The sequence below is a fragment of the Coregonus lavaretus genome (assembly GCF_964263955.1).
Source record: "Coregonus lavaretus genome assembly, chromosome: 28".
Lineage (NCBI taxonomy): Eukaryota > Metazoa > Chordata > Actinopteri > Salmoniformes > Salmonidae > Coregonus > Coregonus lavaretus.
Window position 1 is genome coordinate 15,808,644 of NC_140015.1, and position 72,089 is coordinate 15,880,732.

Sequence of the window (72,089 nt, forward strand, 5' to 3'; positions counted from 1 at the left end):
TTTGATCATATGATTTGAAAAACAAATCATCAGGAGTAGACAGCGCCATAAGTAAGTGAGTAAACTGAGATATGACTAGGGAGTTAATCAGTGAAACATTTCCATAAATAGACAGGTATTTACCTCTCCATGGTTGCAGGATCTTGTCTATTTTTACTAGTTTTCTATTGGGATTCATTGTGGAGAGCTAAGTTATATATTTTGTGATATGAATACCAAGTATGTCTACTTCACCATCTGCCCATTTTATAGGTAAACTGCAAGGTAATGTAAAATTTGTGTTTTTTAAAGATATATACGTAATATGGTACACTTATCATATTTAGGTTTTAGTCCAGAGACAAGAAAAGTTATCTAGATCTTCAATGAGACATTGCATGGATCTAGCTTGTGGACTTAATATAAAGCTTGAGTCATCGGCATACATGGACACCTTTGTTTTTAAGCCTTGGATTCCTAATCCTCTAATGCTGTTATTTGATCTGATTTTAATAGCTTGCATTTCGATGGCCATAACGAATAGATATGGTGACAGTGGATACCCTTGTTTAACTCCTCTTGACAGTTAGCTCCTCTTGACAGTTAGCTATTTACTATTTTACACCTGGGGTTGCTATACATTCTTTTTACCCATTGAATAAGAGACTCACAGAAATGGATTTATATATAAAATCCATTCTTACTTTATCAACGGCCTTTTCAAAATCCGCTATGAATACCAGGCCTGGCTTCTTAGATGTTTCATGTTGTTCTAATCTGTCTGTTTCCTAGTCGTGTTGTAAAGTTTTGACTAACTTAAGAGCAATCAGATCAGAACCAGAATATCAGTTGGATCCAGTGTATACGGTAACTTCCATTCTTTTGGACAGACTTTCTGTTACTAACTATAATTTTTGGAACATTCCCAACTAAATGTACAAGAGTATAGTTACTCATCCAATGTGTGGCTGAGAGGGAAAAAGCCTTGTCAATAATGCATGCGTACTGACATTTCATGAAGTTAGGATGATCAAAGAAGACTAGCATCCACCAGGATGTGCGCTTGTTTAACGGAAGGTCAGCAAATCAAAGCCTTGATGATCTTTGGTAGGAAACCGATTCCATTGATCCTGAGGTGCAAACTCCACCCACCCCGGAACTTTGATGAGTGAGCTCAGTCAAGTGCACCTACACATACAATAAGCATTTTGAAGTCACTCAGGTTCAAATTCAAGCACCTGCTGTCAGAGCATCAGCTTGTGAACACATTGTCCAAGTAGTAGATATAGTAGATATAACTACAACCGCTGCCTCATGCTGACAGACAGACGGCTCACACTCCGATGTTCACCAAGTCCAAAGCACCGTGAATCCTCAGTGTACATGATTGGACAGAACTAGCTTGCCAGGGGGATGACGCTCTTGATCTGAAAGCAACTCTAAGATGTCTCCCTGTAACCTGACCTACACTCTCCCTCAGAATACCTGTTTGTTCCTCTAAAATACATTTTCCATTTTACTCCATTAGTCTGGATTTAGCTCTAATTGTGCAACTGCAGAAAATGTTGGTTTAAAAATAGATGGATGAAAAGGTGGTTTTCGGAAGGGAGGAAACTGCCAATTTTAGTCAATTTCAGGAAATCCACTTCCAAGCAGCTTTTTTCTGTAAATCATCCTGATCCACAGATGAAATTGCTTCTCATTTCAGGGATTAGAATGTTCCAATCAAATTAAATTTCCAAAGGCCCTGTGTGTGAGTGAGACAATAGAAATGATATAGTTTCTAAATGGATCCCCAGTAGAGTTCTTCCCGGGTCCACCCGAACCCGAATACCCAAGACCCGACCCGGGACCTGGGACCCGTGCGGGTTCGGGTCTGAAATTTTAACTTTTCCCTTGGGTCCGGGTCGGGTCCTGTTTGACTGTCATCGGGACTCGGGTCTATAGTTGACCCAAATGGATCCGACCAAGGCTCTGCATAGCCTATAGCATATTTATTTTACTCTAATAAGGTGAATTTATTGATTTATAGAAGGCCTAGCCAACATATAAATACCTATTCGTTATCCAGAAGAGCTACTTGGCTGCTAGACATTTTTCTTCGGGTTTGGTCTAGGATAAAGGCCGGGTCTAGGGCTGGTTTTCGTTAGGTCCATTCGGGTTCGGGACTGATTCCTCTCGGGTCCGTTCGGGTCCAGGTCCAACTTTTTGGACCCGAGAAGACCCCTACTCCCCAACCACACAGTCCATCCCCAAGGAGGTGTCACACATTAGTCTGCATGTTTACTCTGCTGCTATTCAACAATATCCTATCTCAGTCATCTATATTATAGCACACATCGCAAACAGGGATTTGATTTTGAAGTCTATAACCTTAAAACGACTCATGATGGAGAATGAGTTGCAGTGTAGCATCCACTTGGACTTTCCCTCTGCGGGCTGGCCAAGTTCTCCTAGGAACTATTTGTACTTTTTGCCATAAATGTTGGAAAGTGGAGTACATATATTTTCTTTGACAGCCTACTGGGAGTGCAAAACCTAGACCGTTAGCAGTTATGAATTACATTGGCCTATTTAAATGAACTTTCTGTTGAATCCATCAGCACTTGGGTGCTTTGTTTGAACAGTTCTCTGTCAAAAATAGTGAGTGGCCCACTTCCTCTCACCGGAAGGTTGTCCTTTTATTAGACTGGTCGTTCTGATCTGGAATGCTGCTTAGGCCTATATACAGTACATTCAAGCATACACACACACACGTTTGTGCTGGGTCACTATATGATTTCAAGGCTAGAAGATGAAATACAATGCTCCTTATGGAAAGCCTGGGTGTCAGCATCAGAACAGAAGCGGTACATTCTAATACAGTAACTCCTGCTTCAGTGTGGCCTTAATTACTAGAACATTAACTATAGTAATGAGGCCAAGTCCACAGCAGGTGAGACAGTGGCAGTTGGAAGGTTGTCTGGTGTCGTGTCAGTGTCAATGTCATTAAAGAGGGTAAGTTTAAAAATGATAACAGGCTGTCACACTGTTGATATACAATGTCTTACTGGGTTTCTAGGTAAATACTCAAGTGTCCTGCAAAATGAAACAAAAATAGCATTGCTTTAGGACAAAAATATCCTTTATCTATTGAAAACCATATTTGCTGAGAGAGAGACACCCAGTTCCGTTTAATTTGCTTACCCTTTGAGCAAGGTGGTTCTTTGAATGTAGTTTATTGATAAATCAGTTTTACATAATAAGAACCAATGACACAGCCTCAGTATCCTTTATTACCCTTAACACCTCTTAGAGAATTACACTTAGAACCATACAGTGGCATTAGAGTGACGTTTATCAGCTGCAGACATTTGAAATAAAAGGGATGACAAATAAATGTGCCAAACTGTGCATACATGTATGGACATGAGTCATGGATGCCAAAGTAGTTCTGTGAACAGTGAAGTTTCATTGCGACATGATTAATCAGATGAGCAGTCTGGATTAGTCTGAGTTGGGACTCTGTTGGCAGCATCTGTGGTCTTGCTGATACCAGATAATGGTTCTTGAGCAGATGTCCTTGTTTCATAAGCACAGATAGCAAAAAAAGGTAATCCAGATGGTCTCGGAACACAACCACTTATAGCATTAGAATGACTGTGCAACCACTTGCTAGTCTCAGCGAGCCTCTTCCAACATATGGGAGTTAAAGGGATATTTCAGCCAAATTATGAAATTGTATATATTTTTCCTTACTTTGAAAGCAGTCTATGGACAAGGAGGGACTGCAATCAAATCCACGCTATGGGTTCTAATAGTTACTGGGAGTCCTGTCCTACACAATGGCATCCCATTAAAGACATGGAAGGATTTCCTTTGACTAATTATCTCATCATGCCATCCAGGTGCCGAGTACTCAAGTCTGAAGTTCTATTGCACTAGTCAGTCACACTCAGCTCCAGCAATTTAAACAACTACATCGTGACATCCACAGGCTCAATGTCTGCTGGGAGCCACAGCATCGATTCCAGTTCCAGTTGAAGCAGGAGATTAGCTCATACTGACCACTTCACATGAGAGTGACATAAGCACTTCAACAGCTGCCATCTCCATCTGTAATAAAACCGCAGTCAGCACGTCAATATTGGCTAATCTCCTATACGACTGGTTGGATGGTGGAGAACTTTAGAGGATCCTACAGTTTTAGCCAATGGTAATGACTCAATCAGGGGAGTTAAGGTGGTACAATTGTTTTGGAAATCATCAGTTAAACGTCTCAAAATGTTGCTCACTATCTTCGAAAATGTTAAAAAGTCTGAACTTTACCCAAAATAACTTAATTGTAAAAAGTCTAATTTAATCTGATTAGCTAGATAAAGTTGGTTAAAATCAGTAGAAATAAAACATTCTCTGTATCTAAACTTACCCCACTCAATGGCCAATTTGAAGATTGAAAAGAATGAAGCCAAGTGTCCCAATAGTACCTCTAAAGTACCTATAAAGACCTCCTGTTTGAGCAAACATTTTCTGTGGCCCTGATACCCTTGCTGCTGATGGATGGTGTCGAAGGAGAACATCTCCATAGAAAGGTCAGCAGAGTTCTGTGTTAATAAAACGCCCAGGGTCAGATTGGACTTTAATGAGGAGCCATCCCAACATGAAGAGAAAGGCAGGGCTCTTCTCCTGCTGATAGATGAGCTAACAGGGCTGCTAAATGATCACACTAGACAGCCAGGTTAACTCTCATTACAGGGAGCAAGGCGGGGCGTGGGGACGACTGGGGTTTTATTAGCTAAGCTGACTGCACGGGAACACAATCAGTCTACCCTGAATGGCTGCTAGCGGATGCTGTTCAAAGGAATCTCTGCAAGTTTACGATGATCTATGCCACCTACTGCATGTTCACTAGAAACGTTAACTGGATGTGTGACCGATTGGGTTCGAACCTGGGTCTCCTTTGCGCCGCGTGACACAAGGTTAGCCCTCAAAGCTAAAGCCTAATCATAGTAAGATCAAGAGCAATGCAACATTCAAATAATGTAAACCATGGACATACTGTACCTCACCACAAACATCTTGAGAAGAAACAGATTTATTGTAAATATGATTTTAGATGTGAACAATACAATGGAGTTTCCTCTTCTCAACTTGTACACACATATATGACAAGTAATATTTAATTTAGTTAGAATACAAAATCAGTTGTGCTTCACAAATAACATGATCCACTGACAGCATGACGAAAGAGCACCATCGTCTTCCCACTCCTAAAGGTTGGAACCAAGACCACTAGCTGCATTATGAATGAAATTCAGCCTCAGCCAGGAGCACAGTTTAGTTCAATGTCAAGAGAATGTTTTTATTTAGATTGAGAAATGAGCAAGGTTTGGAGATAAATAGTTACATAATTTCAAAGGACATGATTTAGAATCAATGGCCATTGTGTTATTACTTTACAGTATGCCATAGGTAGCATGGTGACCAGTCAACTGGAATGTTAATCTACACATGTAATGTACATGTCTTATGCTATATCAGTGGAAGCTATTTTAGTGAGGGAGTTACACTTCACCACTACACGTTTAAGTGTTAGGTTCACTCCATGACTAAAATTGTGACAAAATAGCTCATTCAATGCAATCTGGACGCATACAGCACAATAGGTGCACTCTATCTACAATCAATGGAGCTGTTGGCTTTTGCACACATTTTCTGGTGATTATAGTAAAAAAATGAACTCTTGTTGGATATGATATTGTTATTGAGAGGGTCCTTTGAAGCGGAACAGTGATTTCATTTCATGCTATATAGTATAATATTATGCATCAATCTGTTCATAGACCAGTCAGTATTTGGACAATTCAATCAGGTGCACATATCATTTGGACACAAGGCACAGACTTATTCTATGGCCCTACCAAAACATCACCTTAACTATGTACTGTACAGCCATACTAAATATGTCCCTAGATTTTTGACCTAAAGAATCAGCCCTTTTGCAGTCAATGCAAATTTGCAGTACTTTTCCTTACAATTTTCATTGTTGGACGTTGTTTTGTATAGACAAATGTAATACACAAATATACCTTGTATTCCATTTTTTGCATCACATCATTGGTATTCTGAAGTCTTCTGTCTTATTGGTGCAAATGTTGAGCTGATATGCGTTGCATATATGCCAAAAACAGCATACATGACTAGTCTAGAGAATTCTACATACAAGTGGATTGTGTGAAGAAACAATGATACAACGTGTTGCAGTTTGTGAGACTGTGAGTTACATCATGCAATAGCAAAATAAAGATTGTGAGATTGTGCCTTCCTTGTTAGCATAGAGCAATCTACGGTATTGGTGCATTACGTTTCACTGACAACGTGATCACACACTCAAAACATATAGTTGTGTGCCTGACTATACAATACATATCTGGTTAAAATGTGGTTAAAAATACAAGCACTTATTGTATAGTAGGCCTTAGCGAATCGGTACTGATGATTGTTCCCTTAGTCTAATCTGAAAATGTCCACTTGTGGTTTTTCATACTGTACCAAACACAACGAAAACGTTATATTGTTGTAATGCTTTCTAAAGTTCGAAAAGTAGGGAATGTGACTCACGGCTATTCTTACCAGACTTCATGTGGTGAGTGAGAGAATGAACGACAAGCTACAGGCTGTCACTCCTCCAGCCATTAGAGCCACTTTGTCACCGGCAGACAGACTAATGGACACCGGAATGCCATGGCAAGTTGAGAGGCATGATTAAGACATGCAGACAAAGTGTGGGCTGCTCTTGAATCGCAACACATTGCAAATCGCATCAGAAGCCCTTTATTTAAAAAGCTTTTTTTGGTAAGTGTGGCATGCTAATGCACTGTGCTGCTCATGTGAGCTCCCAAGAATGGAGTGTTGGGAGAAAAATGTCCTATTTTTCATCTGATTATGCACAACTAGCCCAATGGAAAAGACAGGCACATCTTGGGGGATGTGCAGGGCATTGACCTGTGTGTTTGTACATGGGTACTCTCAGATGTTTTAGTAGGCTACTCCAGCTATTCAAAATGAACACATTTTATTTTTTCTATGTGTATATCTTATAAAGTTGATGCAACTGTAGAATAAAAAAAATCTTTCAAAAACATAGGAAAATGAAAAATAATGATTTTATCAATAATTAGTACATCATGTATTGCAATTTCTCTTTTACAAATAGTTAAAGTTTGATTTGTGCATGCAATGACATCAACTCATGGTGATTTTAGAGGACCTTCTCTGTCTTAATCCAGGACTTGATCTCATACTAAATTAAATAAATCCACTCTATTTACCAAGGCTTTACCTTTTATGGCTGTTTTCAGGAACATCCACAACCCTTTACCAACTCTCTGGGTAGCCGTAAAGGAGCCCTCAGTAGTTTTCTAGTGCCACAACAGTCTGAGCTGGGGGCCTGGCTGTTGGACATGCTCTAGGCCATGTAAAGATTTGCTAGTATTGATGGAGGTGGGTAAGAACGGGCACCCCTGCACAACATGAATCCCATACTAATCAATTTGGGAATGAGCATAAATATATAGGCAATATATTCACTCATTTATTGGCAGTGACATTACATGTATGGGAAGGATACAATTCCTTCTGTGTTTTCTCTATCATTGTTCTAAAGTACCAAGGTAAACACACACACACACACACACACAATGCATTGTCGAATGGAAACAGAAATAAAGTATGTTAAATGGTAGATGTAACTCACAATTTTCAACTGACAGCTGTGGACATGTTTGCAAGATGAAGACATTTAATTCAATTATAAGACGAGCTCTTTGATTTGAACAGTATCTCATAGTTTTCTCAGAGAAAGCACAGCCCTAACGTCAGAGAGAGCTGAGTAGGGTGTGTATGAGGTTGTGGCTACAGAGCTGGTTTGGTGCAGTCTCATCCACCTCATGCTCTGTGGGCTCTGAATGAGTCTACAGTATACTGTCCATATCTGAAATTGTCACTGTTTCCCTATGGTTCCGAGCATGAGCATTACCAACAAGTTCCCCCACAGTATATACACTACACAACATCTGAGGAAATGTCAATCAATGTTGAGGAGAACAATGTATCCCTTTACTAACGGCTCCTCTGCTCCACTGCGTCTAGATCTAAACCTACTGGCTTATCCGATGTGGATTCAGTGGAAACTACATGAGATGATACACATTTTCAGGCCCTTTGAGATCTCAGTTAATACTAACAATAGGAAAAGTCTATTGCCACTGGGCTTTTGTACAGTTCCAGTCTCTTCCACCACTGCATGGCTCCAGGCTCACCCTGGCTAATCCGTCCATCAGAGGTCCATCATTGCTATGCTCTACTCATTGATGTTATTAGTCTGACTTGCAGTATATGATTAGTTTGTATTAGTTGCAATATAATCATCAATACAGTGATGACCCAAACCTTGGAGGTTTGGAGTATGTTGTTGTGGTCACTCTCCCCCCACTGGCAGGAGTTCCACACATGCCTGTCTCATGCACAGTCAGTCAGCCACACGCATTAGTAGACACACAGGACCTCTAGAGAGGGGCACTCAATCCAGGACCACTGTCCTACTTTAGCCTCTCCAGCAACCTTCTGACCATCTCTCTCTCTCTCTCTCTCTCTCTCTCTCTCTCTCTCTCTCTCTCTCTCTCTCTCTCTCTCTCTCTCTCTCTCTCTCTCTCTCTCTCTCTCTCTCTCTCTCTCTCTCTCTCTCTCTCTCTCTCTCTCTCTCTCTCTCTCTCTCTCTCTCTCTCTCTCTCTCTCTCTCTCTCTCTCAGCTGGGGTTATAGTGGTTATGGTGGTGGGGTGGGCTCTCAGATCAGACAGTCACTTCTGTCTTGCTGTTGCTGACAAAGTAGGCCTGCGGGGGCATGTAGTGCTGGCTGCGTGAGGTGCTGTGCATCTCGTTCACCTGCTCTATGGTGCAGTGTTTCTTAGTGCCGTGGCTCTGCCGGCGGCCCACCGTCTCTGTGCCGTCCCAGTTCATCTGCATCCCTGGGTTGGCGAGGGTGTTGGAGCCATAGGCCAGGGTATGGGAGCTGCTGCTGTGGCTGCTGTGGCCCTTGGTGCTTTTGGACTTGTGTCCGTTCTGCTTTAGGGAAGGCTGTAACGGAGGGCTGTAGGGGTTGCTGGGCTCCTGCTCCATGCGATGCATCGGGTGCATAGGGAGACTGCCCTTGGCTGCCATCTCCACCATGTGCCGCCGGTTGGTGTAGAAGTTGTCATTAACCTTCTCCGCTGGAAACAGACATACACACATACACAAGAGGAAAAAAAACATCTATGAAAAAATATTGGAATGATAGCCATTTTGTTAATGTCATGCACAGGCAATAGCAAATGTTCCGGTCTTTGCCTTGGTGAGATTTATTTAGATTGGTTGAGATGTTGAAGTATTTGAGGATTTTGATCTGTTTACGAATCTATCTTTATGTAAATGAAATATGAATTCCATATTAATCCTAAACTGGGGTAGATTACACATTTTCATGTGGAGTGAGGAACAGTTGAGAAAATGGTTGCTAAAGGTTTTTTTAAGGATACTGAGGTGCAAATAGTTGGTGAATAATTCATTTTGCCTGAGCCGTGTTGAATGTTGTTGATATGTACTGTATATCATCATGCCAGTCGATTATACATTATTTTCCAAACATTTCCATTATCATTTGGAAACATGCAGGCTTTAGCTAATAGTAAACAACCCCAGATTGGTTGGGGAGTTTGCTCTTTTCAAAGCTGGCTGTGTGCACAGTTGTATTGTAAAATGCAAACGATTATGTCCCTGAGCATTCTGGAATGTTTACGTGATTTCTATAGTATATTTCATGCTCTGTGTTTAATAGATCCTTTAAATATCGGACATAATTTGCCCATAACAGCCACTAACATTGTTACATGGTGTCATTTGATATGTCCAATCTGGTGCAGACCTGGTCTGAAAACAATATCCCATCACTAATTGTGGAGCAAGACCATACTCTACAGCGTTAGTAATTTCCCTGTGTGACATTTCAGACTTTCTAATTGAATGTCCTGCAGGTGACCTTTAATCTGTTTTAATACCCCTGGTGGGCGGAGGGAGAGGCAGACGGCCTCAGCCTCAATGTTCTGGATCGGACACCTCCACATTAGAGCGAGACTCGTCTCAAACAAGGGAGGAGCAGTGCAGAGCTCCCTCTGAACAATGTGCTTTCAGAGCGTACACATCAAGGGCCCACAGATTAATACACATCAGAGAATCAGAGAGGAGGGAGGGGACCACAGTGGTTTTCATAGACTCAACCCAAACAGTTTAGTAAGTTTCCCCACCGGCACTCATTCCTCTTATCTCCCTCCCATCCCCTAGTAACCGGGCAGCTCTCGTTAGATACGTTTCCCCCCAGTCTTTATATCCCCTAATGATCCGTCTGCAGCTTGACGCTTTTTCACTAGATTATCAGCAGTCAGAGAAGTTTCAGCTGATTGTCTATGATGTCACAGAGAAAATCTGGTGAATGTTCCACATGCTAGCCGCCACATCATCCTCTGTGTGATTGTACCTCTGCAACGCTGACAGCTGCCATCTCATCCAGCCCCATTTATGGCCAGGGCTTTGAAGTTCCTTTAATTGAATCGGGCAGAATCCATAAAAAGAACCCTGTTTAATTTGGGTGATAAATGCTATCAAACATGTCTCCATCAATTATTTTAATTCCCCATCAGAAGCAGAGCTGGTTTCTGATGCCGTCTCTCTGGTTTATTAATCTGAGCGTTTATCAGCTCCGCTAGCTTACTCGCCTGTTTCTCTTATTGGTCTATGGAGAAAACGACTGACTGTTTGAGGGTCAATCAGTGTAAAAAACCCTTAGAGATAAAGTCAACATGCTCAGATGTTGCTTTCCTGTGTGTCTTGGTTCTTGATAAGTCTAATTAATCATTCAATTTGAGAGGCATTAGTTCAGCACCTTGGCATTTTGCTTCAAATGGAGAGGCAAAGATAACAGGGAAAGTCTCTGACATAACTACATGACGAGGAAATCAACAATATCCCCTGGCACGTGACAGCCATACATAAGTTAGAATCCCAATCTAATTCACTGTCTATGGCATACACCCAATACTGAAATTGCAGAGATCTTCATGTAGAGTTGTATCTGAAATTAATGCATCAAAGAGAAGGCTGCTTGCAGAATTGTCATGTTCAACTCAATTATAATTACAGCTTTTTGGGGAATGGCATGAGAAATAATTAGCCTAGTGTTTACAGCCAGAAGAGCGGCAGGCAGATCCAAAATGTCTGCAGACCACTCCCTGATGGGGCGCCCGCTCCTTTATAAGTTAGCCAGTTCAGATTGTGAACGTCTGTGAGAAATCCAATACTGTGACCTTACAAAATCACTGGGGGGACAGCAGGAGAGAATAATTGATTGCTAGATTTTGGTTAATCATTTCCCAAACTTTGGATTTAGCCCTCAGGGAATTTAGAGGTGAGGTATAAGACACATTGAAGTAAATAGTGCCTTTCCCTGGTGCAAGGGGTCGGTCAAGCTGTAACGTTGACTTTATTATACCTGCCCTCTCAAACTGTTATAGAATAATCGATTTTCCAATATAATGTTGAATGATAATTGAAGAGATATGGTTTCATGATCCTAATATCGGTTCTGTGGTCAATAAGAGTTGACTCTCAGTGTAGACCTTTACTAGTTGATTTAGGTAACAGTGACTGACCAACATTTCACAAGGTCCTTAATTTATGATTTGCAGCAGCACAACTATAGGTGATATAGAACACCCCTGTCTTTGACGGTTTTCATTGGCGCCTAAGAGCAACAAAGGCAAAACAATGGATAGCCTTGAGACTTGAAAGGTTTTGAAAGACAAATCAATGACAGTAATTTTCCTCCCTTTCTGAAAGGCAAAATTCTACATCTGTTATCCTGTCTAATTTGAAATAAACAATTGACACGGTGCAAACACTTTTGTTGAGAGCCTCTCTTTCTTTGAGCTTTTTCTTTAAACAGAAAGTGTCACATAAACATAGTGTCTCTCAGTAAGCAACCATACAGCATGCTAGGATGGAGACAGAGACCAGGCTAATTGATAATTACAGCAGGCAGCAGAACATATCTACACTAGCTGCTTGGTGTTTTTGCTCATCATTCGAAATCTCCATTGTGTTAATTAGCCCACATTTAATCGTGTCATTTGAGTGTGATTACATGGAAGTTCAACACTTCAGAGGCGTATGCTCATTTGCAATCTCGGCTGATATTCCTATCCTCACGTCCTCTTTTATGAGAACAGATGCCTTCAATTTAACAGATGGCCAAATAAATAACATTCCCATTCATTTCAGTGGAATGGTTTCCCTTTCTCACATGCTATAGGTATGAATGACTGACATTGATATTGCATGGCATGTATACTGTACTGTGAAATATATGCATTTCGTTAGATTTGAAATGATGATTAAATTATATATTACCCCTTTTGATTAGCTGATGAAATCTGATTAGCTATTTTCATTATGAAGTAGCCCAGCGCATATTCCCATATTCCCATATCCGCAGATCTTAGAATGAGCAATAAGTGTGTCTCTTACCCACAGCCTTGAGGGAGGTGTACTTATTGAGCTCTTTCCCAGGTTGCTGTTGCTCATAGGGGCTAGTGATCTGTCCCAGGGAAGGGTAGGGGTGGGGAGGAGACCCTAAGCCTGGCATTAGTGATGATCCTGGACCCACACTGTTCATCTGGTTAGCCTCTGTAGGGAGGGAGAGGGAGAGAGAGAGAGGGAGAGAGAGAGAGAGAGAGAGAGAGAGAGAGAGAGAGAGAGAGAGAGAGAGAGAGAGAGAGAGAGAGAGAAAGATGGCAGAGAGAGAGAGGTGTCAGTCTGGCAGAAAAATACTGATGTTCCATCTGAGTGATTGAGATTATGGGCCCATATAAATGCTACAATGTATGTGCAAGTTAGCGAATTCGATTGTGCACTGTTGTATTGTTTTTCCACTTAAGTGAGGCAATATTTTTGACCTTTTACTGCAGTGGGCTAAATCAGGGTCACACAGTGTTTCTTGGTAGTCTTAAACATATCTACTTTGAAACAAAAGTATACACCTCACACACATGGCTTAAAAAAATAAGACACTTGTATCATGTCAGATGTAGAGTTGAAATGCATTACATTTTGAGTTTGCTTCCCAATATTACACTTTATATAAATCACAGTAGACCATTTGACATAGAAACACCAGATTTTCGGTGGCTTATTTGAAATAATGTTAATAGATTATGAAATTATGAAAGATATAAATAGCATTCCACCCATGAGGCCACTAGGTCATTTAGCTGCATGAAAGGGCTACCAGCAGTATTTTTTAAATCAGTGATTCTTCCTTCCTGTCAGTGGTGAGATGTAAGAGCTGGTGTCTCCCAGGAAAGCTGTGGAAGTCGAGACATGATAGTGTAACCTGCCTACGTGGGGTCTATCGCATTGACCTGCCAACACAATTGTTATAGTCTCTGGTTAGTTGATCTCTTCATGTTAGCCCCGGGATACTAATCATTAACTGTCCATCGTTCCGAGCTAGATGGCTCCTCTAGCCAGCTCACTGTGCTAATCCTCTCCCAATCGAATCTCTTTGAAGTTGGTTTCCTCCAAACAAGCCTCAGCCAAAAGCAACAGCAGCATAGCTCAGCCCCCAGCTGATATCTCTCTCAATAGGCCTGATATAAATCAATTTGACGAATGTATGAGAATGGACAGAGGTAATTGTTTCAGATCCTTGGTAACATTGCACCCCGTGCTGGTTGGCCCTCCCTGGGGACTCAGCTGGAGAGAGAGAGTGTGATGACTGCTCTTTATAAGATGGTACTAATCCAGCATCCAGCATGCAGACATCTGCTTAATTGAGGAGTGCATGGAACCGTTGCAAATTGACTGGCCCCCTGCCTGCTGGCATGACAGAGCAACCAGATGTTGTGGGCATCATTTTCAACTGGCCCCGAAGGACCCAAAGGAGGTCAGGAGACAGCAGACTGCACCCACGCACAGGTGGCAGTTTGGGGGACGGTGAATGCCACCTTAATAGCTCCAGCAATACTACAGAAGCTATCTACAGTAGAATATCAATAATGTAAAGTTAACTAATAGATCAATATTGATATTGTTTGTAATAGCAGAGTTCCATACCATTCATTCCCCCAGTATGGCTGTAGCAGTTACTGATTGGTCAAGGTAATACTGTACATCCATTCAGCCCATGTTGTTGTTGTATCAGTATTCATGTTGCACATGTTAACATAACTCTCTTCCAATACTGATGCCCACAGCCCACTGTGAGGAACAATACCAGGACCTTGACAGAGTAGAATCATTGTAGTAGACATTGTAAGTGCCCATAAACTGCTGCTTGGGCATAGTGAGAACACTAATGAGTTTTCAAAGTACAAGCAACCTGTTGAGCAGTGGATTGAACCTATGACACAAAATGCTGTTAGTAACAATAGCTTCCTATGAATGACCACATATTCAACAAGTAAAATAGAATGGTCCAGCACTGCTTGAAGGTCTGGATTAATTTGAAGGCAAGAACCACTTGTAAATAACATCTGTTAGAAAAAGGGAAGATATTGAGCAGACTTCTAATGGACCCTGTCCTACATTAGATATTAATTCAAGTCTGCACACTTTAATTTCCACAGCACCATTAATAAGTAATTGTGTAATATAAAATCAATATTAAGTAACTGTTTATTATTATTATGATTAATCAAAAGACAAGGGTCAGATTATTATTTATAGTGAACCAGTATTCATTAAGAAGAGCAAAGGAAAAGGAGTTACCTTGACATCTGTGTAATAATTCAGGTGAGTGTACCTTTGAGACTGAGATAAATGAAGAACTATAAATATCTGCTTTAGAAAATAGAGATGAGAACCTCCAGTTCATTACTCATCTCACAGATATGAATGTTCAGTAGTAGAAGAACTGGCAACATTTACTACAGTGTGAATGCTTTTTTAATGTAGAATTGTTGTGTTCTTCCTACTACACAAACAGCACTAAATTATACTTGAAACAGAGATAACGTTGACATGACTTTATCGTTCAAACTCAAGTTCAAGCACAGCACATTCATGCGCAGGCGCAGTACTCAATTAGTATCAATGCTCTAGGTTCCTCAATTCCTACATAATGTAGAGCCTATGATAAATGCTGTATAATGGTATCACATTATATCATACTTAACAATAATTATGGCCAGAATTCAATAATATCTACAGTGTGAACCCCCTGCTCCGCTTCCCCAATCATGATGATCAAAACAGGCTGTCAACTTGTATGTTACACATAATAACTGCCCGTGATTAATGGCATATTTGCGGAGGCACATTGAGGCCAATTAAGAACTTAACGACTCCTTTTGCAAGTCAACATTTTCTGAGAGTAGATTTCCCTGGTAAGTTTACACTTCAGTAGATTGCCAAACGGAGGATAAAAGGTGAGAAGGACATACAATCCCCATTACTTATGCCCCAATACAAACAGTGTAGCTATTCACTCCGCAAGGCAATCAAACAGGCAAAACGTCAGTATAGAGACAAAGTGGAGTAGCAATTCAACGGCTCAGACACGAGACATTGTCTACAGACAATCACGGACTACAAAAGGAAAACCAGCCACGTCACCGACACCGACGTCTTGCTTCCGGACAAGCTAAACACCTTCTTCGTCCGCTTTGAGGATAACACAGTGCCACCGACACGGCCCACTACCAACGACCGTGGCCTCTCCTTCTCTGTGGCCGACATGAGTAAGACATTTAAGCGTGTTAACCCTCGCAACCCCCAGACCGCATCCCTAGCCGCGTCCTCAGGGCATGTGCAGACCAGCTGGCTGGTGTGTTTATGGACATATTCAATCTCTCCCTATCCCAGTCTGCTGTCCCCACATGCTACAAGATGGCCACCATTGTTCCTGTACCCAAGAAAGCAAAGGTAACTGAACTAACTGACTATCGCCCATAGCACTCACCTCTGTCATCATGAAGTGCTTTGAGAGAATAGTCAAGGATCATATCACCTCTACCTTAACTGTCACCCTAGACCCACTTCAATTTGCTTACCGCCCCAATAGATCCACAGACGATGCAATCGCCATCACACTGCCCTATCCCATTTGGACAAGAGGAATACCTATGTAAGAATGCTGTTCATAGTATCCTCCAAGCTCATCATTAAGCTTGAGGCCCTGGGTCTGAACCCCGCCCAGTGGAACTGCGTCCTGGACTTTCTGACGGGCCGACCCCAGGTGGTGAAGGTAGGAACAAACACCTCCACTTCGCTGATCCTCAACACTGGGGCCCCACAAGGGTGTGTGCTCAGCCCACTCCTGTACTCCCTGTTCACCCATGACTGCGTGGCCAAGCACGCCTCCAACTCAATCATCAAGTTTGCAGACGACACAACAGTAGTAGGCTTGATTAACAACAATGACGAGACAGCCTACATGGAGGAGGTGAGGGCTCTGGGAGTGTGGTGCCAGGAAAATAACCTCTCACTCAACGTCAACAAAACATAGGAGATGATCGTGGACTTCAGGAAACAGCAGAGGGTGAACCCCCCTATCCACATCGACGGGGCCGCAGTGGAGAAGGTGGAAAGCTTCAAGTTCCTTGGCAAACACATCACTGACAAACTGAAATGGTCCACCCACACAGATAGTGTGGTGAAGAAGGCGCAACAGAGCCTCTTCAACCTCAGGAGGCTGAAGAAATGTGTCTTGGCACCTAAAACCCTCACAAACATTTACAGATGCACAATTAAGAGCATCCTGTCGGGCTGTATCACCGCCTGGTACGGCAACTGCACCGCCCACAACCGCAGGGCTCTCCAGAGGGTGGTGCGGTCTGCCCAACGCATTACCGGGGGCAAACTACCCGCCCTCCAGGACACCTACAGCACCCGATGTCACAGGAAGGCCAAAAAGATCATCAAGGACATCAACCACCCAAGCCACTGCCTGTTCACCCAGCTATCATCCAGAAGGCAAGGTCAGTACAGGTGCATCAAAGCTGGGACTGAGAGACTGAAAAACAGCTTCTATCTCAAGGCCATCAGACTGTTAAATAGCTATCACTAGCACATTAGAGGCTGCTGCCTATAGACATAGACTAGAAATCACTGGCCACTTTAAGAAATGGAACACTAGTCATTTTAATAATGTTTACATATCTTGCATTACTCATCTCATATGTATATACTGTATTCTATACTATTCTACTGTATCTTAGTCCATGCCGCTCTGTCATTACTCGTCCATATATGTACAGTACCAGTCAAAAGTTTGGACACACCTACTAATTTAAGGGTTTTTCTTTATTTTTACTATTTTTTACATAGTAAAATAATAGTGAAGACATCAAAACTATGAAATAACACATATGAAATCATGTAGTAACCAAAAAAGTGTTGAACAAATCTAAATATATTTTATATTTGAGATTCTTCAAATAGCCACCCTTCGCCTTGATGACAGCTTTGCACACTCTTGGTATTCTCTCAACCAGCTTCACCTGGAATGCTTTTCCAACAGTCTTGAAGGAGTTCCCACATATGCTGAGCACTTGTTGGCTACTTTTCCTTCACTCTGCCATCCGATTCATCCCAAACCATCTCAATTGGGTTGAGGTCGGGGGATTGTGGTGGCCAGCTCATCTGATGCATCACTCTCCTTCTTGGGTCATTGTCCTGTTGAAAAACAAATGATAGTCCCACTAAGCCCAAACCAGATGGGATGGCGTATCGCTGCAGAATGCACAACTGATTGGCTCAAACGCATTAAGAAGGAAAGAAATTCCACAAAACAAAGCTGGTTGAGAGAATGCCAAGAGTGTGCAAAGCTGTCATCAACGCAAAGGGTGGCTATTTGAAGAATATAAAATATAAAATCCATTTAGATTTGTTTAACACTTTTTTGGTTACTACATTATTCTATATGTGTTATTTCATAGTTTTGATGTCTTCACTATTATTCTACAATGTAAAATGTTTTACAAATAAAGAAAAACCCTTGAATGAGTAGTAGGTGTGTCCAAACTTTTGACTGGTACTGTACATATTCTTAATTCCATTCTTTACTTAGATGTGTTTTTATTGGGTATATGTTTTGAAATTGTTAGACATTACTTGTTAAATATTACTGCACTGTCAGATCTAGAAGCACAAGCATTTCACTACACCCGCAATAACATCTGCTAAACACGTGTATTTGACCAATATAATTTGATTTGATTTTAAATCTGACCAAGCAGTTCGCATAATAGGAGTCACATCTTGTTTTAACTGTATGCTACTGTACACATACATCTCTCTCCTGCACTGAGGATATGAGGGGAGAATACAGACATGAGGATTACTGAGTAGTCAACATCAATGTTTGTAATGTTTGTAATGATAAAATAAAGGTTAAATAAAATAAAATGTCTTATCTGTAAGATCTGCTGCATTATAATACCTAATTGTATTGTTACCATGCAACATCTAATCAGGCACACACACCACAGTGTGAAAAGAAAAGAGCCTCTCTTGCTTGGTTTCATGTTAGTTAGTTGATAAGGTGGTCAGTGGACGTGGAACCCTGTGTGTCAATGCTGCAACTAGTACACAATGTTCCATTCTAATTAGCTCCACAACTATTATACTGAATACATGTGCATTTACAAATTTAGCGGAACACTATCATCTGCTTTGGATAGTGGACAATGAGCCGTGAAAGAAAGGGATAAAAAGAAAATCAAATCTAGGCCAAAATGGTTCTGTCTGTGTGAAAAGACTGATGCCAAGTGGACTGAAATAGATGTTCTGATTCGAAACAGGGTCTTGGTAGCAATGACCATTCGTCAGGGAAGAGATGTCAGCTATCGCTGAAATGTCACCAGAGCTTTTGTTCTCCTCGTCTTCCCGGCTGGCAGGCGATTTGATTGGATTCTAGTCAATTTTTCCCAGACAGCTACTTAATGAATATGCCAGCTTTAGTTATGCATGCTTCCTGGCTCGTGACTCAGCAGCAGCCTCTGGAAGGTTTCTCTTCTCCAGATGATGAACACAATCATCGCTGGATGTACAGGTCCAAAAGGCAGGAGGCAGCAGCGATGTAAGCAAAGATGTCTAGTCTGACATCTGGGCCAAGAGTGCTGTAGCCAACAGCAGGTGCATTAATCAATTTTGGTTGGAGAGGAAAGAAAAATATGTTTCATGATCAGAAAAGTTGCATGATCTTTCAGAAGTTCCGAACCAAAATGTAGGAACGGACGGCTTCAAATCGATTTATCCCCAGAAAAATACAGCATCAACAGCAAAAAAATTGCAGTTCAAAATCAACTTTTGTTTTGCTAAAAATAAATTATGAAGTTGGTCCTCTGTGTTTAATTTCATGCTTATCCACAGGGGAATAAATATGAAGAATGGGAAAAGTTCATAGAAACCACCCTAGCAACTTGCCCACCAGATTTGGACCTAAAGGTTCCCTGAGGGCTACTGACTATGATAATCAGAAACCTTGGAACTTCTTATGAAATACTATACAGCCTTCTAGAAACAAATTCCCCCAGCTGCACAGTGGTCCCCATAGATACTCTCCAACAGGAGACGGTTCAGGAACAACAGGGGAGTAGAGCTTTCAACAGACATCTGGAGGGACCCCAGCATGAATGAATGATGATTGTTGAAACGTTTCAGTGTTTTCTGTGGAGGAAAAAAGGGTTTAAAGAGGCCATTGCACAGAACTACAATACTTTAAAGAGAGGAGATAATGCTTTTGAATGGAGAATAGGGAGGGTGTTTATTTTCCTTAGCAAGTCCAATTAATATGAAAGAGGATAATGTAGCAAGAGTTAAAAAGTGGGAGGAGGGCAGTGGGAGTCAGGGACAGGAGGCGTGAACCAAACATGAAACAACTGTCAGCACCACTTCAAAAGGACTACTGTACTCTCCTCTGCCACTGAAAAATAAAAGTTATCGTTCTAACTTTTTTAACAAGTATCAACTTTTAGTTGTTGAGAGTCCACTATGCTGTCTCCGCACCACGTGCTCTCACCACTGGTGTCCCCCAGGGCTCAGTTCTAGCCCCTCTCCTATTCTCGCTATACACCAAGTCACTTGGCTCTGTCATATCCTCACATGGCCTCTCCTATCATTGCTACGCAGACAACACACAACTAATCTTCTCCTTTCCCCCTTCTGATAACCAGGTGGCGAATCGCATCTCTGCATGTCTGGCAGACATATCAGTATGGATGACGGATCACCACCTCAAGCTGAACCTTGGCAAGACGGAGCTGCTCTTCCTCCTGGGGAAGGACTGCCCGTTCCATGATCTCGCCATCACGGTTGACAACTCTGTTGTGTCCTCCTCCCAGAGTGCGAAGAGCCTTGGCGTGACCCTGGAAAACACCCTGTCGTTCTCTGCTAACATCAAGGCGGTGACCCGATCCTGTAGGTTCATGCTCTACAACATTCGGAGAGTATGACCCTGCCTTACACAGGAAGCGGCACAGGTCCTAATCCAGGCACTTGTCATCTCCCGTCTGGATTACTGCAACTCGCTGTTGGCTGGGCTCCCTGCCTGTGCCATTAAACCCCTACAACTCATCCAGAATGCCGCAGCCCGTCTGGTGTTCAACCTTCCCAAGTTCTCTCACGTCACCCCGCTCCTCCTCACACTCCACTGGCTTCCAGTTGAAGCTCGCATCTGCTACAAGACCATGGTGCTTGCCTACGGAGTTGTGAGGGGAACGGCACCTCCGTACCTTCAGGCTCTGATCAGTCCCTACACCCAAACGAGGGCATTGCGTTCATCCACCTCTGGCCTGCTGGCTCCCCTACCTCTGCGGAAGCACAGTTCCCGTTCAGCCCAGTCAAAACTGTTCGCGTCTCTGGCACCCCAATGGTGGAACAAGCTCCCTCACGACGCCAAGACAGCGGAGTCACTCACCACCTTCCGGAGACATTTGAAACCCCACCTCTTTAAGGAATACCTGGGATAGGATAAAGTAATCCTTCTACCCCCCCCTTACCCCCCCCCCCCCAAAAAAAAAAACAAAACAAAAAAAAAACTTGGCTATAAGGTGAATGCACCAATTTGTAAGTCGCTCTGGATAAGAGCGTCTGCTAAATGACGTAAATGTAAATGTAAATGTAATGGTGCAGCATCTCCATGATAAGAAAAATATATATACAGTGGGGGAAAAAATTATTTAGTCAGCCACCAATTGTGCAAGTTCTCCCACTTAAAAAGATGAGAGAGGCCTGTAATTTTCATCATAGGTACACGTCAACTATGACAGACAAATTTAGAAAACAAAATCCAGAAAATCACATTGTAGGATTTCTTATGAATTTATTTGCAAATTATGGTGGAAAATAAGTATTTGGTCACCTACAAACAAGCAAGATTTCTGGCTCTCACAGACCTGTAACTTATTCTTTAAGAGGCTCCTCTGTCCTCCACTCGTTACCTGTATTAATGGCACCTGTTTGAACTTGTTATCAGTATAAAAGACACCTGTCCACAACCTCAAACAGTCACACTCCAAACTCCACTATGGCCAAGACCAAAGAGCTGTCAAAGGACACCAGAAACAAAATTGTAGACCTGCAACAGGCTGGGAAGACTGAATCTGCAATAGGTAAGCAGCTTGGTTTGAAGAAATCAACTGTGGGAGCAATTATTAGGAAATGGAAGACATACAAGACCACTGATAATCTCCCTCGATCTGAGGCTCCACGCAAGATCTCACCCCGTGGGGTCAAAATGATCACAAGAACGGTGAGCAAAAATCCCAGAACCACACGGGGGGACCTAGTGAATGACCTGCAGAGAGCTGGGACAAAAGTAACAAAGCCTACCATCAGTAACACACTACGCCGCCAGGGACTCAAATCCTGCTGCGCAAGACGTGTCCCCCTGCTTAAGCCAGTACATGTCCAGGCCCGTCTGAAGTGTGCTAGAGTGCATTTGGATGATCCAGAAGAGGATTGGGAGAATGTCATATGGTCAGATGAAACCAAAATAGAACTTTTTGGTAAAAACTCAACTCGTCGTGTTTGGAGGACAAAGAATGCTGAGTTGCATCCAAAGAACACCATACCTACTGTGAAGCATGGGGGTGGAAACATCATGCTTTGGGGCTGTTTTTCTGCAAAGGGACCAGGACGACTGATCCGTGTAAAGGAAAGAATGAATGGGGCCATGTATCGTGAATTTTTAAGTGAAAACCTCCTTCCATCAGCAAGGGCATTGAAGATGAAACGTGGCTGGGTCTTTCAGCATGACAACGATCATGAACACACCGCCCGGGCAACGAAGGAGTGGCTTCGTAAGAAGCATTTCAAGGTCCTGGAGTGGCCTAGCCAGTCTCCAGATCTCAACCCCATAGAAAATCTTTGGAGGGAGTTGAAAGTCCGTGTTGCCCAGCGACAGCCCCAAAACATCACTGCTCTAGAGGAGATCTGCATGGAGGAATGGGCCAAAATTGGGCCAGCAACAGTGTGTGAAAACCTTGTGAAGACTTACAGAAAACGTTTGACCTGTGTCATTGCCAACAAAGGGTATATAACAAAGTATTGAGAAACTTTTGTTATTGACCAAATACTTATTTTCCACCATAATTTGCAAATAAATTCATAAAAAATCCTACAATGTGATTTTCTGGATAATTTTTTCTCATTTTGTCTGTCATAGTTGACGTGTACCTATGATGAAAATTACAGGCCTCTCTCATCTTTTTAAGTGGGAGAACTTGCACAATTGGTGGCTGACTAAATACTTTTTTTCCCCACTGTAATTGTGAAATAGGCTAATTAGAAGCTAATTTCCCACCGGTCAAAGATATGTTTCCGTGCTGTGCTAATTACTTTGTAAAGGACCCTGAAATTATCTGTGTTGTCTCATGAAAAGACATACAGGGAAGGAAGCTTTACAACTCTTTCACTACACCTGCTAGTAGCGGGTCAAGTATGACTCTGTGACTGGGTGAAAACAGTGAGTGGTTTTCAAGAATCATTGTTCTCTGAAATTACCCCTCCCCTGTAAATCTGTAAATCTGAAGTACAAACTGTTACTTTAGCATTGAGCTGCTAACTTAAGGAGTAATGCATCTGTCTATCCATTGTCTGTGTACAATGGATAAAATGCCATTTCATCTGCCAGACATTTGTCCTCTTTACACACTGTTGCTTCTAAATGACTGGAGTCCCACTTCAATTCACTTTCCATCTGTCTGCCACTGGTAAAAAGTTGTCCATTTGAGAAAACTTTTGTAAGGTTAAAGACTCAAAGGTTGTTGCAGGAGTAAGTGAATCAACACTACAGACACAGATACCTTCCAAGAACTCATAAAAAATGCAAGAGCGTATTTTGGGAGCTGGATGCCCCAAAGGGATAGATGGTGCAATGAGAAGGCCACTCTCATTCACAGGTTTAGTTAAAGTCCTAAAACCTCAATGAGAAGGCCACGCTCATTCACAGGTTTAGTTAAAGTCCTAAAACCTCCAATAACATATACAGTATCATTTATTAGCAATACTTCATAATGGGGATCCTAAGATCAATCAAACAAAACTATTTGATGCACGCTTGTAGTTTCATCAAATGTTTTTGCATTGCTTTGTTGCATTGAAATATTTCAGATTCATGTACAGAAAATAACCTAATATACAGTGGGGAAAAAAAGTATTTAGTCAGCCACCAATTGTGCAAGTTCTCACACTTAAAAAGATGAGAGAGGCCTGTAATTTTCATCATAGGTACACGTCAACTATGACAGACAAATCACATTGTAGGTTTTTTAATGAATTTATTTGCAAATGATGGTGGAAAATAAGTATTTGGTCACCTACAAACAAGCAAGATTTCTGGCTCTCACAGACCTGTAACTTCTTCTTTAAGAGGCTCCTCTGTCCTCCACTCGTTACCTGTATTAATGGCACCTGTTTGAACTTGTTATCAGTATAAAAGACACCTGTCCACAACCTCAAACAGTCACACTCCAAACTCCACTATGGCCAAGACCAAAGAGCTGTCAAAGGACACCAGAAACAAAATTGTAGACCTGCACCAGGCTGGGAAGACTGAATCTGCAATAGGTAAGCAGCTTGGTTTGAAGAAATCAACTGTGGGAGCAATTATTAGGAAATGGAAGACATACAAGACCACTGATAATCTCCCTCGATCTGGGGCTCCACGCAAGATCTCACCCTGTGGGGTCAAAATGATCACAAGAACGGTGAGCAAAAATCCCAGAACCACACGGGGGGACCTAGTGAATGACCTGAAGAGAGCTGGGACCAAAGTAACAAAGCCTACCATCAGTAACACACTACGCCGCCAGGGACTCAAATCCTGCAGTGCCAGACGTGTCCCACTGCTTAAGCCAGTACATGTCCAGGCCCGTCTGAAGTTTGCTAGAGTGCATTTGGATGATCCAGAAGAGGATTGGGAGAATGTCATAGGGTCAGATGAAACCAAAATAGAACATTTTGGTAAAAACTCAACTCGTCGTGTTTGGAGGACAAAGAATGCTGAGTTGCATCCAAAGAACACCATACCTACTGTGAAGCATGGGGGTGGAAACATCATGCTTTGGGGCTGTTTTTCTGCAAAGGGACCAGGACGACTGATCCGTGTAAAGGAAAGAATGAATGGGGCCATGTATCGTGAGATTTTGAGTGAAAACCTCCTTCCATCAGCAAGGGCATTGAAGATGAAACGTGGCTGGGTCTTTCAGCATGACAATGATCCCAAACACACCGCCCGGGCAACGAAGGAGTGGATTCGTAAGAAGCATTTCAAGGTCCTGGAGTGGCCTAGCCAGACTCCAGATCTCAACCCCATAGAAAATCTTTGGAGGGAGTTGAAAGTCCGTGTTGCCCAGCGACAGTCCCAAAACATCACTGCTCTAGAGGAGATCTGCATGGAGGAATGGGCCAAAATACCAGCAACAGTGTGTGAAAACCTTGTGAAGACTTACAGAAAACGTTTGACCTGTGTCATTGCCAACAAAGGGTATATAACAAAGTATTGGGAAACTTTTGTTATTGACCAAATACTTATTTTCCACCATAATTAGCAAATAAATTCATTAAAAATCCTACAATGTGATTTTCTGGATTTTTTTTCCTCATTTTGTCTGTCATAGTTGACGTGTACCTATGATGAAAATTACAGGCCTCTCTCATCTTTTTAAGTGGGAGAACTTGCACAATTGGTGGCTGACTAAATACTTTTTTTCCCCACTGTATCCATACTTCCATTATACCTACTGCATGGAATGTGATTTCAATACTTTGCACAGTTCGTCAGTATTTTCACAAATTCATTTGTCTAGAATAGTCAGTGTGACATTTAACATTGAGCCTCTCACAGAAACCTACCTCTGCTAGACGGATTTACAGGGTATTAGACAGTGCGAAAGAAGAAAGTCAGTCAGTCACTCTTATTTGCCCTGATGGAAGTCTACATTCCATGTAAATGTGTGTATAGCCCCTGGCTTTCCTTCTTTATGCTTACAGTTGAAGTCGGAAGTTTACATACACTTAAGTTGGAGTCATTAAAACTCGTTTTTCAACCACTCCACAAATGTCATGTTAACAAACTATAGTTTTGGCAAGTCAGTTAGGACATCTACTTTGTGCATGACACAAGTAATTTTTCCAACAATTGTTTACAGACAGATTATTTCACTTATAATTCACTGTATCACAATTCCAGTGGGTCAGAAGTTTACATACACTAAGTTGACTGTGCCTTTAAACAGCTTGGAAAATTCCAGAAAAAGATGTCATGGCTTTAGAAGCTTCTGATAGACCACACAGCCGTCATACTGCTCAGGAAGGAGACGCATTCTGTCTCCTAGAGATGAACGTACTTTGGTGCGAAAAGTGCAAATCAATCCCAGAACAACAGCAAAGGACCTTGTGAAGATGCTGGAGGAAACAGGTACAAAAGCATCTATATCCACAGTAAAACAAGTCCTATATCGACATAACCTGAAAGGCCGCTCAGCAAGGAAGAAGCCACTGCTCCAAAACCGCCATAAGAAAGCCAGACTACGGTTTGCAACTGCACATGGGAACAAAGATTGTACTTTTTGGAGAAATGTCCTCTGGTCTGTTTGGCCATAATGACCATCGTTATGTTTGGAGGAAAAAAGGGGAAGACTTGCAAGCCGAAGAACACCATCCCAACCGTGAAGCACGGGGTGGCAGCATCATGCTGTGGGGGTGCTTTGCTGCAGGAGGGACTGGTGCACTTCACAAAATAGATGGCATCATGAGGAAGGAAAATTATGTGGATATATTGAAGCAACATCTCAAGACATCAGTCAGGAAGTTAAAGCTTGGTCGCAAATGGGTCTTCCAAATGGACAATGACCCCAAGCATACTTCCAAAGTTGTGGCAAAATGGCTTAAGGACAACAAAGTCAAGGTATTGGAGTGGCCATCACAAAGCCCTGACCTCAATCCTATAGAACATTTGTGGGCAGAACTGAAAAAGCGTGTGCGAGCAAGGAGGCCTACAAACCTGACTCAGTTACACCAGCTCTGTCAGGAGGAATGGGCCAAAATTCACCCAACTTATTGTGGGAAGCTTGTGGAAGGCTACCCAAAACATTTGACCCAAGTTAAACAATTTAAAGGCAATGCTACCAAATACTAATTGATTGTATGTCATCTTCTGACTCACTGGGAATGTGATGAAATAAATAAAAGCTTAAATAAATCATTCTCTCTACTACAAGACAGGGAATTTTTACTAGGATTAAATGTCAGGAATTGTGAAAAACTGAGTTTAAATGGATTTGGCTAAGGTGTATGTAAACTTCCAACTTCAACTGTAGGTTGGACAAGCTGAGAGATTACTAGTCAGGCCTTGAAGATTGATGAGAAAAACCTTTGACTCACCAGGGTAAATCATGACTTGACAGGTAATTTTATAGGTTGAATTTCCTCAGTTGTGATTTACATAAAATAGGCATATGCAGGGATGGAACATAACCGATCTGGGTGCAGATGATGGCATGAAAACAGTATGTATCTGAATGCCTACAGACAGAGGGAAGCCATTGTCTGTGTATTCCAATCTGACAGGTAGAGCTCACTATCAGATAAAAGCAGCAGAGGAATCAATAACGCCTCCTCTCTTCTCTTCTCTCAGAGCATTGTTCACTCATTCTCTGTGCTCCACCTGCTTCCATTACCTTATATTTATACGCATTCATCAGTTCACCTCTGAAATGTAGCCTACGCTTCCAGACTCTGAGTGTTATTAAGGGAGACAATTCACTTTGTAAATGTTTATTGTTTATGGCTTGATTGGCAAACTAGGTGAACAGGTTTCTCTCAAGAGGCAAGTTTGACTACACCAACTAAGTAATGGAATCTCTAACTTACAATGGCTTGTCTCCATAGTCCATACATTAACCAGTTGGCAACACCCACATGAGCAACAGTTCATACTCCCATTATTTATCTGCTGAGGGAGAATAGGCTCTGCTGCGCTCACAAAAAGCCTGCATGAAATTAACATTTTATGAATTTATATGTCGGCACTGCATATATAAATCGAATGTATAAGCTTTGTCTTTTTGTATTACTGAATGAAATTGATGGTCCCCTATGCTAAGAGTACATTGGATGGACAACACAGTGATTTTGTCTTACTTATTCATTACAGTGACCCCATTGTATGTGCTTTATGAATGGATAATTCAGTAACAGTTGGGTAAAAATACAAGCACAGAATAACGATTTGCAAAAGGTACATTCAATATAGATAAAACATATTCACTATTTCGTGCATTAAGATGTGTGTGCTGTGGTCTGTGTGAACTACTTAAAACCCTGCATGATGGTGGGTTTGTGTGCACTATTTATGAGAGTTGTACTCTCCATGCCACCAGCTGGGTCAAAGTTGTCCGTGCATGGAAGTGTGCGTTTCATGCATCTACAGTACAGACACAAATGTGACTTCTACAAAATAAATAATATGCCCATAGCAATGCAAAAGCTAATCACTATCTGCTCATCCAAGTGCTTGCATATTGCCATGTGCTACTTACGGTACATGAAATAGATTAGTTTAGACAAGAGAGAACTTAATTTGTATGCCAGTAGTGGGAGTAAACCCTCATTTCACTTTTTCAACCTTGTTGTATCAAGCTTCTCTTCTCAGCCTGCGAGCTTGACAAGGTGTTATCATTCATGTCAGGTACCAACAAAGATATAGACCTACAGTATTAGTATGCAGCACCAGTACTTTTAAAGGAGGTTTGGCCCTTAGGCGGAAGCTTAACTAAAGTGTCTCAAAATGATCACAGCATTCTTTTGTCTAGTGCCATTCAACAAGACAGATATAAAAAGGAAGGGCAGAAACAAAATGCGCTGTTAACATTCATCATTGTAGGTAGTAGTAATCCATTTAAATACAGTTTCCTGTGACACTGTCTTGTGGGGAAATGGCCTGCCAGGCCGTCCGGCCGTATGTGTTGGCAGCAAGGGAGAACTTTATTCTCTTCGGCTGGCTGCCTAGAGAGAAAAGAGGCCAAGTGGCCACAGGTGCCCCTTGCTCACACAGGCAGGCCTGGAGGAGAGGGACATGACAGTGCGTGTGGCCAAGATGGCCCCAGCAGCACACAGGACAGGAGTGAAGTGTAGCCTAGCCGCCAGCCAGCCACCCACCCAGAGGAGAGGGAACTAGAGGAGAGGAGAGGGAACTAGAGCACAGCCCTGTCTGTCTGAGAGGATTGGGTCATCTGTGACGGCTGACACGAGTGGGAACTCCCTCTGGACCATTTCACTCAATGCCAATCAGGCACCCACAACCCCTGCCATAGAGGCAGTATCCATCCTAGGGAGGCAGTCCTGGCATGGGTACACTTGGCAGCGCCAGACATGGCTAGGGGACGAGGAGGGGAACAGGCGCAGGACTGTGCCCTATAGACACACCACTCTACCCTCTGCCCAGAAGTGAGTCAAAGAGACAGAAGCAAAACGCCAGGGAGAACATAACACTTTTAGTGGAGCTGTTGTGCAGTCAACATAATTGCACATAAGATATGCGAAGGAAGCACAAAGCATTGCCTCCCAACAATGTCTTATCAAGCCTATTATCTCAGGGATATAGCAGACTATATTCTGTATACAGTGTACAGGATTTCGTCAAATGTTTCTGAGGGATTTTTCTATTGATTGGGAGAAAGGACACTTTGTATGCTTTGTATGCTAACAGGCTTTGTTGTTCTATTTTAATATCTGTCCATTGTAGCCAGTTGATCTAATGTTACAAATCCATCTGTAGTGCTTCCATTTCTCTAGTTGTTTCACAAAGGAATGCTCTGTGTTCTTGAGTCTCACAGACTACTGCAGCTGAACAAGGGCTCAGTCACAAAGCTAATGTTGCTGTTCCTGTCGGTTCAATTCTTTACCGCTCATGTCCAGTTGACAAAATTAGATCCTTGTGTCTTTGTTTATCTCGTACCAATATAGTGTGTGTGTGTGTGTGTGTGTGTGTGTGTGTGTGTGTGTGTGTGTGTGTGTGTGTGTGTGTGTGTGTGTGTGTGTGTGTGCATGCGTGTATGAAAGCCACACCTTGATGTCCTCAAATACATCAAAACGACAGTGACAGTGATACATTTTCATGTGGGCGAAAACAGAGCACAACCAATTTTGTTGCAACCAGATGCAAACCTGCCTGAAAATTGAAATAACATGGGAGGTATGTTGTTGTACAACTGAGGCATTATCTACAAAGAGAGAACTACCAGAACCAGTAGAGATATAATGACTGACTACAATGACTGAAGGTTGACTGGATATTTCTATACTGCTCCTTTACTCAAGGTGCTCCTCCTGAACTCCTGGACTCCTGGACTAATAAAGTATGGTGATTTTGAGGTTGTAAGATTCATCGTTGTGATTGTTTGGGTTTCTATTCTGACAATGACCATTTATTTCCCAAAGCATCCATTTTCTACAAGAAATGTCTGGTCAGACTGTTGACATCAACTACCTCTGTCTTTGCTGAGTAATAATTACAAAAGAGTAATGGACGAACAGTAAATTTCACAAACAGTATGACAAGAATTGTATGGTCAAAAACAGCAATATATTTTTCAGAGGGATTTGTTTCCTATGGTATTGTAGATCGGGGATACTAAGATGCCAATGATGCACTAATAATGCTCATGATCTAACATGGGCTGTGCTTCATCTACATTTTTAATCTGTTTATAAATGTTGATATTCATCATTTAGCTGGGAAAAAACTTCAACACTTAAGAGGGGCTTGCCAACATTTGCCAACAAAGAAAAGATGACCAAAGAACCCTCTTTACAGAGTAAGTGAAGAAAGCCCCCTTTGAAACTGTGACCATTCCCAGCGGACGTTAATATTAATATTACATTACATTGGATGTGTTAGAACCCCCAACAGGGCCTCTGTGTAATTTCCCAATCACCAGCCAGCATGGAAGCAGAGTATCCTGAGTGGTGTGAGTATGTTCAGAACAAGTGGTCTAAGGTATCTGCAGTAAGCCCCTATTATTGAACTACTCAAAAATGCCATTAGGCAGTCCTAAACTAAATCCTTGTCATTGGTTATACATGAGGGCATTGGGTGTTGGGGTCTGATCGGCAGTATGGTATATGATAAACCTACAGCTTACTTTTAGATTACATTGTTGAACATGGTGTGTTGTTTTAATGTACAGGGAGGGACTCATGATCATCTTTTTTCTGATTACATTTTGCTGTAGGTCTAAATGTATCTTACTAATAGCTATACTACGAACTATCATTGAGGCAGCCATAGGCCACAGTGCTGAAGCTCCCATCCCATCGCTAGCTGCTCCTGAACCCCTGATATCCACCACCACCTAGCTGTCAACATGTCGGCTGGCTGGTAATGAACTGATCATTATTCCAGGAGGGGGCACGGAAGAAAAAAAGGGTTCTCTGTTTAAAGAATGATTAATTATTCGCCTGTCATGGCAGCACCTAGACCGCCTGAATTCATTAAAGTGAATAATAATAATTTCAGCTGAAGGAGAAAACTCATCTCGTAGGCGCACCTTGAGGTACAGTAGGCTTTATGTTCAGGGTACTATATGCGTGTGACAACTAGGCAGCCATTTTCTGAAAGATACTACCTTGTACACACATTTCCGCTATACTTGTTCTACAGTTGATGTGTTTAAAACAAAGAACCAAGCTGCCTATTAGGAATGTTCATTCCTTATTAGTATTTCCCGCAAAGCATGATTATTGTGACATTTAAGGGTGCCTCAAATGTCTATATGTATAGTTTTTATAAGGGGAATCTCCCTAGATAAAAGTACATGGTATATTTTTGTCAGTTCAATCTGAAGTTGAAAGGGGCAGAACAAAATCATTGTCAGCACAATTGTGTGAGATTGCTATGGATACAGGCATGCACAATCCTTTAAGAGTTGACAGTGTAACTGCAAACTGCAAGTGTATATATAGGTCCTTTTGCCACTGTGGGGAAATTAATTCAAAGTCAGATATAATGCATTCTGCCTCTTAAGTTATTGTAATTTAACAACAATCACTTTTCTGCTCATTAATATTTTACCTACAACAGCAAAAATCCATGGATAGGCAAATTGGTCATAATACCTTCATTTCCATGGAGATGTCATGCATATTGGCACCATATGTATTAGTTCCATCATGTGACATGAGGGCATCATAATGGAAACCACCTGAGCCATATACAGTGCCTCCAGAAAGTATTCACACCCCTTGACTTATTCCACATTTTGTTGTGTTACAGCCTGAATTTAAAATAGATTACATTGATATTTTATTGATATATTAATCACACTTTGTATGCAGGGGCGGTGTGTTCAATAGGGCGATATGGGCGACGCACTGCCAAACGGGAAAAGGAAGGGATTTTTTTTCTAATCAATTATATCACGGCAACAGTAGTTATCAGTGTTGTAATGTCCAATCAGGCTAAAGTCGTGCTTCAAATGGCTCCCCCCCCTTTTGGGGCGATTTCAGTCAGGTTGAAAATCGCCCAGAAGTCTGTCATAGACTCCCATGTAAAATCTATTTTTTTCAAATTTCAGAGCTTTCAATTCAATCTCTATGGGTGTCTGAGGGCTTGCACTTACGCGCTTTCGTCATACGTAACGTAACCATGAACGTAACTAAGAAAAGAGCGGATTGTGTCTTTGAAAGAAGTTCCTTTTTGTCGGCGAACAAATGAAGATAAATTGGCAACGAAACAATTAGGACCTCCCAGACCAAATTTAATAATTCAACAGGTTTCTACTAAAGGCGGAAAGTCCTACACCCGAGGATTTTCCAAAAATTGGTACGAACGAAAAAATAACATTGCCACTCAACTGGATGAGGGATACAGGCTAGCTGTCCGCCGCCACAACGATGAGGTTAGTGTTGATAATCACAAGTTTACTGGAGAACTGAGACCAAGTAGAGACTTTGGACATGGTGGATATGGTATAATAAAGGCAGTTTATTCAGAGGTAAAGATATCTGGAATCGCGTGCACGGACCCGTTCGTCAAACTCTTAGGGAGCTATACATTAAGCCCCATTACTTACCATATCAGATAAGAGAAATTGCTGCAGCTACATATATTTTACATCCTGGCCCTACATAGTTCACTATTTGCATCACTTACCAAAATATTACATGTGGTCATATATGCTTGGAAAGTGGAGATGCCATAGAACGTCAAAAAAGTAAACATTGCTGGAGACACATTGCCGTTTTGGAGAAGACATCGCGTTTGCTAGCGAAGAGATTTGTTGTGGCAAATGAACTTGGGCTGGGAATTGCCAGGAACCTCACGATAAGATATATGCATTGCGAGTCTCATGATTCTATACGTATTGCGATTCGATACTGTGATTTTATTGCGCACCATATGTCTGTTGCAGAGGGATCAGAAAGCCATGAGAACGAGTTTTGATCAGTCATGGAAATAAAAGTGCTGAAAACAAATTGGCTCCCAATGTGAAAAGATTGAGAACAAGCTATGAAGGAACAATAATGGTGTTTTGGTGCAGGTACAGCCAACTAGCGCTAAAATATTGCGATATTGTCAATACAGTATATCGTAAAGTATCACTATGTAACTCGATTTCTTTCACCCCAATCCCTCAAATTAACGGTAAATAACTGAATTGTTTGCCCCACATTTAGCTAAGATGATTAGCTAGCCAGCTAAAATGTTTTATTTAGTTAGCAGTCGCATCTACAATAGTTTACTGTCAATAACATGTCTCCAAAAATGACGTGGTGTCTCCAATTGTGTTGACATTTTACAATTGCGATGCGCATCCATGAGTATCCACTTTCTGTAGCTCAGCTGGTAGAGCACGGCGCTTGTAACGCCAAGGTAGTGGGTTCGATCCCCGGGACCACCCATACACAAAAATGTATGCACGCATGACTGTAAGTCGCTTTGGATAAAAGCGTCTGCTAAATGGCATATTATTATTATTATTATTATTATCTGAAGAGAGCCCCGAAACATTGTGTGCAGACATTTTATGCAATAAATGAAGTAGGTTGAATCTAGTAGTTCTGATCTTCTGATTGGTCCTGATGAGTTGGGCGAGGTCCCCTCCAGGCTACTGTCACTGTTGCATTGGCTCTGAGTCGGGTTCTCTGTCTTCAAATGTTCAGCCTAAGAGAGGGGATTTTTGTGTGTGTGTGTGTGTGTGTGTGTGTGTTTAACAGTGATGATGTGTGTGTGTGTGTGTGTGTGTGTGTGTTAACAGTGATGATGTGTGTGTGTGTGTGTTTGTGTGTGTGTGTGTGTGTGTCCTCAGAGCAAGAACTCGTGAGTTGGAAGAACTGAGAGGCCTATGGCGTGGGTGTTGTCCTTGGCCACCTGCTGACAAGGCTGACAAGATAGGACCCTTTTGTCCATTGTTATTGGATAGGAACAGAACTTATAACCAGCTCCTGACCTAAATAGATCTTAGCACAACATTTTACTCAACATATCATATTCCATATTCACTATAACAAATATATTTACTACGACATTAGCAAGAACCGCCACATCCTCAGCCGGCTAATCCAGTGTGTGAAGTTTTGCGGAGTGTTTGAGTTAGCTTTGCGAGGCAAAGATGAAACTGAGGGCTCCACCAACCCTGGTAAGCCAACACTTTTGAGATCAGTCAATAAATGCTTCTGGTATTGACTTATATGCTGCCCCTGTCTTCATGTTGTTGCTGGACATATCTTTTTTAAAATGTGTGTAGGTCACCTAAATCATCAGAAAAATTGCCCCCCCTGAGAATTTTTTCAGGAGCCGCCACTGTTTGTATGGTGTATCAATACACCCAGTCACTACAAAGATACAGGTGTCCTTCCTAACTCAGTTGCCAGAGAGGAAGGAAACTGTGATAGGAGAAAACCGAGGATGGATCAACAACATTGTAGTTACTCCACAATGCTAACCTAAATCACACAGTGAAAAGAAGGAAGCCTGTACATAATTTAAAAAATCCAAAACATGCATCCTGTTTGCATTAAGGCACTAAAGTAAAACTGCAAAAAATGTGGCCAAGAAATTAACTTTATGTTCTGAATACAAAGCGTTATGCTTGGGGCAATCCAACACATCATTGAGTACCACTCTTCATATTTTCAAGCATGGTGGAGGCTGCATCATGTTATGGGTATGCTTGTAATCGGTAAAGACTGTGAGGTTTTTTTGGGATAAAAAGAAACAGAAATCGAACTAAGCACATGCAAAGTCCTAGAGGAAAACCTGATTCAGTCTGCTTTCCAACAGACACTGGGAGACAAATTCACCATTCAGCAGGACAATAACCTAAAACACAAGGCCAAATATACACTGGAGTTACTTACCAATATGACATTGAATGTTCTAGTTACAGTTTTGACTTTAATCTGCTTGAAAATCTATGGCAAGACTGTCTAGCCATGATCAACAACCAACTTGACAGAGCTTGAAGAATTTAAAAAGAATAATGTGCAAATATTGTACAATCCTTAGGTGCAAAGCTCTTAGAGACTTACCCAGAAAGACTCACAGCTGTAATCGCTGCCAAAGGTAACTCTAACATGTTTTGTCAATTTATTTCAATACATTTACTAACATTTCTACAAACATGTTTTCAGTTTGTCATTATGGGGTATTGTGTGTGGATGGGTGAGAAAAACTATGTTTAATCCATTTTGAATTCAGGCTGTAACACTACAAAATGTGGAATATGTCAAGGGGTACGAATACTTTCTGAAGGCACTATATATCATGCATGATCTGAAGCACCGGAAACCACTGACCCAACGAGCCTACTTGTATACAAGAGTGGACTTTGTATTGTGAATATCAAAGCCCTTCAAAAAAAAATTATAGCCATGATCTAATCATAACACAGTTCTTTCATAATCAATTAAAGGTCTGACGAGGGTTAATGAACGTTTCAACATTGGTATTTGAAACAAAGGCCTCATTATTTTTTATTTTATTTAACTAGGCAAGTCAGTTAAGAACAAATTCTTATTTACAATGACGGCCTACACCGGCCAAACCCGGACGACGCTGGGCCAATTGTGCACCGCCGAATCACGGCCGGTTGTGATACAGCCTGGAATCGAACCAGGGGGTCTGTAGTGACGCCTCAAGCACTGAGATGCAGTGCATTAGACCGCTGCGCCACTCGGGAGCCCATTACTTGAATGTACTTGAAGTCTACGGCCATAACAATGAGAGAAAGCTTTCCCACTGGGCACAGACGTCAGTGCAACATTTTTACATTTGGTTGAGTTATCGACTAACGTGAATTGAACGGGAAATCAACCAAAAATGTCATCCTGTCATTGGATTTAGGTGAAAAGTTAGGTGAATAAAATACCAAATTCCCTTACGTTGATGACTTTTTGCAAATCCAATCAGTTTTCCACCTTGATTCAACATCATCACATCTGAATTTTGGGGTTGAAATGACGTGGAAACAACGTTGATTCAACCCATTTTTTCCCATTGTTTTCCTTTAAATTATATTGTACAATTACTAAAAAGCACAATACGCAGACAAAAAGGCCAAGAAAAAACATTATTTTGAATAAATACCTTGATATTGACACAAGTAAGCCTGACAGGGCTTTCACCATGCTAATGAGTCTCTTTCAATTGAACCCTCAATGCAGCAAGTGTCCAGGGTAATATAACATTAGATTGAAAACACAGGAGGAGATGTTACTCAAACACATGCAGCCTCACATGAACCTAATTACTTGTGCTGTCACCTCTTCAGAGCGCTACTCTCTCACAAGACACAGTTCACACACAGACAGTCCTCCTTGGCAGTCAATGTATGCCATGAGGTGTCACTTATATGGACATAAGCCTCAGACTAGATTAGATACCCTGCATAATTCACATCCAGTGAAATAGCCTGTCCAAGTGAGAGCTTCTGCTGGCGTAGTGTGCTTGTTTTACATGTGTGATAATGAGATTCATTCACCAGAATAACACTCTTCAGGCGCCTCAGCTCAAGGGGTTTCATTCCATTCCGATTCTATTGATGCTGTATTAGGCAAATTTGGAAATCAATTTGAATTAAACAATTTCCCTTGTTTTGATTGGATCTTTTATTTTTTTACACCACTATAGCAACACTGATTATGCTCTCTAGTCTAGTGGCTGAGGTTTCTTACTATTCTTGCTGAGGTACCATGCTACCATAAAAAGCCCTGTCAATTTCCTGACTTGATGTCTGTCTACTAAACTGCACTACTGCCATGCTTTGTACCAGCCTGACCCCAGTGGGTTACCTAATTCAAAACAATCACACACTGTGTTGCTGCCTGAGAGTATGTGCCTGCCACCAGTCAGACTCAGCACTCTCAGATTTAAGCACTTTAATGGCATTTCAGACTGGAGAACTGGGAATTTTTTAGTCCCAGTGCTCTATGAAATGGCCCTGCTCCCAGCACAGTTACACACTCCACTCTCTGGGTTATTACCCCTCAGCCTGCATGGAGATGGAGTCAGCTCTTTAGCAGCACAACACCTGGGTGTCTCCCCTCACACACCTCCCTGCACCTCTCCACATCTCCAACAGTGAGCTCACTGGCTGAGGCTGTTCACACTGATACAATAACTCATCACATCTTCTCATGAAACAGCAAGACACTGCTCTGCCTGTGAGACTTTTTACAAGAGGACAGTCAGTGTGCGAATGAGTGTGAATAGCTGCTCAAAGAAACCTGTGCTATCATCCCCCTTTATTGAATAAGGGTTCTAGTTAGCATAACTAAACAACACTACCTCTATTCTAATACAGCACACAACTTAATAGTGATAAACTGCTCCTTCTGATTCCATAATGCCCACATTATGCCAAACCAATAAAGAACAGTGTATTGACTCTAGTGGAATCGCACACTGCATCCACCCAAACCCTGGCCTTCTAAGGACACCTGAAAAGCTCTGTCACACTAAATTACACATCCATTTCGTGAGCCGACACAGTGGAGATTGAAGAGGTCCTTGTTGCTTCAACTTGATGCGATGGACTAAAAGAGATAGTGTTGTGCTAGGAGGAGGTGGGAGGGCCACTGACAAAGGAAGAGATTACCCAGAACCCACCTCTCCACTCATCTACCCTCTCCAATCTACAGTGCTATTGTGTGAAAAGGTATGGATCCTTCCATATACTGTGAGGAGAGACAATGCCAATGTGTATCCATGCAGCCCACCTGATTGCTGAACTAGGTCTCCAATCCCTTTGGTAATTCCTACCCAAGGGATGGGAGAGAAATATGCCAGCTCTTCATGCAAATACAAGCTACAAGCTTCAATTATTGGTGGAAGCTACACTCAGCTACACTCAAGAATCAAAGTGGAGGCTCTTGACCCAGAGCTGCCTCATCCACTTCACTTTCGACAACAACAAAAAACAACCTCTGTTGCCATATGCTGATGCCGTCAACATAAAACTAGTATTCCCATTATCATTCTCTCCAAGTCGAATTTGTCCATCTCACACAAACAAACAGCATGTTTTTCATGACAAATATTGACACTCCTTTTCAGCTTGAAAAGTGTAAACATGTCATTTTACGTCGCTCCAACAACAGAGGGCATGCATTAGAATCACTTCCAAACAAGCAAATGGGGAAAAGTCTGTCAATTGCCATTAGTGAGTAAAGCCTAGCCTGTGTGATGGCAACCGGCAGTCTGAGACATGCAATGCATAATAACATAATGAAGCCTGCATCATCCATGAGTGTTAGTGAGTGAGTGAGTGAGTGAGTGAGTGAGTGAGTGAGTGAGTGAGTGAGTGAGTGAGTGAGTGAGTGAGTGAGTGAGTGAGTGAGTGAGTGAGTGAGTGAGTGAGTGAGTGAGTGAGTGAGTGAGTGAGTGAGTGAGTGAGTGAGTGAGTGAGTGAGTGAGTGAGTGAGTGAGTGAGTGATGCTTGCGGGTCTGTGTATAGATGTGTGCCTGTGTGCGTGCTTGCTTGGCTGCTTGTTCGAGAGAGACGAAAAAGAGAGAGATGAGAAAGAAAGAGCCAGTTGTAAGAGATGGAGAGCAGCGAAAGCGTTATACTACTATTAGTCAGCAGCGGTTGATGATGCTAATTATCCCAGTGTGTTAAATGATTACTGAGGCTGTGAGTAATTGCTTCAGCAGCCCACAGGACTCTACAAAATGGACTTCTTTCACAACTGTCTTATCTGGAGCAGCTAAATCAGGCGAGCCAGGAAGGCGAAGGGTGGTGGTGAATAAGCCTTTGAATTTCACAGCTGCCTCACTACAACCACAAAGACCAATCGGAGTCTGTTGGGCATTTCAATAGGACTCCAGCATTTATGAAAATGAAAATGTCAACGTTCTCTTGCATGATAAGGTTTACTGATGGTGGCTGTTTGAAATGTGTGTATGTATGTACAAAGGTAAAGGTTGTGCATGATTATTCTGATCACAGCAGTCAGACCCTCAGTCTTCCGCAGATGGCATCCTGTTTATACTATCTCTGTATCTCAATCATGACCATACCTAATGCATTGCAGAGCTCCACATAATACACCATGCACACATCTTACCACTGGTTGTGGTAAGATGGTTATACTTTCCAATGAGTATCAAATTATTGTTATAGTGGCTATTCTCTATGAAATGAGACATTGGATGGAAGAGGCCCACTTACGGAGACTGTTAGCAGGTACCCTGTTGGCTTGCATGTTGTCATAGTGCTGTCCATGCACCCCAATGTCTTCTGAGTGTTCTCCTGGACCAGGCTGGCGCATCACCTGGGCTAGAGCCCTGACGAAACACAAACACCTCAATCAGCTGGTCCACTCAATAATAAAGCATGACATGGAAATCAAAATAGCTCCAAAATCAAGCAAAATTACAGAAGCAGTAGCTCAAATGCTGTAAACCTCAATATTTATCTGCTATTTATCGGAAATCCTTACAAGTCTTAATGTTTGAATAATGTAGACTCAAATTCAATCTAGGCCAATTAAATCAAAGCAATTATTCACATGCTTGCATCGTACTTGTAGATGACCTACCAATGACCAATTATCATATGCTCAAAGGGTTTTTGTTTGATGTGCACAGTACCTTTTATGCTACAGTGGGTTAGTGGGATCACCTTCCTTTGGGCATTGATAATATACTGTAGGTGGGAAATATGACAAATGATAGTAGGGATCCCAACGCATGTTGAGACAAAGGCAGCCCACTGGGCACAGAGGTCAGTTCAATATCTAGTTTTGATAAACATTTGGTTGAGTTGTCAACTAACACATGTTCAATATGAAATTAACAAAACATTTCACCATGTCATTGGATTTAGGTTAAAAGTTGGGTGAAAAGAATATGAAATTCCCTTACGTTGATGACTTTTTGCTAATCCAATCAGTTTTCCATGTTGATTCAAAGTCATCACTGAATCTTTTTGTTGAAATGATGTGGAAACAACATTGAATCAACCCGTTTTTGGGGTAAGTGAACCTTGAGTGTACACATAACGTCAAAGAATAATGAAGCTAATTAAAATGATGAAATCTAGGGCAGTGAGATAATTAAAAACAATTGCAGGTGTAATGGAGTAAAAAAAGTGGCCTTAATGTCACCATCTGGGTGTGAGATGAAATGATATCAAGGGAGATGAGAGCATGGCTCATCACACACTACTACCTACAGCACATCTGGTTTTACCAGGACATAGTGTGCTCATTATTATTAAGTATAGAGGTCTCAATCATTCAGAATGAAAAGTATGGCATTTTGATAGAATCTCAAGACACCAATGCAATTGGACAGGTATTCACAGCCACTCACAAATACAATATAGTAGGCTGCATATGTATTGTGGTCAGTAGAACTGACTGAGCATGTCGATTTATTCTATATTTTAACACTTTCCACTGGGCAAAAACAGGTTGAATCATGAATCAACGTTGTTTCCATGTCATTCCAACCAACAAATCTATGTGATGTGGGAAAACTGACTGGACTTGAAAAAAGTCATCAAGGTAAGGAAATGGTAACCTAAATCATCAAGGAAACCTAAATCCAATTACATTTTTTGTTGATTTTTTGTTGATTTCAACCAAATGTAAATCAAAACTAGAAGTTGAACTGACGTCTGCGTCCAGTGGGTTATCACCTATTTTAACAAAACAGCATCTTTAATGCATCGAAATATTTTAAGGAAACTTCTGACACCCAAATAAAAGTTACATTCCTGCATTCATTTAGGCTATCCAAAGTTGTTACTGCATTGCGCACAGCGACAGCTGGGGTTGTTTGTTATACACTCTCACCTTGACATGTTTTCTCTGTGTGGACGGTGCGCCTTTTCAAGTCCAAGTTTTGTGAAAATCCCAACGAGGGCCATTATGGCAACAACTCCACATATTATATACACAATTAAGTTTGTCTTATCCTTTGTGGGGTCGTGAGTGGGGTCTTTTTTCTTGGGGGGGGGTCTGCCTGTCATCATCCACGGCGGGGTGTCATAGTTTTTGCAGGTGGTCTGGTCCAGCCGCGAGCTTGTAAACTCACAGCAGAATCTGAAGCCACAGGTCCCGCAGCAGTACAGGTAACTGCCCGTCTGGCAGACAAACGGCGGATCCCACTGGCCCATCACATCGTAATAACCCCGGCACTTGTCCTCTGTACGCGGACTCTCCGAAACGCTATTCTCTCCGTTCAATTTTGACTCGTTGGTACCCGTTGGTACCATAATAAAGCCGTTCAGCTTCTGCCCTGGCTCCCCCTCCGCGTAGCATTCAAGAACTTTCACCAAAAAGTAGCCAAGCAACAACCCCGCGCTTCTCATCATGTGGTCCCTTTGTTACTTTTCTTCTCCACTGTAGACGAAGGAAAGACGATGACCAGGTATCATAACAAGCTTGTACGCATAATCCAAGAACATGAAACACAGCCATCCGCGAGGATTATCATTATTACGCACCGCAACTTCTGCGCGTAATTGTCCATCAGCGCACGGTAAATTTGTGTAAATGTTATATCTGTTCCAATTGCTTATAAAAAAAAAAGGATTAAATATTTAATACTGATGCGATAACAACACTTTTACAGTTGCTACAGGTATCTTGAATAGTTTTAGATCATCTCTCTGCGCTGCGCCACATACATCCTCCGTTGACAGTCGGAGTCCTTATTGGTAGTTCACTCCAGGCAGTAGGAATATTACCGAACCGATTACCGAGAGAGTGGGAGAGTGGGGAAGAAAGATGAGGTGGAGACACTTGTGGTAGGTGGGAGAGAGACAGGCTGAAAGAGATGCATGCAATCTGTTGTTTTTATACAGAACAACATGCTCGATCTTAGATATCAGTTTTTCATAGTAGCCTACTGCAGGCTACAGAAAAATATATACTGTATTCAGACAATACAATACTGTCCGACTTTTTATTTATTTATATGCAAGGTGCATTTAAAGGGTGCATTTAAATGATTGAGTTGCAATGTTGCTCTTGTCTGTCAAGTCAAATGTGATTTTATGCATGTTGTATTTGACTGCAATTTATGGCCAATATATTGCACCTTATTTGTATCATTATGCATTGTTCAATAGGCCACAACTATGAAAAGAGCCTATAGCCCAAGCAAACAAGGTGTGATTAGTGTTGGTGTGACCTTTGTCATTGCAGTGCTGCAACTGTACTGTCATTTGAGGTGATAAAATATACATAATCAATACAATTCGTCTGACTACTGGGGCACAATTTTGTCAATGCATTTGATTTGTATACCTGTACATTTTGGAATTCTGAATGTATATCCCTTGATTGTACCACACACAAAAGGGCATGATCATATCATTATTTCTGTAAGACTTTTACTGTGGATGTTGAAACCTCTAAAGCACTTGATTGTTGATAACAACTCCATCCAATAGGATTCCAACAGATAATTCCTATTATAATCCAAAAGTAAATCCTATCAGATTTTAGAACCTATCCTATAGGATTTTATTCCTATAGAATCCCATAGGAGTCCATTTGGACTGGTTCCAATATGATTTTTTGACTAGGGAGATGTTCTCAACAATCAAGTGCTTCAGAGGTTTCAACACTCACAGTAAAAGTCCTACAGAAATAATTATATGATCATGCCCTTTTGTGTGTGTGTCAAGGGCTGAGCGTAGATGTGGTGCAGAAATCAAGCGCAGGACAACAGAGGCTCTTCAACAGTCTTTAGTGAGGATCAAAATAATACAAAAGACTCACGGCAAAATCCCAGCCGGAGGGCAAGCGAAACAATTACGCACACAGGGAACAGTGCGTAACTCAAACTGCGCACACAGTGCGGACACTCTCTCAAAACAAACAGAACGAGAGAGAACAAACTGACGCATAGCTGACACGTAACAATTACACACAACACATGACAAAACCTAAGAGAACTTATAGGGCACATAATCAACACTAACAAAGAACAGGTGTACAAACAGACCAAACCAAACGAACATCGAAACATAGAACGGTGGCAGCTAGTACTCCGGAGACGACGACCGCCGAAGCCTGCCCGAACAAGGAGGAGAAGCAGCCTCGGCCGAAACCGTGACAGTGTGGTACAATCAGGGGAGATACAGTACATTCAGTATTCCAAAATGCAGTGGTGTAAAGTACTTAAGTAAAAATACTTTAAAGTACTACTTAAGTAGTTATTTTTTTGGTATCTGTACTTTACTTTACTATTTATATTTTTTACAACTTTTACTTTTACTTCACTACATTCCTAAAGAAAATTATGTACTTTTTACTCCATACATTTTCCCTGACACCCAAAAATCATTTATTATATTTTGAATGCTTAGCAGGACTGGAAAATTGTCAAATTCACGCACTTACAGTGAGGGAAAAAAGTATTTGATCCCCTGCTGATTTTGTACGCTTGCCCACTGACAAAGAAATGATCAGTCTATAATTTTAATGGTAGATTTATTTGAACAGTTAGAGACAGAATAACAACAAAAAAAATCTGATTAAAATGATTTGCATTTTAAATGAGGCAAATAAGTATTTGACCCCCTCTCAATCACAAAGATTTCTGGCTCCCAGGTGTCTTTTATACAGGTAACGAGCTGAGATTAGGAGCACACTCTTAAAGGGAGTGCTCCTAATCTCAGTTTGTTACCTGTATAAAATACACCTGTCCACAGAAGCAATCAATCAATCAGATTCCAAACTCTCCACCATGGCCAAGACCAAAGAGCTCTCCAAGGATGTCAGGGACAAGATTGTAGACCTACACAAGGCTGGATTGGGCTACAAGACCATCGCCAAGCAGCTTGGTGAGAAGGTGACAACAGTTGGTGCGATTATTCGCAAATGGAGGAAACACAAAATAACTGTCAATCTACCTCGGCCTGGGGCTCCATGCAATATCTCACCTCGTGGAGTTGCAATGATCATGAGAACGGTGAGGAATCAGCCCAGAACTACCCGGGAGGATCTTGTCAATGATCTCAAGGCAGCTGGGACCATAGTCACCAAGAAAACAATTGGAAACACACTACGCCGTGAAGGACTGAAATCCTGCAGCGCCCGCAAGGTCCCCCTGCTCAAGAAAGCACATATACATGCCCGTCTGAAGTTTGCCAATGAACATCTGAATGATTCAGAGGAGAACTGGGTGAAAGTGTTGTGGTCAGATGAGACCAAAATGGAGCTATTTGGCATCAACTCAACTTGCCGTGTTTGGAGGAGGAGGAATGCTGCCTATGACCCCAAGAATACCATCTCCACCGTCAAACATGGAGGTGGAAACATTATGCTTTGGGGGTGTTTTTCTGCTAAGGGGACAGGACAACTTCTCCGCATCAAAGGGACGATGGACGGGGCCATGTACTGTCAAATCTTGGGTGAGAACTTCCTTCCCTCAGCCAGGGCATTGAAAATGGGTCGTGGATGGGTATTCCAGCATGACAATGACCCAAAACACACGGCCAAGGCAACAAAGGAGTGGCTCAAGAAGAAGCACATTAAGGTCCTGGAGTGGCCTAGCCAGTCTCCAGACCTTAATCCCATAGAAAATCTGTGGAGGGAGCTGAAGGTTAGAGTTGCCAAACGTCAGCCTCGAAACCTTAATGACTTGGAGAAGATCTGCAAAGAGGAGTGGGACAAAATCCCTCCTGAGATGTGTGCAAACCTGGTGGCCAACTACAAGAAACGTCTGACCTCTGTGATTGCCAACAAGGGTTTTGCAACCAAGTACTAAGTCATGTTTTGCAGAGGGGTCAAATACTTATTTCCCTCATTAAAATGCAAATCAATTTATAACATTTTTGACATGCGTTTTTCTGGATTTTTTGTTGTTGTTATTCTTTCTCTCACTGTTCAAATAAACCTACCATTAAAATTATAGACTGAACATTTCTTTGTCAGTGGGCAAACGTACAAAATCAGCAGGGGATCAAATACTTTTTTCCCTCACTGTATCAAGAGAACATCCCTGGTCATCCCTACTGCCTCTGATCTGGTGGACTCACTAAACACACATGCTTCACACACATGCTTCATTTGTAAATTATGTCTGAGTGTTGGAGTGTGCCCCTGGCTATCCGTAAATGTAAAAAAAATAAAAACATGGTGCCATCTGGTTTGCTTAATATAAGGAATTTGAAATTATTTATACTTTTAATTTTACTTTTGATACTTAAGTATATTTGAGCTATTACATTTACTTTTGATACTTAAGTATATTTAAAACCAAATACCTTTACACTTTTACTGAAGTACTATTTTACTGGGTGACTTTCACTTTTACTTGAGTCATTTTCTAAGTATGACAATTGGGTACTTTTTCCACCACTGCCAAAATGTACAGGTATACAAATCAAATGCATTGAGAAAATTGTGCCCCTCTCCGATAGGATTTTATTTTAGAATCCTATATTAGTCCAATAGGACTGGTTCCAAAATCTGATAGGATTTTTTTGGGGGGGGGATTCCTACAGGTCAAATGTTATTTTTATTTTTTTAATGTAGGAGATCAGAGTATTTTTATTTTTTTACAGGACAGATGTAAGTAGAGGTATGGAGACAGATATAGAGAAGGGTACAGAAAGTGCTTAACGGCACAGACAGTCAGCCAAGACTCAAACCCCTGTCGCCAAGGGGGCATATGGTCCGGAGTCGGGAGCTTAGACCACTACACCAGACTCCAGCACACTGATAGGATTTTTCTGTAAAATTAGGATCCGATAGGATTTCAATGTTTTTTTCTCCTATAGGATTTCTATACATTTTGTTGATTGCAATTGTATAGATATTTCCATTTCATTCTAAAGGATTTATTCTCAAACCTTGGCTATACACTATAGTTAACTTCACTGCTTAACATAAGGAGCACCCACCCTCCAAACCTCTTAGACAAGTACCTATGAATGTGGACAGTGGACACATGTGAACTACTGTATAATAACATCATAAGCAACCCTGGGAGGAAGGGAGAGAGGGAGGGACGGATGGGAGGGAGTGAGGCAGGTAAGGAGGGAGAGGGGGTGGTACAACCCTGGGAGGGAAGGAGTTGGGGGGGGGGGGCGGATGGGAGGGAGTGAGGCAGGTAGGGAGAGGGGGTGGTACAACCCTGGGAGGGAAGGAGTTGGGGGGGGGCGGATGGGAGGGAGTGAGGCAGGTAAGGAGGGAGAGGGGGTGGTACAACCCTGGGAGGGAAGGAGAGAGGGGGGGGGGCGGATGGGAGGGAGTGAGGCAGGTAAGGAGGGAGAGGGGGTGGTACAACCCTGGGAGGGAAGGAGTTGGGGGGGTCTCTTCTTTAGGTTTTTCTTTTCCTCCCACTATCCCAACATAAAGAAGGTAAAGAGAACATTATCTTTTTTTGTATGCATAGCTGACTATTATATATTAAATGAAAGAAATGCTCATATCTTTGTGTTACTGTACCTAAAAATGTAATTTCCTTCTAGTTTTTGATTTGTATACCTGTACATTTTGGAATTCTGAATCTAATTCAAAGACAAGAAGTTACATGAATAAGAATCAAATCAAATAACTGTTTTGTTGAAAAAGGTGTACTGTACTAGTGATCATACTACAGCCTTGAATCACTCCCATATTGTGGTGGTGAATAAAAGCTTAATGAATATAGAACTGTTGTTTCTGATCAGTGAAAATGTTGTTGTATTATACTGGAATAAATTACAACAAACTATAATTTAATGGGTTCAATTAAGAAAAAAGTTCTAATAGGATTCTGATTGGGGTGACAAAATCCTACAAGACTTATCAAAAACCTACAGGATCCAATATGATTACTTTTGATTTCCAATAGGAAAAAATTAGTCCAATAGGATTCCGATAGGATTCTGATAGTTACACTATCATTGTGTAACTATCAGAATCTAGGGCTTTTGGGTGTATCATCATCATAGCAGTTGGACACTAAAGGATATTTTAGGAAGGTTTCATTACTTGGAATTTGTAATTGATTTGTAAACTACTGCTGTGGAGCTGTGACATGACTTCCCAAGATAGCACCTTATACTGTAATTCAGGTTGGATTGAGGGTTGTCACGGGCAACAGCCGAGTCAATGAGACACTTCAACTGGTACATGAGAGACACTATGGGGGATCATGGGGTACAGCTATTGCCATAGAAACCAGGTGCACAATAGAGAAAAATTATCCCATTACCTTAGCAAGTGTTTTTCTTCAGGTTCTGTCCATTACTAACAGCTTTTTCCTTACATTTTTCCATCGAGCAACTGTGAGGGCCTTCTAAGAATTCAGAGGTCTAAGGATTTATAAAAAATGTATAAATTTTTTATTTCTATTTCATCTTTACAATAATTGTAATGATCCTCTGATTTCATCTCTTCAGTTTGTTTTGGAAAGAGAAGGGTTAACACTGAAGAGAAAAAAATATCCAATCAGGATTTTCTTTGGTGGTCTTCGGGTAGAAAAATCTAGCTAGCTCAGCCAGCCATTGGCAAGGCCTTCAGAAGATGGACAGAAGGCCTCTGCCATTCAACACAGAGCGCAAGAGACAATAATCAGTGGCGCAAGCAGTAGATTTCCTAAGCTAGTAATTTTAGCTAGCTTGTGTTGTAGTAGTGTCACAATGTTAGCTAGCTTGTGTTGTAGTAGTGTGACATTGGCGACGGCGGCTGCAGCAGCTGTAATCAACTTCAAGGTGGATGTTGTTGCTAATTTGTTAGCGTCACCCTTTTCAAGATTAACTTTCAAACGTCTTTCAAATTTAGTTTACAAATGATCATCATCTGATGAGTGGCACTGTTTTTTTTGCAGCTCGCTTGCTGTTACAGTAGCTATCCCTTTGAAAATAATGACTGAAACATTGTTGCATTTAAACTTTAGATCACAGTTTAGTGGGATGAACGTGATAAAATATATTTGCAATGGGAAGTAACAGCTGGTTTGTTCATTTCATTTTGTATTGTTATGATTTCATGGGGCCTACTGGAGTGAATGGGCTGCTTATTCTTTAACATTATTTGAAGCTGTGTGTGACTGCTGTCGCCTGTCTATCAGCCCGGTCTATGTGTTTGACCAAAACACTCTCTCCTTCAGCGCCATGGAGTACACAGGTATTATGGTTGCTGTCCTTTCAGCACCATGAGCCTGTCACCTTTGATGTGACACTGTTGTTCTTGCTATTGGTGTTAGTGTGATTCATAGGTTGTTTAAACAATGGGTTCTTTGTTTTGCTGGTCACACTATTTTATGCTTTGTGTCCATGCTGGTTCTGTCTCTGTGTGTGCGGCAGCCTGTTTGATTTGATTCATAATGTCATCAAAAAGCATTGCTCCTTTTTCACTAGAACAGAATATATAATGTTGGACGCATTCAGTGATGCTATGCTTTCTGTTATTTTCATGATTTTTGAGTTTGATACAAGGTATTGGAATATTGTTGGTCCCTCTGAAGGCCTAGTTCCTGTCCTATAGTCACGGTTCACCACTGCATTTTTCTTAAACTTGAATCATTTACTGATGTAAGGTTGTAACACCAAACCTACTACTTATTGTTGGTTCAATGTACTCTAATTCCCCATTTGTAAAAAAGGACATTGATAAAAGATCAGTTGCAAATGTGACCATCTGGGTTCATATCCTGGTCTTATCACAATACGTTATACTGTTGGGCTAAAGCCTATTGTCATTAGCTTGGGGAGCTAGCACAAGGCTTCAGCTCTCAGGCTCATCTCACGTGTTCACCGAACCATCTGTTTAACAGTCTTGAGCTAATGTAGTAATAGTAGTCAATGTAATTAATGACATGCATATTTAAACATAAAATAATAATTTAAATAGCATTTAATAAAACATTTTTATAATGGCTTATAAAAAGGATAGGCTTTGTCACGATCGTCTTGACGAGAAGTAGACCAAGGCGCAGCGTGTGAAACAAACATGACTTTAATTAGTTAAAGTTACAAACAAAACACGACTCGTGAAGTCCACGGTGACACTGACCGAACACGGAACAAAAACCCACAAACCCAAAGTGAAACACAGACAGTTAAAATATGGCTCCCAATCAGAGACAACCAGCCGACAGCTGACACTCGTTGCCTCTGATTGGGAGGCACTCTCGCCGTGCCTCTACAACTTCCTTCCCCCTTCTCACCAATGGCTCCCGTAACCTGGTGGCCCTCTGAACTCGCCCCTTGTCTGCCTCCGTCAGCCCCGTCGTCCATGCCGTGTGCTCCCCCCTAAAAATTTCTTGGGGTTGCCTCTCGCCTGTCCGACGTTGACCCGTTTGGCGCCGCTGCTCCTCTCCTGCCTGGGTCTCCCCCTTTATCGCCTTCCGGTACCGGATGGCCTCCTCCTCAGTAATCTGCCCCCAACCGAGGAGGACATCCACAAGAGTCACCTCCTGCGTGTGTTCCTGGACACGCTGCTTGGTCCTGGTATGGTGGGTTTTTCTGTCACGATCGTCTTGACGAGAAGTAGACCAAGGCGCAGCGTGTGAAACAAACATGACTTTAATTAGTTAAAGTTACAAACAAAACACGACTCGTGAAGTCCACGGTGACACTGACCGAACACGGAACAAAAACCCACAAACCCAAAGTGAAACACAGACAGTTAAAATATGGCTCCCAATCAGAGACAACCAGCCGACAGCTGACACTCGTTGCCTCTGATTGGGAGTCACACAGGCAAACATAGAAATAACCAACCTAGAACACCCAAACAAAGAAACAGAACACATAGAATGAACACACCCTGGCTCAACATATAGAGTCCCAGAGCCAGGGTGTGACAGGCTTTTACGACGATTAGACCATTTCCTATTGCTAGTTGTATTTTCTAATAATATTTCCAAGTACTATGTTCCAAATTTCAGGGTAAATTAATCTTTCTTCTGCAGCATGTTACAAATCCATTATGTTTTGCAACTCATTGAACAACAGTGGCACAACCTGAACTATGAGTGATCAGGGGCCTCATTTATAAACATTGCCTAGGTACAAAATGTACCCCAAAACATGCGTGCGCCAGTTTTCCTGCAAAAGTTGGCATTTATAAAAACTGAACATGGAGTGAGAATGTCCTTAGCTCCAAGCAAACTTTAGACAATGTGTGCACATATTTCCTAGTGGTTAAAGTATTGTATTGCAAGCAGTGGCGGCTCATCCATTAGGGCATTAGGGGCAATGCCCCACTTGAGATTGGTCAAAAAAAGTTTCAAATATATTTTTCTATAAAATATATACAGTGGGGAGAACAAGTATTTGATACACTGCCGATTTTGCAGGTTTTCCTACTTACAAAGCATGTAGAGGTCTGTAATTTATTTTATCATAGGTACACTTCAACTGTGAGAGACGGAATCTAAAACAAAAATCCAGAAAATCACATTGTATGATTTTTAAGTAATTAATTTGCATTTTATTGCATGACATAAGTATTTGATCACCTACCAACCAGTAAGAATTCCGGCTCTCACAGACCTATTAGTTTTTCTTTAAGAAGCCCTCCTGTTCTCCACTCATTACCTGTATTAACTGCACCTGTTTGAACTCGTTACCTGTATAAAAGACACCTGTCCACACACTCAATCAAACAGACTCCAACCTCTCCACAATGGCCAAGACCAGAGAGCTGTGTAAGGACATCAGGGATAATATTGTAGACCTGCACAAGGCTGGGATGGGCTACAGGACAATAGGCAAGCAGCTTGGTGAGAAGGCAACAACTGTTGGCGCAATTATTAGAAAATGGAAGAAGTTCAAGATGACGGTCAATCACCCTCGGTCTGGGGCTCCATGCAAGATCTCACCTCGTGGGGCATCAATGATCATGAGGAAGGTGAGGGATCAGCCCAGAACTACATGGCAGGACCTGGTCAATGACCTGAAGAGAGCTGGGACCACAGTCTCAAAGAAAACCATTAGTAACACACTACGCCGTCATGGATTAAAATCCTGCAGCGCACGCAAGGTCCCCCTGCTCAAGCCAGCGCATGTCCAGGCCCGTCTGAAGTTTGCCAATGACCATCTGGATGATCCAGAGGAGGAATGGGAGAAGGTCATATGGTCTGATTAGACCAAAAAGCTCTATTTTTTCTCAACTCCACTCGCCGTGTTTGGAGGAAGAAGAAGGATGAGTATAACCCCAAGAACACCATCCCAACCATGAAGCATGGAGGTGGAAACATCATTCTTTGGGATGCTTTTCTGCAAAGGGGACAGGACGACTGCATCGTATTGAGGGGAGGATGGATGGGGCCATGTATCGCGAGATCTTGGCCAACAACCTCCTTCCCTCAGTAAGAGCATTGAAGATGGGTCGTGGCTGGGTCTTCCAGCATGACAACGATCCAAAACACACAGCCAGGGCAACTAAGGAGTGGCTCCGTAAGAAGCATCTCAAGGTCCTGGAGTGGCCTAGCCAGTCTCCAGACCTGAACCCAATAGAAAATCTTTGGAGGGAGCTGAAAGTCCGTATTGCCCAGCGACAGCCCCGAAACCTGAAGGATCTGGAGAAGGTCTGTATGGAGGAGTGGGCCAAAATCCCTGCTGCAGTGTGTGCAAACCTGGTCAAGACCTACAGGAAACGTATGATCTCTGTAATTGCAAACAGGTTTCTGTACCAAATATTACGTTTTGCTTTTCTGATGTATCAAATACTTATGTTATGCAATAAAATGCAAATTAATTACTTAAAAATCATACAATGTGATTTTCTCGATTTTTGTTTTAGATTCCGTCTCTCACAGTTGAAGTGTATCTATGATAAAAATTACAGACCTCTACATGCTTTGTAAGTAGGAAAACCTGCAAAATCGGCAGTGTATCAAATACTTGTTCTCCCCACTGTATATTATATAATTCAAGGACTATGTTTAAAATGTCCATAAAAGTGTGGTTAATTTGTGTACATTTTACTGTTTCAAAAATATATTTTTCAAAAAAAGCTGCTCAGTTACCTACTGCTCCGCCATCAGACATTTACATTTACATTTACGTCATTTAGCAGACGCTCTTATCCAGAGCGACTTACAAATTGGACAGCAGCTTCGGGCGTTTGGCCTGCCGCCACGTGCTTGGACTACATTGCCAACTACAGTATACAGTGCTTGCTATTGGGGAGGACTGCAGCAATGAGATTGCAGGATTTCATTACATGGTTTTCACAGCACTAAGTAAATGGACCGTCTTGGGTCGTTGAAATTAATGCCCAGGTTCTGGGTCTGTTCTATCAGATACTGAACAGATGGTGCTAAAGATCAAATTGCAATGACTTGTAAATAAATATTTATGACAGTCATTGGGAGCCTGAGATTTGAACTGGACATCCACTTCCATCAACAGTCGAAGGACAGAGGGATACACTATCTAGAACCTTCTTGTGGATCTGGAAGGACAAAAAAAAACATGGCTCTGTGGCTGTGCCCAATTCACAACACTGTTTTTGGTTTCCCCTGCCATTAGATGCTAGTTAGTGGACACTACAGTTGTTGCCAAAAATATTGACACCCTTGCACTTTTTTCAAGTAACTCACAATTTTCCAAGTATTTGGTCTCCAAAATGCTTTATTTCACTGTTAATATTACAGAACCTTTGTTTTTGATTCAGAACGTAACATATCAATTTAAATCAGAAATGGCATTGACAAAATTATTGACACCCTAGAATTAATATTTGGTAGCACAGCCTTTGGTCAAAATAACTGCAATCAAGCGCTTCCTATAGCCATCGACGAGTGTCCTGCACCTCTGTACTGGCAGTTTGGCCCACTCCTCTTGTGCAAACTTCTCCAGTTCTCCCATATTTGAAGGGTGCCTTCTCCCAACTGCTGTTTTCAGATCTCTCCACACGTTTTCAATGGGATTTAGATTTGGACTCATTAGTCCAGTGTTTTGTCTTCAACCATTCCTGGGTGCTTTTTGAAGTGTGTTTGTGGTCATTGTCCTGCCAAAAGACCCATGACCTTCGACGGAGACCCAGCTTTCTGACACTGGGTCCGACATTGCGCTCCAAAATGCCTTGGTATTCTCCAGATTTCATGATGCCATGCACACGTTCAAGGCACCCAGTGCCAGTGCCAGAGGTAGCAAAGCACCCCCAAAACATCACTGAACCTCCTCCATGTTTGACTGTAGGGAAGGTGTTATTTTCTTTGAAGGCTTCATTTTGCTTTCTGTAAACATAGAGATGTTGTGCTTTACCAAAAAGCTATAATTTGGTCTCATCTGTCCACAGGACATTCTCCCAGAAGGATTTTGGCATGTTCAGGTGTGTTTTGGCAAATTGCAGTCAGGCTTTCTTATGTCTCTCTCTCAGCAGTGGGGTCCTCCTGGGTCTCCTACCATGTAACTCCCTTTCATTGAGTTGGCGACAGATGCTGCGAGTTGAAACTGTCGTACCTTGTGTCTAAAGGTCAGCTTGAATCTGTGTGGCAGTTGATCGAGGTGCTTTCTCCACCAATCGAACAATCCTTCTCTGCAATCTTCCATCAAGTTTTCTCTTGCGGCCACGTCCAGTGAGGTTGGCTGTAGTGGCATGGGCCTTAAAATTCTTGATAACATTATGTACGGTGGGAACAGGAACATCAAGGTCTCTGGTGATGGACTTGTAGCCTTGAGATTGTCCATGCTTGGCTGCAATCTTGTGTTTGACCTCCTCAGATAATTCTCTGATTTTCTCTCTTTTCTCCATGCTCATTGTGGTACACACAGTGACACAAAACAGGAGAATGAGTCCTTTTCTCTATTCAAACTGGTTGAATTTGTGATTTTTATATTGCAGGCACCTTCAACTCACCACAAGTGAGAGTTGAATTCCAAAGTAAAGGAGAATCACCTGCTTGAAATCTAATTATTTCTAACTACTTCTAGAAGGTGCCAATAATATTGTCCGGGACGTTTTAGGATTTCTTTGTGGAATAAGTTAACATTTAGTATATTATTTAGATTTTTTTGTGGGGTTCAACTGCTAAACCAAAGACATACATATGTGGATACCAAAATATTTTTTTATTTCAACAGTTTTCTGGAAGAAATGGTGCATTATTAGAAAAAGGTATAAGGGTAACAATATTTTTGGTCATGACTGCTACTGGCAAGCTAGCTGTCTACCAATAGCTAGCTCACATCGGCATGCCAATTTCAAGTCTAACAAACGTTACTGGTGAGCTCATCATGCTTGTGACATTATGCTAGCTAGCTATCCCCAGTTAGCTTGTTAATTGGTTTTCACTTGTCGCATCTGTGCTTGTCACATCGACGGGGCTGTAGTGGAGTGGGTTGAGAGCTTCAAGTTCCTCGGTGTCCACGTCACTAAGTACATATTATGATACAAACACACCAACACTGTCGTAAAGAGGGTACGACAATGCCTCTTCCCCATCAGGAGGCTGAAAAGATTTGTCATGGGCCCTCAGATCCTCAAAAGGTTCTACAGCTGCAGCATTGAGAGCATCTCGACTGGCTGCATCAACGCTTGGTATGGCAACTGCTTTGTATCCGACCATAAGGCGCTACAGAGTGTAGTGCGTACGGCCCGGTACATCACTGGGGCCGAGATCCCTGCCATACAGGACCCCTATACAAGGTGGTGTCAGAAGAAGGCCCTAAAAATTGTCAAAGATTCCAGCCACCCAAGTCATAAACTGTTCTCTCTGCTACAGCATGGCAAGCAGTACCAGAGCACCAAGTCTGGGACCAAAAGGCTTCTGAAACAGCTTCTACCCCCAAGCCATAAGACTGCTGAACAGTTAGTTAATAAAATGGCTACACTGGCTATTTGCAGTGACCCCCTTTTTTTGTACTGACTCTTCTGCACTGGCTCTATGCACACTCACTGGACTCTACCCACACACTCACACATACTACACTGACACTCCAACACACACATACACACACACACACTACATACGCTCACACACACAAAACACACACACATGTATATTGACGCCACACGCACACTCACACATAGACACACTTTTACACTGTTTCACACATTTCACATACGCTGCTGCTACTCTGTTTATTATCTATCCGGATTGCCTAAACACTTTTACCCCTACCTACAAGTACATATTACCTCAACTAACTCAAATCCCTGCACATTGACTCTGTACCGGTACTCCTTGTATATAGCCTCGTTGTTGTTATTTAATTGTGTTTGTGTAATTTTTCTTACTTTTTAACTCTACATTGTTGGGAAAGGGCTCGTAAGTAAGCACTTCACGGTAAAGTCAACACCTGTTGTATTCTGCGCATATGACATAACATTTGATTTGATTTGATGTGTTGTCCCTTTGCTTGTGTGTGTCACCGATGCACTGTTGAGCTGGCTAGCTGCTCTCTGCTTGTTCTAAATATAGAACACATTGGCAGCATGGGCAGTAGTGGTGATTTCGTTTACATGCAAAAGTGAAATATACTATACAGTGGGGAAAAAAAGTATTTAGTCAGCCACCAATTGTGCAAGTTCTCCCACTTAAAAAGATGAGAGAGGCCTGTAATTTTCATCATAGGTACACGTCAACTATGACAGACAAAATGAGAAAAAACATTCCAGAAAATCACATTGTAGGATTTTTAATGAATTTATTTGCAAATTATGGTGGAAAATAAGTATTTGGTCAATAACAAAAGTTTCTCAATACTTTGTTATATACCCTTTGTTGGCAATGACACAGGTCAAACGTTTTCTGTAAGTCTTCACAAGGTTTTCACACACTGTTGCTGGTATTTTGGCCCATTCCTCCATGCAGATCTCCTCTAGAGCAGTGATGTTTTGGGGCTGTCGCTGGGCAACACAGACTTTCAACTCCCTCCAAAGATTTTCTATGGGGTTGAGATCTGGAGACTGGCTAGGCCACTCCAGGACCTTGAAATGCTTCTTACGAAGCTTGAAATGCTTCTTACGAAGCCACTCCTTCGTTGCCCGGGCAGTGTGTTTGGGATCATTGTCATGCTGAAAGACCCAGCCACGTTTCATCTTCAATGCCCTTGCTGATGGAAGGAGGTTTTCACTCAAAATCTCACGATACATGGCCCCATTCATTCTTTCCTTTACACGGATCAGTCGTCCTGGTCCCTTTGCAGAAAAACAGCCCCAAAGCATGATGTTTCCACCCCCATGCTTCACAGTAGGTATGGTGTTCTTTGGATGCAACTCAGCATTCTTTGTCCTCCAAACACGACGAGTTGAGTTTTTACCAAAAAGTTCTATTTTGGTTTCATCTGACCATATTACATTCTCCCAATCCTCTTCTGGATCATCCAAATGCACTCTAGCAAACTTCAGACGGGCCTGGACATGTACTGGCTTAAGCAGGGGGACACGTCTGGCACTGCAAGATTTGAGTCCCTGGTGGCGTAGTGTGTTACTGATGGTAGGCTTTGTTACTTTGGTCCCAGCTCTCTGCAGGTCATTCACTAGGTCCCCCCGTGTGGTTCTGGGATTTTTGCTCACCGTTCTTGTGATCATTTTGACCCCACGGGGTGAGATCTTGCGTGGAGCCCCAGATCGAGGGAGATTATCAGTGGTCTTGTATGTCTTCCATTTCCTAATAATTGCTCCCACAGTTGATTTCTTCAAACCAAGCTGCTTACCTATTGCAGATTCAGTCTTCCCAACCTTGTGCAGGTCTACAATTTTGTTTCTGATGTCATTTGACAGCTCTTTGGTCTTGGCCCAAGTGGAGTTTGGAGTGTGACTGTTTGAGGTTGTGGACAGGTGTCTTTTATACTGATAACAAGTTCAAACAGGTGCCATTAATACAGGTAACGAGTGGAGGACAGAGGAGCCTCTTAAATAAGAAGTTACAGGTCTGTGAGAGCCAGAAATCTTGCTTGTTTGTAGGTGACCAAATACTTATTTTCCACTATAATTTGCAAATAAATTCATAAAAAATCCTACTATGTGATTTTCTGTATTTTTTTTTCTCAATTTGTCTGTCATAGTTGACGTGTACCTATGATGAAAATTACAGGCCTCTCTCATCTTTTTAAGTGGGAGAACTTGCACAATTGGTGGCTGACTAAATACTTTTTTCCCCCACTGTATATACAAAAGTATGTGGACACCCCTCAAATTAGTGGATTCGGCTATTTCAGCCACAACCGTTGCTGACAGGTGTATAAAATCGAACACACAGCCATGCAATCTCCATAGACAAACACTGGCAGTAGAATGGCCCATACTGAAGAGCTCAGTGACTTTCAATGTGGCACCATCATAGGATGCCACCTTTCCAACATGTCAGTTCGTCAAATTTCTGCCCTGCTAAAGCTGCCCCGGTCAACTGTAAGTGTTGTTATTATGAAGTGGAAACCTCTAGAGCAACAGTGGCTCAGCCGCGAAGTGGTAGGCCACACAAGCTCACAGAACGGGACTGCCGAGTGCTGAAGCGCGTAGTGGGTAAAAATTGTCTGTCCTCTGTTGCAACACTTCCTACCGAGTTCCAAACTGCCTCTGAAAGCAACATCAGCACAAATGTTGTTAGTGGGGAGCTTCATAAAATGGGTTTCCATGGCCAAGCAGCTGCACACAAGCCTAAGATCACCATGTGCAATGCCAAGCGTTGGCTTGAGTGGTGTAAAGCTCGCCGCCATTGTACTCTGGAGCAGTGGAAACGTGTTCTCTGTGGCGATGAATCACGCTTCACCATCTGGCAGTCCGACTGACGAATCTGGGTTTGGCGGATGCCAGGAGTACGCTACCTGCCCCAATGCATAGTGCCAACTGTAAAGTTTGGTGGAGGAGGAATAATGGTCTGGGGCTGTTTTTCATGGTTCGGGCTAGGCCCCTTAGTTCCAGTGAAGGGACATCTTAATGCTACAGCATACAATGACATTCTAGATGATTCTGTGCTTCCAACTTTGTGGCAACAGTTTGGGGAAGGCCCTTTCTTGTTTCAGCATGACAATGTCCCCATGCACTAAGCTAGGTCCATACAGAAATGGTTTGTCGTGATTAGTGTGGAAGAACTTGACTGGCCTGCACAGAGCCCTGACCCATCGAACACCTTTGGGAAGAATTGGAACGCCGACTGCAAGCCAGGCCTAATCGCCACATCAGTGCCCAACTTCACTAATGCTCTTGTGGTTGAATGCAATCAAGTTCCCGCAGCAATATTCCAACATCTAGTGGAAATCCTTCCCAGAAGAGTGGAGGCTGTTATAGCAGCAAAGGGGGGACCAACTCCATGTTAATGGCCATGATTTTGGAATGAGATGTTCGACAAGCAGGTGTCCAAATACTTTTGGTCATTTAGTGTATAGGTGTATTTATGCTGTTGTTCAAATGCATAGATCACTTTATATATCTTCCCAAAAAAACAACCGGTAATTTGAAAATTTGGCACAATAATTCCATCATGCTTTGTTGACAATATGACAACCCCCCGCCCGCCCCTGGTATTCAGCCAATTACGAGCTGCCACTGATTGCAAGCTTAGCAGGCAAGTAAGTATTTTGTGCAAATGTGGGATATGATGACATGCTTATTCATAAAAAAAAAACAGAACAAAAACAGAACACATAACAAGATGCAGCCATTTGCTGTTAGTGAGAAGAGCGAAGATCTAGGCCTATGTGTTTAATTTTTGGAATAGAAAATAATTAGACATGGGAATCTATGTCCTATTTATTTTATTTTCATAACCATTGCAGAATAAATTCCTCACCTTTTCTGGCCTTGATGGGTTCATATTCCTGAAGTAGCCACACAAAAAATGTCAATGCGCATCTCTCATTTAATTGGGCCTAGTAGCATGGTAAATAGGCTATGTATTTTAAGTTTTGCTGTATGCGATCCCATAGAGCGCGGTTTATAACACATAGTCAAATTTAACAGGTGAACAGACAGTTTATATTTTACATTGACGTATGTAGGCTGCAGCTAGCTACTACTGTAAGTACTGTAATTTCACATTTTTTGGAGTAGCTTAGACAATGTTTCAGAATTTGCGGCCATTCCACCATATTTAGGTTGGGGGAAAAGTCCATGTAAAACATTGAATTCAAACGTTCTGCTGACAGGTCCACAACAATTTGCCATTGCTCATTCTTTTAGAAAGTGCTGTGGCCTAATTCCAATAGTTCCAAATTATACAGCATTATTGTCACCATAAAAGGTGAATGGAGGACGTTTTCCGGGCAGAGTGATGATGCTCTTTCACACGCGCACAGTTTTACGACAGGTCTGATTTACAACGGGAAACATACGTATGTGTAGCATGCGCAAAGTTCTCAATATTTGTATACTAACGTAGGCTATTTATTTTCAGAAATGGCGCATGCAGATATTTAGAGGGAAATTTAAGCAACGGTTATAAATGAGGTCCCTGGCGTGTAGTGTCGATAACTTAATTGCTTCAAACTCAGAAAATGCTTTGAATAGCATTAAAAGTTTCCCCTTAAGTTTTTGGTAATCATATTCAGAGCAGCTTGAACTGCTATTTTTCCTCTCTCTGTGTGGTAAATATATGCATCCTTAACAACTAATTACTCCTCTCTTTAGTCTTTTATTACCAATAAATTATAATGAAGGTGTCTTGTCGAGCATGAATTTGCGAAAAAGTTATGGATTTAATAATTTATTATTAGTGAGGCTGCTTTAATCTAAGATTATGATCAGCCTTGTTTGAAAGTACCATCTGCCACCTGAGAAATCTCACTCATTTGGTGTTTGAAGTCGGTTTGTCCAAGGCACCGAAAACCTACTTTTATTTACAATTGGCTATCATGGGAATATGGACTGCTGCTCTTGTCTATTTATATCTTTAAAGTTGCCTGTAAATAGTTCAGCCGCTTCCCAGGGATGTTACTTTTAAAGTTTGTTTAGAGTAACAAACTGCAGCTTTATTAGAGCCTCATAGACACAGCTGGCGACTCCTCATCACAATGACAGATTGTTAAGTAACAAGACATGTGACTGCAAGGTTAGGAATAACACTGTACTCTAGTGATTCAATTTGGATACAAGTGCATTACACATCTTTCACGGGCCCACACCTGTTGATAGGTGGTTCATTAATTAACCTTCTACTGAACAGTAAAAAGCATGTACAAATGAATTACAAATGAATTATGTAGCAAATGGCAAGTAGTACAGTCTTCTATTTCCATGGCACAGAATTGGTACTTTTTAACAACCACCACTGTCTGTCTTCCCTCTGTGTCACCTCTCTTTTCTTTCTTTCCATGTGATGGAGAGATCTACCATACACCATTTTATTCAGAAAAGGCTTTTGTTCATGTTTAACATTCAAGAGGCGGATGATGAAGGGGTTCCCTGGGGAGAACGTAAAGGAGGTCTTATCATCGAGCCTGAGGAAGGAATGAGTAATTCAGTATGCTGCTTGCTCCATCCACTCTCTGTTTCTCCAAACTCAAATGAGAGGAGCTCTAGTGGCCCATTAGCAAACAACCAGGGATATGTAGTCAGATCCCATCACATTTTAATGGAAAATTCACGACAAGACACTGTGACAGATACAGGATTACAGAAACTGTCACACCCTGGCTCTGGGACTCATTATGTTGAGCCAGGGTGTGTTCATTCTATGTGTTCTGTTTCTATGTTGGGTGTTCTAGTTCGTCATTTTCTATGTTTGACTGAGTGACTCCCAATCAGAGGCAACGAGTGTCAGCTGTTTGCTGGTTGTCTCTGATTGGGAGCCATATTTAACTGTCTGTGTTTCACTTTGGGTTTGTGGGTTTTTGTTCCTTATTCGGTCAGTGTCACCGTGGACTTCACGAGTCGTGTTTTGTTTTGTTAGTACTTTAATTAAATAAAGTCATGTTTGTTTCACACGCTGCGCCTTGGTCTACTCACTCCTACGACGATCGTGACAGAAAAACCCACCATACCAAGACCAAGCAGCGTGTCCAGGAGCAGGCAGCCTGGACGTGGGAGCAGATCTTGGACGGGCAGGGGTCCTGGACCTGGGAGGAAATCCTGGCCGGGATGGATCGCCGGCCATGGAGTGAGACGGTGGAGGCGCGCCGTAGAGAGGAGCTACGGCGTGATCAGGGTCGTCGTCGGACGGTCGTGAGGCAACCCCAGAAATTTTTTAGGGGGGGGCACACGGCATGGACGACGGGGCTGACGGAGGAGAAAAGGGGGCGGATCCAGAAGGCCACCAGGCCAGGGGTACACCGCCCTGTACGTCCTGTGCGGATGCCTCACACAGAGTGTGTGAGGGTAGGCATTCAGCCAGGACGGGTGGTGGCCGCTATTCACTCCAGGCCTCCTATCCGTCTCCACAGCCCGGTTCGGCCTGTCCCTGCTCCACGCACCAAGCCTACGGTGTGCGTCGCCAGCCCAGTCCGGCCTGTCCCTGCTCCACGCACCAAGCCTACGGTGTGCGTCGCCAGCCCGGTCCGGCCTGTCCCTGCTCCACGCACCAAGCCTACGGTGTGCGTCGACAGCCCAGCCCGGCCTGTCCCTGCTCCACGCACCAAGCCTACGGTGTGCGTCGCCAGCCCAGTCCGGCCTGTCCCTGCTCCACGCACCAAGCCTACGGCGTGCGTCGCCAGCCCGGTCCGGCCTGTCCCTGCTCCACGCACCAAGCCTACGGTGTGCGTCGACAGCCCAGCCCGGCCTGTCCCTGCTCCACGCACCAAGCCTACGGTGTGCGTCGACAGCCCGGTCCGGCCTGTCCCTGCTCCACGCACCAAGCCTACGGTGTGCGTCGACAGCCCAGCCCGGCCTGTTCCTGCCACCCGCACCAAGCCTACGGTGTGCGTCGACAGCCCAGCCCGGCCTGTCCCTGCTCCACGCACCAAGCCTACGGTGTGCGTCGACAGCCCGGCCTGTCCCTGCTCCACGCACTAAACCTACGGTGCGCGTCGCCAGCCCGGTCCGGCCTGTTCCTGCCACCCGCACCAAGTCTACGGTGCGCGTCGCCAGCCCGACCCGGCCTGTTCCTGCCACCCGCACCAAGTCTACGGTGCGCGTCGCCAGCCCGACCCGGCCTGTTCCTGCCACTCGCACCAAACCTACGGTGCGCGTCGCCAGCCCGGTCCGGCCTGTTCCTGCCACTCGCACTAAGCCAGGGGTGCGAGAAGTCAGCCTGGTAAGGCCCGTTCCTCCTCCACGCACCAAGCCAGGGGTGCAAGTCGACAGACTGGACCAGGGGCACTTTGGGGGGTGTATTGGAGGGTGGTGGTCAAGGCCGGAGCCAGAACCGCCGCCGAGGAGGTATGCCCGCCCAGCCCTCCCCTGTTTTGTTTAGTTGAGGCGCGGTCGCAGTCCGCGCCTTTAGGGGGGGGTACTGTCACACCCTGGCTCTGGGACTCATTATGTTGAGCCAGGGTGTGTTCCTTCTATGTGTTCTGTTTCTATGTTGGGTGTTCTAGTTCGTCATTTTCTATGTTTGACTGAGTGACTCCCAATCAGAGGCAACGAGTGTCAGCTGTTTGCTGGTTGTCTCTGATTGGGAGCCATATTTAACTGTCTGTGTTTCACTTTGGGTTTGTGGGTTTTTGTTCCTTATTCGGTCAGTGTCACCGTGGACTTCACGAGTCGTGTTTTGTTTTGTTAGTACTTTAATTAAATAAAGTCATGTTTGTTTCACACGCTGCGCCTTGGTCTACTCACTCCTACGACGATCGTGACAGAAACACTGTCTGTATACTGGAATGTTTGGTTCAGAATTAGAATGAAGTTGTGACAAATTCATTCCTTGGAAGGATTGCACGGTGCAAATACCTGTCGCTACATCAACTTAAACTTTACAAGTACAATGCATGAAAATACAGGATATTAGAAAATAATTTCACAACACAAATCTCCACTCTATAGAAACAATTTACAAACCTCCACCCTCACATGAAAATACAAAGCCAAGACACATCTTAACCCTCATCAAAAGCACCATAATAGACGTATAAATGTTTCCTCGTTAGCTTCTTCTTCCATCAGTCTTAGTGCTCACCCACGAGCCACACCACGTCATTTCAAGGTGGAACATTTGGTAATATTTGGTTGAGACGTTAATCAGTGAGATTTCCACCTTTATTCACCCACTCAAAAAGACAGCCATAAGTTTGTTGAATTCCCAATGTGTTATCACTATACTCTCAACCATCTAAAAGCACAAGCAAATTACAATTGAAAAACAATGTCAGATTTTTGGTTTAGTTGTCATCTGAATGTGTTATCACTGCACGTTCAACTATTTAAAAACAAAGTTCAAATGTGAATACAATGTCAGATATTTTGAATTTATACAACAATGTGTTATCACTGTGCTTCATCTAATAGCACAACCAAATAAACTGAATTGCAGTTGTCTAACAAGATGGCGCCGGAGGAGATGGCTGCCGTTTTACGGCCCCCTAACCAATAGGGCTATTATGTGTGTTTTTTCGCGTTATTTGTAATTTATTCTGTACATAATGTTTCTGCCACCATCTCTTATGACCAAAAAGAGCTTCTGGATATCAGGACAGCGATTACTCACCTCGTATTGGACAAACATTTTTTCTTCAACGAGTCAGACGCGAAGGATATTCTACAGACACCCGACAAGGCCCAAATCCCCTTCATTCGCATGAGAAAGAGACAGAGATATTGTGGACATAGGTCGGGGTGCCTTGTTGGCGAGCTAGTAATCTGCCTCTTCCATCAGTCATACTTGCCAACGTACAATCATTGGAAAACAAAATGGACGACCTAAGATCAAGGATATCCTACCAACGGGACATTCAAAACTGTAATATCTTACGTTTCTCTGAGTCGTGGCTGAACGACGTCATGAATGCCATACAGCTGGCGGGATATACGCTACATCGGCAGGATAGAACGGCTGACTCCGGTAAGACAAGTGGTGGCGGTCTGTGTATATTTGTAAACAACAGCTGGTGCACGAAATCTAATACTAAGGAAGTCTCAAGGTTTTGCTCGCCTGAGGTAGAGTATCTCATGATAAGCTGTAGACCACACTATTTACCAAGAGAGTTTTCTTCTATATTTTTCGTAGCTGTCTATTTACTACCACAAACTGATGTTGGCACTAAGATTGCACTCAATGAGCTGTATAAGGCCATAAGCAAACAGGAAAACGCTCATCCAGAGGCAGCGCTCCTAGTGGCCGGTGACTTTAATGCAGGGAAACTTAAATCCATTCTACCTAATTTCTACCAGCATGTTAAATGTGCAACCAGAGGAAAAAAAACTCTAGACCACCTTAATTCCACACACAGAGACGCGTACAAAGCTCTCCCTCACCCTCCATTTGGCAAATCTGACCATAATTCTATCCTCCTGATTCCTGCTTATAAGCAAAAACTAAAGCAGGAAGCACCAGTAACTCAGTTAATAAGGAAGTGGTCAGATGACGCAGATGCTAAGCTACAGGACTGTTTTGCTAGCACAGACTGGAATATGTTCCGGGATTCTTCCGATGGCACTGAGGAGTACATCACATCAGTCACTGGCTTCATCAATAAGTGCATCGATGACATCGTCCCCACAGTGACGGTACGTACATAGCCCAACCAGAAGCCATGGATTACAGGCAACATCCGCACTGAGCTAAAGGGTAGAGCTGCCGCTTTCAAGGAGCGGGACTCTAAACCGGACGCTTATAAGAAATCCCACTATGCCCTCCGACGAACCATCAAACAGGCAAAGAGTCAATACAGGACTCAGATTGAATCGTACTACACCGTCTCCGACGCTCGTCGGATATGGCAGGGCTTGCAAACTATTACAGACTACAAAGGGAAGCACAGCTGCAAGCTGCCAAGTGACACGAGCCTACAAGACGAGCTAAAGCACTTCTATGCTCGCTTCGAGGCAATCAACACTGAAGCATGCATGAGAGCATCAGCTGTTCCGGATGACTATGTGATCACGCTCTCCGTAGCCGATGTGAGTAAAACTTTTAAGCAGGTCAACATTCACAAGATCGCAGGGCCAGACGGATTACCAAAACGTGTACTCCGAGCATGTGCTGACCAACTGGCAAGTGTCTTCAATTACATTTTCAACATGTCCCTGACTGAGTCTGTAATACCAACATGTTTCAAGCAGGTAACAACCCATCTGCCAGGCTGATCCTCAACACGGGGGCTCCTCATGGGTGTGTGCTGAGTCCCCTCCAGTACTCCCTGTTCACCCATGACTGCATGGCCAGGCACAACTCCAACACCATCATTAAGTTTGCCGACAACACAACAGTGGTAGGCCTGATCACCGACAATGATGAGACAGCCTATAGGGAGGAGGTCAGAGACCTGGCCGTGTGGTGACAGGATAACAACCTCTCCCTCAACGTGATCAAGACAAATGAGATGATTGTGGACTACAGGGGGAAAAAAAGGACTGAACACGTCCCCATTCTCATCGACAGGGCTGTAGTGGAACAGGTTGAGAGCTTCAAGTTCCTTGGTGTCCACATCACCAACAAACTATCATGGTCCAAACACACCAAGACAGTCGTGAAGAGGGTACGACAAAGCCTATTCCCCCTCAGCAGACTGAAAAGATTTGGAATGGGTCCTCAGCTCCTCAAAAAGTTATACAGCTGCACCATCGAGAGCATCCTGAATGGTTGCATCACCGCCTGGTATGGCAATTGCTCGGCCTCCGACCGCAAGGCACTACAGAGGGTAGTGCGTACGGCCCAGTACATCACTGGGGCCAAGCTTCCTGCCATCCAGGACCCCTATACCAGGCGGTGTCAGAGGAAGGCCCTAGAAATTGTCAAAGACTCCAGCCACCCTAGTCATAGACTGTTCTCTTTGCTTCTGCACGGCAAGCGGTACCGGAGCGCCAAGTCTAGGTCCAAGAGGCTTCTTAACAGCTTCTACACCCAAGCCATAAGACTCCTAAACAGCTAATCATGGCTACCCGGACTATTTGCATTCTCCCCCCCACCCCACCCCCTCTTTCTATGCTGCTACTCTGTTTATTATCTATGCATAGTCACTTTAACTCTACCCACATGTACAAATTACCTCAATTACCTCGACTAACCAGTGCCCCCGCACATTGACTCTGTACCGGTACCCCTCGTATATAGCCTCCCTACTGTTATTTTATTTTACTGCTGCTCTTTAATTATTTTTTATTTGTATCTATTTTTTCCTTAACACTTTTTTTCTTAAGACTGCATTGTTGGTTAAAGGCTTGTAAGTAAGCATTTCACTGTAAGGTTTACACCTGTTGTATTCGGTGCATGTGGCAAATAAAATTTAATTTGATTTGAGATAACATTAAAAGTACAGTCGTGGTCAAAAGGTTTGAGAATGACACAAGTATTGGTCTTCACAAAGTTCGCTGCTTCAGTGTTATGAGATATTTTTGTCATATGTTACTATCGTATACTGAAGTATAATTACAAGCCTTCCATATGTGTCAAAGGCTTTTATTGACAATTACATTAAGTTTATGCAAAGAGTCAATATTTGCAGTGTTGACCCTTCTTTTTCAAGACCTCTGCTATCCGCTCTGGCATGCTGTCAATTAACTTCTGGGCCACATCCTGACTGATGGCAGCCCATTCTTGCATAATCAATGCTTGGAGTATGTCAGAATTTGTGGGTTTTTGTTTGTCCACCCGCCTCTTAAGGATCGACCACAAGTTCTCAATGGGATTAAGGTCTGGGGAGTTTCCTGGCCATGGACCCAAAATGTCAATGTTTTGTTCCCTGAGCCACTTAGTTATCACTTTTGCCTTATGGCAAGGTGCTCCGGCATGCTGGAAAAGGCATTGGTCGTCACCAAACTGTTCTTGGATGGTTGGGAGAAGTTGCTCTCGGAGGATGTGTTGGTACCATTCTTTATTCATGGCTGTGTTCTTAGGCAAAATTGTGAGTGAGCCCACTCCCTTGGCTGAGAAGCAGCCCCACACATGAATGGTCTCAGGATGCTTTACTGTTGGCATGACACAGGACTGATGGTAGCGCTCACCTTGTCTTCTCCGGACAAGGTGTTTTCCGGATGCCCCAAACAATCGGAAAGGGGATTCATCAGAGAAAATGACTTTACCCCAGTCCTCAGCAGTCCAATCCCTGTACCTTTTGCAGAATATCAGTCTGTCCCTGATGTTTTTCCTGGAGAGAAGTGGCTTCTTTGCTGCCCTTCTTGACACCAGGCCATCCTCCAAAAGTCTTCGCCTCACTGTGCATGCAGAAGCACTCACACCTGCCGGCTGCCATTCCTGAGCAAGCTCTGCACTGGTGGTGCCCCGATCCCGCAGCTGAATCAACTTTAGGAGACGGTCCTGGCGCTTGCTGGACTTTCTTGGGTGCCCTGACGCCTTCTTCACAACAATTGAACCGCTCTCCTTGAAGTTCTTGATGATCCGATAAATGGTTAATTTAGGTGAAATCTTACTAGCAGCAATATCCTTGCCTGTGAAGCCATTTTTGTGCAAAGCAATGATGACGGCATGTGTTTCCTTGCAGGTAACCATGGTTAACAGAGGAAGAACAATGATTTCAAGCACCACCCTCCTTTTAAAAGCTTCCAGTCTGTTATTCTAACTCAATCAGCATGACAGAGTGATCTCCAGCCTTGTCCTCATCAACACTCTCACCTTTGTTAACGAGAGAATCACTGACATGATGGCAGCTGGTCCTTTTGTGGCAGGGCTGAAATGCAGTGGAAAATATTTTTTTGGGATTAAGTTCATTTTCATGGCAAAGAGGGACTTTGCAATTAATTGCAATTCATCTGATCACTCTTCATGACATTCTGGAGTATATGCAAATTGCCATCATCAAAACTGAGGCAGCAGACTTTGTGAAAATTAGTATTTGTGTCATTCTCAAAACTTTTGACCACGACTGATCAACAGGACTGATCAACAGCAAGTGATCAATGCTGTTCGTGATTCTGCTCAGATTATTATAGCAAATGTGAAGATCTCCACAGACCTGTGGCCTTTGCTATTTTGAACATGCACTCTTTCCTAATAAACTGATACATTCTATTACAGAAGTGTATTGTGCCATATCACCACTTGTTGCTGTACTCTTGAGCACCATGGTTTTCCATGTTTGTAGCGGGCCTATATGCCTATTTGTTTGGCAAGACAGCTGTGCATGGCTGTTTTGGTTATTTGGATCTCCATTCACCTTTTGTTTACTGCATTTATTTACTGTTAATGTAACTAGCCTAAGTATAGATTGTGTCTTTATCGATCTGATATTTTCTTTACTAGGCCTACTTGGTATCGTTGATTTGTTCTGTTCGCATTCATTCTTTCGCATTTGCAGTTGTGTCGATATTCTAAGCCAAAATGCTATTCAGTATTTTTGTTTGCATGCATGAATAACTAGGCTACTCCTTTCAGCATTTGGTTTGCATTATTTTGGTAAGACAGCTGTGTGTACGGCTTCATGCAAATAGGTTGTTTGTAATAGGTGAATTACCCTATCTATCTTGTAGCCTATATTCATTACCAAAACGGCCTTGCTTTAGTGTGTAGGGGGCTGTCCATTGCGCTGATACAGTGCCAACCTGCCACTTCAACACTCTCTACATTTGAACTTCATGTTTATTTTGGTGTAGCATGATAAGCAGAATTCAATATAATTCCAATGCAATAAACCCCCAAAATTGTGCCCCCTCACCGATTTCAACTTAGCCACTTTATCCTGGCGCCGAGTCTGGTTCTACCTGTTACCAAAAAGGGTTATCCTATGGGGACAGCCAAAGAACCCTTTTGGAACCTTTTTTCTAATAGTGTTGGCCTAAATAGTATCATTGATGATATATGACTATAAAGTATGGTTACATTTCATTACGATGAAGCAATGTTGATTCAACCAGTTTATGCCCAGTGGGCACTGAGCTCTGCTATTACTCATGCCTGAATCAGAGCATCCTTCTATAATGGCCTCTAATATGCATGCAGAGTATGAGGCGGAAGCCGCCCGCTGTACACTTGTTGCCATCAAGCGTAACAAAGCAATTAGAGTATTTATTCACAGAAACACTCACAGAGAGGTGTTTAAGATAGTGGAGAGGAAGTGAAGCATAGAGAGTTGTTAGGTAGAACACATGTCAGGTAAGTGCCTTCTGGTGTAGAGAAGAGAGTAAAGCAACAGCATAGAACTCATGAGAAACAACACAAAATGTGACAGAAGCTAAACTCCCCAAATATGTATTGTAAAATTTGATATATGAAACTAGTTTTACCGATGTGGAGTAGAAAATACATACTGTAGCCTACACTGTCTTCCTATGGTCACGTTTTCCCATTTACAGTGAGAGATCTTGTCGGTTCCAGCTAATTTCAAGGCTTCTCTGCTCAAGCTTTAACCGGTTTCCCACTGGGCAAAAACTGGTTGACTCAACATTGTTTCCACGTCATTTTAACCAAAGAAATGAATGTCATGACGTTCAATCAACTTGGAAAACTGATTGGATTTACAAAAAGTAATCAACGTAAGGGCATTTCACTTTTAACCTAAATCCAATGACATGGTGACATTATTTGTTGATTTCCCATTGAATTTACATTAGTTGACACCTCAACCAAATGTAAATAAAAAAATCTAAATCATAACTAGACGTTGAACTGTGCCCAATGGGTTCCTTCCATCCATGTCTAATGCCATCTCCCTGATTTTGATTGCGTTTTTATATTGCAGTACACATAATCTTGAATGCTTTTTATGGTTAACCTGGCAAAGCTATGGAACTAGTGACATGTATTCAAATGTTGTTTTTAAATGAATAATTTCTATGGTGAGTGCACCATGCATGTGCCTGCCTCATTCAAAAGTGAGGGATTTTGTAAAGAGAAATAAATCTACAAACACCATCTGGTGTTTCAAGATATAACAAACAATGTTATGTGATTTCAAAAAGCTTAGGGTGCACTTTCAGGACTCCAGTAACATCACCATTCCCATTCCTCCTCACAGGCTACCAGCGCTTTGTACAGCATATGAATTTCCAACAATGCCTGTGTTGTGCGTTAACATCTATTTGTATTACCTTGAGGATTGAGAATGGCACACAGAGCAAACGCAGATGCAGAGAGCATACACAAGTTTTCTGATTTAAGCGTCTTCCTCAATAAATATTCCATGAGTGAAATTATGCTATAAGCGAACTGACCCTAGCACGGTTTAGTTCCCACCCGGGCTTTGGCTTTAACCTTTACCTTCATCTCTCAGTCAGAATTATCATTCTGCTCATTGTCTGATTATGCCATGTTTTTCGATGGGGGGAACCTGACAAAAACCCTTTACAGAGAGCAGAAGGACAATGGCTGCATGTCTGAATGATGGAGAGACTGACCATGGCTGATGGTGGGTAGGGTACTATACAAATCAACTAACACCCTAAGACAATGCATCGATAAACAATAACAATGCGTGTTACAAATGCCGTCCGTTCGTAATACCTAACCTCGCTCGGTGTTAATGCTTTCCCAGTACTTGTAGTACAGCCATGGGTGATTGGCAGCACAATGCAGTGATGACAATTCAGACATTTTCAGGCGCTCCCCATAGGCATCAGGAAGAGGGAGTCTCTCTCTCTCTCTCTCTCTCTCTCTCTCTCTCTCTCTCTCTCTCTCTCTCTCTCTCTCTCTCTCTCTCTCTCTCTCTCTCTCTCTCTCTCTCTCTCTCTCTCTCTCTCTCTCTCTCTCTCTCTCTCTCTCTCTCTCTCTCTCTCTCTCTCTCTCTCTCTCTCTCTCTCTCTCTCTCTCTCTCTCTCTCTCTCTCTCTCTCTCTCTCTCTCTCTCTCTCTCTCTCTCTCTCTCTCTCTCTCTCTCTCTCTCTCTCTCTCTCTCTCTACTCTGTTACCAAGGATATATATATTTTTGCTTTCCATTCCCTCAGCATAACCACAGATAACATTAGGGCAGCCATTACGATGTGTTTAATCTGGCATTCAGGCAGCCTGAGCTCCCTCCCCTCCTCCAAACAGTCTGTGATTGAGCTGGAAACCACATTATCAGAACTGGCCCTCCACTCACCAGGACTGACCTGCCTGCCTGACTGCTGCCTGCTGGGTAATTGAAAAAGGAAATGAAATGTGATTCGTGGTCTGCAAAGAGTCCAGCTGATGGGGCTCACTCAGGGACGGCCTGTTCAATAGGGCGATATGGGCGACGCACTGCCAAACGGGAAAAGGAAGGGATTTTTTTTCTAATCAATTATATCACGGCAACAGTAGTTATCAGTGTTCACGTCTGATCTGCCAGCCACTAAATGTCAAATCAGGCTAAAGTCGTGCTTCAAATGGCCCCGCCCGTTTTTGGGGCGATTTCAGTCAAGTTGAAAATCGCCCAGAAGTCTCTCATAGCCTGTCATGTAAAATCTATTTTTTTCAAATTTCAAAGCTTTCAATACATTCTCTATGGGTGTCTGTGGGCTTGCACTTACGCGCTTTCGTCATATGTGACGTAACCATGAACGTAACTAAGACAATAGCGGCTAGCAGCGTCTCTGTTGCGACCTGCAGTGTGGCGTTATTTTATGTTTTTAATTTGTAGACTTAGTTTACAAACATTCTGCCAACCATGGATTTCCAGTGGTTGGTTTTGGACTGATCTTGTTGATCGTGTACATACCCGCTACGAACGGACTAAATAATGAAAACGCTGCTGGCAGCGGAATCCCAATACAGCTGGGAGACTTGGCTGGATGACAGAGTCCCGGACAGAGAAGTGGAGCCGGCCGGCTTCACCCTGGTCAGAGCGGACCGCGATCCTGGTAAGAGAGCGACTCTGTACCCCGACATTGAACTGCTTTTGTTGATAAAACAAGTTTACTGGAGAACTGAGACCAAGTAGAGACTTTGGACAGGGTGGATAATGGTATAATATAGGCAGTTTATTCAGAGGTAAAGATATCTGGAATAGCGTGCACGGACCCGTTCGTCAAACTCGTAGGGAGTTTATCAGAAGAGAGCCCCGAAACATTGTGTGCTGACATTTTATACAATAAAATGAAGTAGGTTGAATCTAGTAGTTCTGATCTTCTGATTGGTCCTGATGAGTTGGGCGAGGTCCCCTCCAGGTTAGTATCACTGTTGCATTGGCTCTGAGTCGGGTTCTCTGTCTTCAGATGTTCAGCCTAAGAGAAGGGGATTTTTGTGTGTG

At 42.6% G+C, this 72,089-nt stretch overlaps 1 protein-coding gene across 1 annotated transcript; it reads right to left on the reverse strand.

Moving 5' to 3' along the window:
- Positions 1-8,809: 8,809 nt before the first annotated feature.
- On the reverse strand, positions 8,810-41,373 carry LOC311103343 (protein shisa-9B-like; the record flags this gene model as incomplete). The annotated part of the gene is made up of 4 exons (XM_084144901.1): positions 8,810-9,228; positions 12,575-12,733; positions 39,223-39,338; positions 40,853-41,373. 4 exons carry the CDS (start codon positions 41,371-41,373, stop codon positions 8,810-8,812), a joined length of 1,215 nt encoding a protein of 404 aa, XP_084001027.1.
- Positions 41,374-72,089: the final 30,716 nt, after the last annotated feature.